The sequence below is a fragment of the Bombina bombina genome, chromosome 1 (genome assembly GCF_027579735.1).
Source record: "Bombina bombina isolate aBomBom1 chromosome 1, aBomBom1.pri, whole genome shotgun sequence".
Lineage (NCBI taxonomy): Eukaryota > Metazoa > Chordata > Amphibia > Anura > Bombinatoridae > Bombina > Bombina bombina.
The window spans coordinates 92,461,835-92,533,923 of record NC_069499.1 but is presented as its reverse complement, the minus strand read 5'-3'; the positions used below and the strand labels follow the sequence as shown (position 1 = coordinate 92,533,923).

At 38.9% G+C, this 72,089-nt stretch overlaps 1 long non-coding RNA gene across 1 annotated transcript; it reads right to left on the bottom strand.

Annotated features, from left to right (window-relative positions):
* Positions 1–28,761: 28,761 nt before the first annotated feature.
* On the bottom strand, positions 28,762–54,849 carry LOC128636343 (uncharacterized). The gene is made up of 2 exons (XR_008398693.1): positions 54,808–54,849; positions 28,762–29,003 (listed from the first exon to the last, which is right to left on the bottom strand). It is a non-coding gene; the product is annotated as an uncharacterized LOC128636343 (long non-coding RNA).
* Positions 54,850–72,089: the final 17,240 nt, after the last annotated feature.

The window sequence follows — 72,089 nt, the reverse complement described above, 5'->3', positions numbered from 1 at the left end:
AAAAGTCTAGTGACTTTTAGCTAAGTTAGCTATGTAGATTGTTATACTGGAGAAAGTGGTATTTGTCACAAACATTAAATGGTAGAGACAAAATGTTTAGTAATTAACATAGTCGATAAGCTACTGTACAAATAGGCGCAACCAAGATATGAAAACATAAAGGGTCACTCATTTTACCAGCTTATGGCATTAATGTTAAGACCACTATGGGTAAGAAATGTAATCAGTATCTGCCCTCGGGGACGATTGTCTCCACTGGACACAGACGGAAAAGGGGTAGTGGGTATGACCCACCCTGAAACACAGAGTGGGAAAGGGTGAGGGGAGATACCTTCTCTGTCTTCAAAATTTTTGTGAGGTGTTTAGTCATATAGAGCATGAAAATAGGGTCAGATCAAATAGAATAAAGGCATATTCAAAAAACTCTGAGAGAATATAGTGAAGATTTACCAGAAGTGCTAGCCTAACACATGCTTAAGTGTTGGGGATCAATCATATACCTGCTGTGCAAAATTGGATCTAGTGAGTGTGGATCTATAAAAGAAACACTATGGGCAGATTTTGTGACAAGAACGTAACAGATGTTGTAGTCAACATATCTTATAAGACTACTGTTTACACAATGCTAGATAGCCCTCAATTATATATGGGGGTGATTTGAAATGGGGTCCATAAGGTAGGGCCTATGGCCTCTAATAATATTCTATTATAACTATGAATCAGATATATGCATTAGTTATAAGATATAAGCAAGTGTATGCAACAACTCCAGCATTAATAATGGTTATGCTAATATAGGAATAATACTGGCATAACTAGATAATTAAGATCCCTATTAAAAGTTCACATAAGATAGGCTGTACAATAAAATAAGAATGGTGTATAAGTGACTCCCAGTATTTTACACGTACCCATACCCACATAAGAACAAGTACAACAAAATAAATCAAGAAAGAGCTAGTAGCATTAACAGAGCTGTGAACACAATTTTACACATATACTGAAACATGTTTAGGTAAAGAATTTGCTAACGCTGCATTAGGAGCTGCAGTTTACCCTGCTCCAGATTTTAAAGAAACAAGCAAGTTCCTTGGATAGGAGAAGGGAAAAGTCACTAGTCCCATGTCTCTTATATCCGGGATTACAAGGACCCCATATAGGGAATAGTGTAGAAACCTTAGTGCACTAATACGGAGATCACTCCTTTGATAGAAACCCAGAATCTTACTTTAACGGCCTATGTTTCATGCAAGTAATTTTAGTTTTAGCAATTAAAACCTCTGCCTATAAGTATATACCAGTTTAGATAATATAGTGGGGCTACAGCCTATGATAAACTAAATAAATATTAACTATATCGTATAGTTCTTCAGTGGGGTATAAACCCTAGCCATTAACTTTCATAACCTTTATATATAGCAGGGGCCAGCATTAATAGATAAATAACCCAGGTATAAGTAGAAGGTGAGAGTCTTTACGTTCAGAGGCCCTGACGAGAGATAGTGTCTTATGTGGCAAGTAAACAGTGAAGCATAACGTGTAGGAGTTGTCTGGGGGAGCATGTTTGATAGATCAACATAATACAAAAATAATGCAGCTATACAGGTATTAATCTGTATCCAGCTCCATATATATAATCAGCAAACCTGAAAATTACCTACATAGGCTCACAGGAAATCTACACTACTCTGTACCTTTACTTAAAAAAAAAAAAAAAAAAAAAAAAAAAAAAAAAGGAGCAAACAGCAATATCAGAAAAATACTTTGGTTATGTCTAAAATGACTATTAACCTTTTCTTTTCTGAGATAGCTAAACACAGGAAGCATAGCACAATGAGGAGTAGGTATACGTGTGATCATGCTATTTAAATAGTTAAAGGTAATATCCGACAGTGGTGCTATCAGTATATATTCTATATTACAATACTTTAATATTCAGTAATACCCTGATGCAGGTTGTGCTCTAATACCAGCTAACTAGCCTGCAGTCCACTATAACCAGTATAAGAGCACGTACAAAATGTTCTGAAATCACAGTAAATATAAGGAGCTAAATAAGTGTCTTGTAACATTATAAAACACAACTGATATTATAATTAAACAGAGAGGTAGGATATAATACTATTGGAGGAAAAAGGAGGTAAACTGTCTCCTGCATATAAGTAGACACTAAACATTTATAAGTAGAATGTGGCAGCATATCAGAGACCGCAGTGTACAAGATAACCTGAGCAGGAATGTGACAACATTATAAGGTGTAGATTGCATTGATACTGAACAACTAGAGAGTATATAAACCTGTTTAGAAGAGAAAATAACAAACTGCCTCTTATATATAGGCACCTTAGATATGGTTCAGAAAACTAGCACAATACAAATGAGCATATATGTTATAGCATATCTGTAGAGTAATTAGCCACCATTGTGTGTGTACATTGTGACTTCAAGCCTAAAAGCTATCATAAATATGTGTCCTTTAGGAGAGTGGGAGGCCTAGGACAACTGCTTATTAAGTGAAAAGAGGAAAATGCCAATTCTGGATTTACTACGTAATGAGAGAGTGTTCTCCGCTTATGGATTTAAAGCGTCAGTGAGCTAACATACTTAGCATGTTGAAAACTAGGTTAATAACGCCACTAAAGTCTCAAAGATGGTGGAGTCAAGCACAGGGGGGAAATAAAACTTTAGTATGCGTCCTGTTAATATAATGTTTCCATTCTATCCCACTCCAGACCGGTGGTATACTGATGAAGGAATGTGTTTCAAACATTGTCCGATGTCAATTTTAAACATCATCAGGGAACTGGTACTACCCCAGGTTAATAAGAACCGGTAGTTGAGTGTCATGAGATTACAAGATGCATGACCGCTCTCTTTCAGAACTGCCCTGGTATAAGTGTCAGTCTCCAGCTCCATAGAGATATCGGCGTCGCTTACTAATAGGGTAGCCGCCTCAATTTGAGACACTGGTAAGGGATCGCACCGCTGCACAACAAGATCAGGGCTATTTATAGCATTAGGTTCTCTGGGCTCCCATTTCACATAATCAGGGTATATCTCCAGGTCCGCTGTAGAAGCCCATGTTAAACGAGTCTGGGTTTGCCTGACAGGTTTCTGCTCCGATTCAACCGGCTGTAGAAATTTACATTGTCCAGAGTGATCTATTAGAGCGGTCACATCAGACTCAGGACTCTGCTCGTCGACTCTGCTTACCTCCTCTAAGTCAGACAGCACAGCTCCTCCACTTTGCGGTAAACTGGATCTGTAAGTTCCAAATGCTTCTCCGTTCCCACATGCTGCCGGTATATCTCTCTTCAGTAGTCTAGTTGCTCTCAACTCCCGGAGGAGTGAGCAATAGTGTATGTCTAGAGAGAGGGAGAGATTACGTATCGCAGCAGCAACTTGGTTCTCCATAGAGTAAGGTAAGACTGAGTTAGTATACAGCAAGAGATGTTTCTGGAAGTAGCTGTAAAGCGTGAATGTCTTCCAAGATGGCGGTCTATCCTCTGCACTCGTCTCCTCAGGCCAAAAAGATTTTTCTGCTGCGTCAGCGTCCAGTATTCTAAATTCGTAGCTGGTATCGATTGTCCTTTACATTAGGGCTCAAATAGAAAAAGACTTCATAAAATAAGGTTCCGTGACTAGGTTAATATAATGATTTATTTAGTCCATCAGCAGGAGCTCTGTTGAAACACGGCTTGCTGCCTCGGCTGCTGGCTCCGCCCCCCAAAAAATAAGAAGTTTTAAATATTGCACAGTACACTAATACATATCAGACATCCCAACTCTCCCGGAAGGTCCGGGAGTCTCCCGCATTTAAGTAGCGGCTCCCTGAAACCCGCAAATGACATATAATATCCCAGAAACCAGACACCAGATAAAAGTACCCCGCCATATTTATTATGAGCAAACAATCCTTATGAGCTGTGTAAAGCGTCCCAGTTCAAATATGGCCGCTATGTGTTCCAGTTTCAAACACATGTGTGTTCCAGTACATTGTTTTACCCATAGTGCTCTAGCGTGATCGGAACCCTCAGACAAAATGGTGAAGCCAGGTTTTAAGGGACGGAGTACTATCAACCCGTCCACGTCCAGCCCAAGTCTGTCAAAAAATCAGCACACACTGCATAATAGGGAGACACACTGATGTGGCCATGTGTTAAATAACCAATGAACAGGGGAGAAAATATAGCAGGCGGCCGGTGTTCTGTAAGTGTTTGTGTGTAGTTAGAGAGGGATGAAAACAAATACTGCCAATATACAAATTGAGAGGACAGCTATATTGGCAGTATTTTTTTTTCATCCCTCTTTTTTTTTGGGGGGGGGGGGGTAACCGATGGGGGGGGGGGGGTCCGAGGGGGTGGTACCTCCCGGAAATGAGTTTTTGCAGGTTGGGATATCTGACATATAGTAGCAGTACTACAGAGTTAAATTAACTTTTTAACTGTATTTCATCTTGGCAAGCTGCAAAACTAAAAAAAGTGTATAAGTGCAAAAAATAACTTTCAAAATGAAAATAAGGTTTAAAAGATTTTAGCTTTTAAAAAAAAAAAAAAGTAACATGCAAAGAGTTGTACTGTATAATGTTTTCATAAACCCCCCACAAATGTTATGAAATCAATGGGTGGCTTAATTCCCAAGATTTGTAAGCACCATTGGCATTATCTCTCTGAGTGCAAAGTTGTAAAGGTTAAACCATTGTTTACTAATGTTTGCCCTCATATCACTTGTCTTGCTAGTATTGCAGAACGCAATTAGCCTACAAAGGGTCAGTTCAGGATATATGTTTAAAAATATAAAATAACTTCATATCAACATTCTGAAACATTTCAGAAAATGTGTTTTGTAAACATATACCAGGAACAGTTAAGATAGCATATACAAAAACATAATACATGTCTGCTGAAAATACAAAATAATGGAAATAAATTAATTATAATTATAAAGGCATAATAGAAAGACAATGCAATAGCATCTACTCTGTAAATGAGCTGTAGATTTTTTTTCTGACAAATTTTAAAATTCCATTAAATTTCACTGCCCATGTATCATGTAACAGCCATCAGCAAATCACAGAGCCATAGACGTATAAATATGAACTATATATCCATGATATAGTTATTATATATGAAGACATCTAGTGGTTGTTTACTATAATTACAATCTATTCCTCGTAGGAGTGAAACAGGAAGTGAAATCCTGCATTTTGTTTATGAAGTAAAAAAGTGCTTGTGTAACATCAGCTCCAGCTGGTGAGTTCAACTTGACAAATGCATACCCCCCAACTGTCCAGATTTTCGCGGGACAGTCCCGATTTTAGGGGTCTGTCCCCCTGTCCCGGGTTGCTAGCCATCTGTCCCGATTTGCCCCATTTTTTTTTTTTTTTATTCTATTGGGCCCATACTCAGGAGCAGCTGGCTTTGCTCTCACAGGTTTAGATATCTGTTAGATTCCCTGGGGAAAAGGAATGGTGTGTGGTTTAAGCAGGAGTAAGAAGGCTGTATACACTCTGACCACGGGTAATGGTGACCTCTCTAACCTACCTCTGGTAGTGATGATGCCTAACTCCTGGTGATAATACTAGCATGCCTTCAGTTTTATACAATGAGCAGTGCTAATACCAGGGTAACGAACAACGGCAGCCGCAGACTGCCAGCTAATGTGCTTGCCAACCCCAGGACCCCATACAATGATTAACAGATACCCATATATGATGTAGTGTGTGTGTCTATCTGTATCCATAACTGTGTGTGTGTATCTGTATGTATAAGTTTATGCTATGTAGTGTGTGTGTGTCTGCATGTATAAATGTAAGCTATGTAGTGTGTGTATGTGTATCTGCATGTATAAGTGTATGCTATGTAGTGTGCGTGTCTCCATGTATAAGTGTATACTATGTAGTGTCTGTGTATCTGCATGTATAAGTGTATGCAGCATGTATAAGTGTATGCTATGTAATGTGTGTGTATCTGCATGTATAAGTGTATACTATGTAGTGTCTGTGTATCTGCCTGTATAAGTGTATGCTATGTAGTTTGTGTTAGGTTTATTTAAGGCAGATTAGGGGTTAATAAGTGTAGGTAGGTAGCGGAGACGTTGGGGGCGGCATATTAGGGGTTAATAAATATAATATCGGGGTCGGCGGTGTTAGGGGCAGCAGATTAGGGGTTCATAGGGATAACGTAGGTGGCAGCGGCGTGCGGTCGGCAGATTAGGGGTTAAAAAAATTTAATAGAGTGGTGGCGATGTGGGGGGACCTTGGTTTAGGGGTACATAGGTAGTTTATGGGTGTTAGTGTATTTTAGAGCACAGTAGTTAAGAGCTTTATGAACCGGCGTTAGCCCAGAAAGCTCTTAACTACTGACTTTTTTTCTGCGGCTGGAGTTTTGTCGTTAGATTTCTAACGCTCACTTCAGCCACGACTCTAAATACCGGCGTTAGAAAGATCCCATTGAAAAGATAGGATACGCAATTGACGTAAGGGGATCTGCGGTATGGAAAAGTCGCGGCTGGAAAGTGAGCGTTAGACCCTTTAATGACTGACTCTAAATACCGGCGGTAGCCCAAAACCAGCGTTAGGAGCCTCTAACGCTGGTTTTGACGGCTACCGCCCAACTCTAAATCTAGCCGTGTAAATCTAGGCGAATGTGAATATCACAGATGGTGAAAACAAATTTTAGAATACAAAATACCAAATAATGTGAGTGTCCAATTGTGCTGGTGTGACCAACGTAGTAGTCAAATAACAGAATCCTGTGATCCAAACCAAAAATGAGGTGAAGCAAAAGCACAAAACAATTAAAGCAGGTGAGTGAGTACAATGTACAAAAATAAGATTATTGGTACCGTGAAAAAATTATTATTGGCAACGTGAAAAAATAAAAATGTAAAAATGTGAAAATGTGAACGCACACTCCGGTGTAAGAAATGTGACCAATAGTACTGTTAGTGAGTATGTTAAAAAAAGAACAAATATGCTGGCAAGGGAGGAATGAAAATAATTCACAAAAAAATTTCCACAAAAAATCTGACAGTGTTAGGAATTTTTAAGGGTGTATTGGGTTAGGGCTTTGGGCCGCAATAGAGCTAAATGCCCTTTAAAGGGCAATGCCCATCCAAATGCCCTTTTCAGGGCAATGGGGAGCTTAGGTTTTTTTTAGTTAGGGTTTTATTTGGGGGGTTGGTTGTGTGGGTGGTGGGTTTTACTGTTGGGGGGGGTTGTTTGTATTTTTTTTTACAGGTAAAAGAGCTGATTTCTTGGGGGCAATGCCCGTAACAGGTCCTTTTAAGGGCTATTGGTAGTTTAGATTGCGCTAGTTTTTTTTTCTTTTGGGTGGGCTTTTTTTATTTTGATAGTGCTTTTCGATTAGGTTTAATTAGTTTCAAGATCTTGTAATTTGTTTTTTTATTTTCTGTAATTTAGTGGTTTATTTTTTTGTAATTTAGCTAATTGTATTTGATTTATTTAATTGTATTTCATTTAGGTAATTTATTTAATTGTAGAGTAGTGTTAGGTGTTAATGTAACTTAGGTTAGGTTTTATTTTACAGGTCAATTTGTATTTATTTTAGCTAGGTAGTAATTAAATAGTTAATAACTATTTAGTAACTATTCTACCTAGTTAAAATAAATACAAACTTGCCTGTAAAATAAAAATAAACCCTAAAATAGCTACAATGTAACTATTAGTTATATTGTAGCTATCTTAGGGTTTATTTTGCAGGTAAGTATTTAGTTTTAAATAGGAATAATTTAGTTAATGATAGTAATTTTATTTAGATTTATTTAAATTATATTTAACTTAGGGGGGTTAGGGTTAGGGTTAGACTTAGGTTTAGGGGTTAATAAATTTAGAATAGTGGCGGCGACGTTGGGGGCAGCAGATAAGCGGTGAATAAATGTAGGTAGGTTGTGGCGACATTGGGGGAGGGAGATTAGGGGTAAATAAATATAATGTAGGTGTTGGCAATGTTGGGGGCAGCAGATTAGGGGTTAATAAATATAATGCACGTGGCGGCGATGTCCGGAGCGGCAGATTAGGGGTTAAAAAGTATAATGTAGGTGTCGGTGATGTCGGGCGCGGGCAGATTAGGGGTAATAAGTGTAAGATTAGGGGTCTTTAGACTCAGGGTTCATGTTAGGATGTTAGGTGTAAACATAAAATGTGTTTCCCCATAGGAATCAATGGGGCTGCGTTACTGAGTTTTACGCTGCTTTTTTGCAGGTGTTAGACTTTTTGTCAGCCGGCTCTCCCCATTGATGTCTATGGGGAAATCGTGCACAAGCACGTATAACCAGCTCACCGCTCACTTAAGCAGCGCTGGTATTGGAGTGCAGTGTAGAGCTTAATTTTGCTCTACGCTTACTTTTTGCCTGTTAACACCGGGTTGATAAAAACCCGTAATACCAGCGCTGCAGGTAAGTGAGCGGTGAGAATAAACTGCAAGTTAGCACCGCACCCCTGTTACCGCAAAACTCGTAATCTAGCCGATGATTAGTTCGATTTACATACAAATGTAGAGAATAAAGTGCATATTTCATGCTTATAGCCCTTACTGTGCAGTAGCATCTTGTAGACTTTGTCTCCAAAGTTATTGTTAATTTCTTTTCCTAGTGTATCTCTAAATTTTGTCAATTATTGCACTATTAGCAAAATTGCCTCTCAGAGAAATATGCTTGCCTTGTGCCTGTTGTAAAATCACATTTTATGCCTTAAAAATTAAAAATGCAACTAGATATGAAAATAAAGAATAGCACTCTTCAAGGTGTCAATAATGCATAGGGATTTCTTTTATTTGAATGAAAACTTTAAAGTTAAAATTTAAATTAAAAAAATGTAACCAGAACTATAAAGGTCTTCAAAATATTATTTGCAAACCTGTATCAGCGCTTAGCAAGGTTCTTTACTTAAATTAGTTTCTTTGTTCAACAGATTAACAAATAAAATAAATATGTTATGACAACAGTGTAAAGCATTAAACTTGGCAACTGTTTATCATTATATAAACTTGCATATGTCACATAGAAATTATGTGCATGCTGCCACTTCAGTGTAACTGAAAGATAAGTCAGGGTTTTAATCATTTGTATTGGAAAGATACAGTCATGCAGGGCCATATATATCTGGTAATCATATGTTAGAACTGGATGGTAAAAGCAGACAATATTCAGGGCCAATTTGTCCCTATTTAATATGGACATTCATTTGAGTAAATTGGTTCATCCATTTTAAATAATGTTACTTGTGTTCAAGAGTCTGGACTGTGTATACTGTGGTGTTTGGTAGTGACTCCTTCTCCAACATGCACTTTATATACTTGGCGCTGGAATTTTTGCTTAAACACAGATAAATGAATCTAGCTTTCTCAACTCATATATTACATTTATGATTTGTATGAAGTCCCTTACTTGTTCTAAGTCTGTCTCCTACCTCACGAATAACTTCTGAGCCTGTCAGGGATAGTGTTGGACTCGTAATGTTAAATGTGGGACCCACCCAGGTAACAATTGACCCTTGAATTACCTACCTTGTTCCTAAGCAGTGTATTGCAGCCCTTTTTGGTAGCCATGGGTTTAAATAGTGAATCAGTGTTGTCTTATGCATGCTGCAGGGCAGGAGGTCATGAGGGAGAGGACATCTCCTGTTTAAATTTACAACTCTCCTGCAGGCACTTGAAGCAGCAACTATGTGAAAGAGGTCAGTCTGACTGTGAGTTAGTCGTTAGAAGTTCTTATGCTCTGACAAAATACTAAATGTACTGTGTCACAAAGAAGGTTTAACTCAGATTATTAATACACTTCCACTGTTAGACATTTTTATGAGCTGGACTGGCCCTCAAGTTTAGAATAAGAAAAAATTCCGATTATCCTAGTATTTGAAGGTATAATCTAGATTTTATTAAAGACACAGAGACAAGTATTTTATGCATTACTCTTTCTTTACTACTCAATGCAGCCTTTTTAAAGAACAAACATATATAAGATAAATAACATGCACATAATAAGAAGTTAACATAAGCTTATTATAGTGAGAAAAAACAGCCAATCAGCACAGAGAATAGCCTATAAACAGAGCACCCAGTTAACATTCTTCCTCTTTCTAATTGATGCTCAAAAGGAATAAAATATTGAACATCATGAAAAGTCCAAAAAGTCTGAAAAAACAAAGGGTGGTAAATGCCAACTTCCTGTAGAACTGATGGATGGAACTCCATGGAATGCTGAATTTGATAGAAGACACAGTAGATGTCCAGGGATCAGTGGATGAGAGATGAGACTTCTGAATTGAAGGGAAGAATCCAGAAGATGAAAAAGGATTGGAATCATATGGATACTGTTAAAAAACAAAAATGTTAGTAACATATAATGATAAATAACAGGGTGGGAAGAAACACAATTATCTATGTGAGGAGGGAAAATACTCGTCTCTGTGTCTTTAATAAAATCTAGATTATACCTTCAAATACTAGGATAATCGGAATTTTATTACAAGACCAGAGACTCCTATTTTATGCAAGTTTAAAGTAATTAGGAGAATAAATTAAGCGAGGCATGTTGAATGGGTCTGAAATAAAATTGTTTAAAAATGGAATCAGAAGACCAATCTGCAGCATTTAAAATTTGTTGGAGAGGAGCTGCTTTTAAAAAGGCTTTTGAAGCTGCAGAACCTCTGACAGAATGAGCTGTGAAAGAAATGTTGATACCAGCCTCTTTCATGACCCATTTAACCCACCTAGCGATAGAGGTAGAAGTGACAGGAGCATGGGGAGGGACAAAAGAAATAAGCAGTTGATTATGGTTAATTTTCCTAAAAGTTAAAGTTCTAGATTCATATGACTTTAAGCATTCAACTACACACAAAGAAGGTTCAGAAGGAAGATAAGGGTAGAAGATGGAAGTAGATAAAGTTTTTGTTCTGCGAGAAAGAAAAAAGGTGACTCCTTCAGGGGAGAAACGTTTAGAGTTCCAATCCAAGGCTTTTACATCAGATACTCTTCTGAAAGAAATAAGGCAGAGAAGGGTAGCAAGTTTAGCGGAAAGTTGTTTTAGAGACAACAAGTTATTATCTGGCCAAGATTTAAAAAGGGAGAAAATTAAATCTACATCCCAGAAGATTCATGTTTGGGAACAGGAGGACGCTTTAATCTAATGGCTTTTAGAACTCTACAAACTAAAGGATGTTTACCAACAGGCGAGTTATTGATTAAAATATGTCTGGCTGAAATAGCTGATCTATGGACATTAATTGTTCTGTAAGCTAGGCCAGAGTCAAAAAGGTGAGACAGATAATTAATGATCTCAGTTAAATCCGAAGAAACGGGATCCAAATCCCTTCGCAAGCACCAGCTAGACCATTTTGACCATGCGGCAAAATAACATCTGTGGGTACCTGGAGCCCAAGAATCTTGAATGAGGGATCTAGCTCCCTCCGAAAGGCCTTGGAGAGACCAGGGTCCCCTGATATTGTCCAAGCTATCAGCAGAAGAGAGCCTTGGAGAATTAAACTGTGATATTCGCCCTCCGGGTTGGCTAATAGGTGAGGAAGTGGAGGAAAAAGAATTGGAAGATTGATGGACATCTCCAGGAGGGAGGGGTACCAAGATTGGGTTGGCCAAAGGGGAGTCACTATGGTTAGGCAAAGGAGATCCCTGCGGACTGTTGAAATTGTCCTCGGGATCATTGAGAATGGAGGGAAAGCATAAGCTTTCCTGGAAGGCCATGGTTGAAGAAAAGCATCTATGGCTGCAGCTTCTGGATCTGGACGCAAACTGAAGTATGGGCAAATTTGAAAATTGATCCTGGACGCAAAAAGGTCCAAACAAAAGGGACATTTGAGATATTGAAGGAATAAAAACATTTTCCTGTCTAATCTCCAATCGCTGGAATCTGTCAGATGCAGAGATCCCCAATCTGCAGCTGCGTTTGATTGTCCTGGAATATATTCCGCTTTGATAAAATATTCCTGTCTAAACAAAGGTGAATAAATTCCTTGGTTATGTTGGACAAATTCCTTGATTTGGTGCCTCCCAAATGATTGAGATATCGTACTGCTGAAATATTGTCCATACGAAGGAGAATAGAAACTGGAGAAGAAAATTTGGCAAAACTTTTGACTGCAAACGAGCCAGCCAATAATTCCAAACAATTGATATGGAAACGTTTCTCCTCCAATGTCCATTTGCCACCAGTAATGGAAGGACCGCAGAGTGCACCCCAGCCTGAAAGACTGGCGTCCGATTCTATAACGAAATCTGGAGTTCTGCCGAAAATGGCTCTCCCATTCCAGGCTTCTAGATGAGAAAGCCACCAAGATAGTTCTTCTTTGGCTTCTAGAGACAAAGGAATCAAATGAGAATAGGAAAAACCTTTCCTCAAATGAAGAATCTTTAATCTCTGAAGTTCTCGGTAGTGTAATGGGGCAGGAAAGATAGCCTGAATAGAGGATGATAGTAACCCTACTATTCTGGCTATAGTTCTGATAGTGACTGAATCTTTGGATAAAGTTTTGGCAATTTCCTTCTTGATATTCTTTACTTTGTCTGAAGGAAGACTCAGAGTAGAGAGTGTCGAATTGATTTTGAAACCTAAGAAAATCAAAGACTTTGTAGGGAAAAGAACTGACTTCTGTTTGTTCACAATAAAACCTAAGGATTCTAGTAAGGAAATTGTGGTAGTTAGATGATTCTGAAGGGAATAAAAATCTTGGTCCATGATCAAAATATCGTCTAAATAAATTATCAGACGAATCCCTCGGAGTCTCAACCAGGCCACTACTGGTTTCAGTAACTTGGTGAAAATCCAAGGGGCAGAGGACAGGCCAAAGGGAAGACAAGTGAAATTCCAAAACTGGTCTTCCCAACAGAAAGTCAAGAATTTCCAATGTTCTTGAGCGATTGGGACGGTTAGATAGGCGTCTGTGAGATCTAGCCGAACCAACCAATCGTTTCCTCTTAAGCATTCTCTTAGTAAATGGATTCCCTCCATTTTGAAATGATGGTACACAACAAAGGTATTTAACGCCTTTAGATTTATGACTGGCCTGTACTGATTGTTTTTCTTTTTTACTAAAAATAGGTTTTGTGAAGCAATTATAGTGTAATGTATAACTATACCAGAAGATGGCAACATTAGCTTGTAGAAAAAACTTTTGTATTGAAAATGTGAGAACCGAGTGTAACAGAAACAAAGTTACCACCCGGTTTGTAAGCAAGCTACAGCTGACTGAGGGGAGAAGAGGACGGCCCATAAAATGGCGGCCGCCCGGCTGAGAACAAACCAAGCAGGAGGGGGAGAGAAAACCAACAGATAATGAAAAACGGAGAGAAAAATAAGACAAAACGAAAAAACAGTTACAAGAGGGAAAGGTAATAACATAGCAATACGAAGTCACATAAGTTAGAAACAAAATGTTGAAGACAGTAAAAGCAGAAAAACGGAATTAGAAAAAAGGGGGGGGTTAGAGACAAAAGGTTGAAAATAACAACTAGGAAAGCTATTTATTAACTGAAAAACAAAGCTAAAATAAGAACAAAATATATAAGCAAATACAATAACAATAAAACGTTTTTTATTTTAAGACTGCGCTACTTATCTGAGTGTGAGCAGCAAAAAGAAAGAGGAAGAATGTTAACTGGGTGCTCTGTTTATAGGCTATTCTCTGTGCTGATTGGCTGTTTTTTCTCACTATAATAAGCTTATGTTAACTTCTTATTATGTGCATGTTATTTATCTTATATATGTTTGTTCTTTAAAAAGGCTGCATTGAGTAGTAAAGAAAGAGTAATGCATAAAATAGGAGTCTCTGGTCTTGTAATAAAATCCCATGTCCTGCATATATATGTGTGTGTCTGCCTATATATGTTTGTGCCTATATCTCTTTACATGTATGTATGACTTGTGTGTGTGTGTGTGTATATCTCTGTGCATGTATGTGTGTGTATTTCTGTGCATGTATGTATGTGCGTGTGTATCTCTGTGCATGTATTTGCGTGTATATCTCTGTGCATGTATGTATGCATTTGTGTGTGTGTATCTGTGTATGTATGTATGTGTGTGTATCTTTGTGTATTTCTGTGTATCTGTGTATGTATGTATGTATGTGTGTGTATCTCTGTGTCTTTATGTGTATCTCTGTGTATGTATGTATGTGTGTGTATCTCTGTCTATTTATGTGTATCTCTGTGTATGTATGAGTGTGTGTGTATCTCTACATATGTATGTCTTTGTGTGTATCTCTGTGTATATGTGTATCTGCATGTATGTATGTGTGGGTGTATCTCTAAGTGTGTATGTATATATGTATGTGTGTATATCTTTGTGTATGTATGTGTGGGTGTATCTCTAAGTGTGTTTGTGTGTCTGTGTCCCATTCATCTGCTATCTTCCTTGTCTTTCACTTCCTTCCTCTGTCTCTCCCTTCCTTCCTTCCTTCTTCTGTCTCTCCCTTCCTTCCTTCCTCTGTCTCTCCCTTCCTCCCTCCCTTCCTTCCTCCCTCCCTCCATCCCTTCCTCCCTCCCTTCCTTCCTTCCTTCCTCCCTCCCTCCCTCCCTCCCTCCCTCCCTCCCTCCCTCCCTCCCTTCCTTCCTTCCTTCCTTCCTCCCTCCCTTCCTTCCTTCCTTCCTCCCTCCCTCCTTCCCTCCCTACCTACCTTCCTTAATTCCTCCCTTCTTCCCTCCCTCCCTCCCTCCCTCCCTCCCTCCCTTCCTTCCATCCTCCCTTCCTTTCTTCCTTCTTTCCTCCCTTCCTTTCTTCCTTCTTTCCTCCCCTCCTTCCTTCCTTCCTTCTTTCCTCCCTTCCTTCCTCCCTTCCTTCCTCCCTACCGTCCTTCTTCCCTCTCTCCCTCCCTTCCTCTGTCTTCCTCCCTCACTTCCTTCCTCACTTCCACTGTCTCTCCCTCCCTTCCTCTGTCTCTCTCACCCTCCCTTCCTCTGTCTCTTCCTCCCTACCTCCCTCCCTCTGTCTCTCTCTATCTCCCTTCCTCCCTCTGTTTCTCCCTCCCTTTTTCTGTCTGTCTCTCCCTCCATCCCTTCCTCCCTCCCTCTATCTCTCACCCCCTTCCTTTGTTTCTCCCACCCTTCCTCTGTCTCTCCCTCCCTTCATCTGTCTCTCTCCCTCCCTTCCTCTGTCTCTCTCACTTCCTTCCTCTGTCTCTCGCACTTCCTTCCTCTGTCTGTCTCACTTCCTTCCTCTATCTGCCTCCCTTCCTCTGTCTCTCTCACTTCCTTCCTCTGTCTGTCTCTCTCACTTCCTAAATCTGTCTGTCTGTCTCTCTTTCCCTCTCTCTCTCTCTCTCTCTCTCTCTCCCTCCCTTCCTCTGTCTCTCTCACTTCCTTCCTCTGTCTGTCTCACTTCCTTCCTCTGTCTGTCTCACTTCCTTCCTCTATCTGCCTCCCTTCCTCTGTCTGTCTCTCTCACTTCCTTCCTCTGTCTGTCTCTCTCACTTCCTTCATCTGTCTGTCTCTCTCACTTCCTTCATCTGTCTGTCTCTCTCACTTCCTTCCTCTGTCTGTCTGTCTGTCTGTCTCTCTCTCTCCCTTCCTCTGTGTCTCTCTCTCTCCATTCCTTCCTCTGTGTCACTCTCTCTTTCCCATCCTCTGTCTCTCTCTCTCCTGATTTTAACCCCTTGTCTGCCCCTCGCTACTTTCTGCTCCATACTGTAGTGCATATAGGCAGGTGGGATTATTTTTTTGAACAAACACTTCTTAATTTACAATATTTAGTTCTTATTAATATTTATATGGCAATTAAAAACATGGTGGGGGAGGGACATATGAGGTTGGAGGGGCAAGGGAGATGGGAGGGGCAATAGGTTAAAGAAGGGGCGGAGGAGGGAGGTAGGTAGGTGGGGGGCCCTTCCACACTTTTGCCAATAAAAAAAAATGTCCCCGGATTTCATTTTAAAAATCTGGTAACCTTACTTTATAAAGCAACACATAACCTTAAACAATGTTTTTTTAAGCATAATTCATTGTGCTTATTCGAATTATGAATATACATGTATTATTCTAAAATTCAAATGTATTATTGAAATCTCTCTCTATCTATCATCTATTTTCAGACAGTTTCACCAGCTGTTCAGTAGCAACAGTTTTCAGTGTGTGAAATGTACTTAATGTACAGTGAAATTTAGCTTACACAGGCGTTATTTGTGTTCCTAAACAGAAACCAAACACTGCAACAAAGAAAAAAGAAGTTTTAAATTATGCACAATACACTAATACATATCAGACATCCCAACTCTCCCGGAAGGTCCGGGAGTCTCCCACATTTAAATAGCGGCTCCCTGACACCCGCAAATGACATATAATATCCCGGAAACCAGACACCAGATAAAAGTACCCCGCCATATTTATTATGGGCAAACAATCCTTATGAGCTGTGTAAAGCGTCCCAGTTCAAATATGGCCGCTATGCGTTCCAGTTTCAAACACATGTGTGTTCCAGTACATTGTTTTACCCATAGTGCTCTAGCCTGATTAGAACCCTCAGACAAAATGGTGAAGCCAGGTTTTAAGGGACGGAGTACTATCAACCCGTCCACGTCCAGCCCAAGTCTGTCAAAAAATCAGCACACACTGCATAATAGAGAGACACACTGATGTGGCCATGTGTTAAATAACCAATGAACAGGGGAGAAAATATAGCAGGCGGCCGGTAATCTGTAAGTGTTTGTGTGTAGTTAGAGAGGGATGTAAAAAAATACTGCCAATATAAAAATTGAGTAGAGCTGTCCTCTCAATTTGTATATTGGCAGTGGTTTTTTTTTTTTTTTGGGGGGGGGGAGTCCCGAGGGGGTGGTACCTCCCGGAAATGAGTTTTTGCAGGTTGGGATATCTGACATATAGTAGCAGTACTACAGAGTTAAATTAACTTTTTAACTGTATTTCATCTTGGCAAGCTGCAAAACTAAAAAATGTGTAAAAGTGCAAAAAATTACTTTCAAAATGAAAATAAGGTTTAAAAGATTTTAGCTTTTAAAAAAAAATTAAAGGGACACTGTAACCAAAAATTTTCTTTTGTGATTCAGATTGAGCATGACATTTTAAGCAACTTTCTAATTTACTCCTATTATCAAATTGTCTTCATTCTCTTGGTATCTTTATTTGAAATGCAAGAATGTAAGTTTAGATGCCGGCCCATTTTTGGTGAACAACCTGGGTTGTCCTTGCTGATTGGTGGATAAATTAATCCACCAATAAAAACTTGCTGTCCAGAGTACTGAAACCAAAAAAAAGCTTAGATGCCTTCTTTTTCAAATAATGATAGCAAGAGAACGAATAAAAATTTATAATAGGAGTAAATTAGAAAGTTGCTTAAAATTGCATGCTCAATCTGAATCACGAAAGATTTTTTTTGGGTACAGTGTCCCTTTAAGTAACATGCAGAGAGTTGTACTGTATAATGTTTTAATAAACCTCCCACAAATGTTATGAAATCAATGGGTGGCTTAATTCCCAAGATTTGTAAGCACCATTGGCATTATCTCTCTGAGTGCAAAGTTGTAAAGGTTAAACCATTGTTTACTAATGTTTGCCCGCGTATCACTTGTCTTGCTAGTATTGCAGAACACAATTAGCCTACAAAGGGTCAGTTCAGGATATATCTTTGAAAATATAAAAAAACATCATATCAATATTCAGGAAACATTTTAGAAAATGTGTTTTGTAAACATATACCAGGAACAGTTAAGATAGCATATACAAAAACATAAATACATGTCTGCTGAAAATACAAAATAATGGAAATAAAAATAAAAATGAAAAGCAATAACAATTCCCAGATCATCATATATATCTAAAAAGGAAGAGATTGTTAACATTAAATACAGTAGAAAAGTTTAATTATAAAGGCATAATAAAAAGACAATGCAATAGCATCTACTCTGTAAATGAGATGTAGATTTATTTTTCTGACATCTAGTGGTTGTTTACTATAATTACAATTTATTCCTCATAGGAGTGAAACAGGAAGTGAAATCCTGCATTTTGTTTATGAAGTAAAAAAGTGCTTGTGTAACATCAGCTCCAGCTGGTGAGTTCAACTTGACAAATGTCAGTGGAAGCAAGTTCAGAATCTTGCAGAAAAGTCAATATAGTGTCCCTGAAATGGAGGCAAAATAAAAGGGGACACATAAGCTCACTTACATGCAATAAGGGGTATTTCACGTTATTTAAATATTACATATACAATTTTAAAAAGGATTTTAAAAAAAATGACTAAAAATTATTATACATACTGTAAAATATTGTAAATAATCTATAAACTATATCTATATATTTTAAACTATGCTTAATAATTTTAAATAATTGTTATCATTTTTAAAAATATTTTATATGTAAAATTTTAATACCGTGCTTTAAGATGACAAAGCTTTCTTGTACACTAACCCGATCACATTATAATCTAAATCGAGAAACATGATGCGCAAACATATATTTTGCATTCCTATGTTCGACACATAGGCCTAGATTTAGAGTTCGGCGGTAGCCGTCAAAACCAGCGTTAGAGGCTCCTAACGCTGGTTTTGGCCGCCCGCTGGTATTTGGAGTCAGTGATTAAAGGGTCTAACGCTCACTTTACAGCCGCGACTTTTCTATACCGCAGATCCCCCTACGCCATTTGCGTAGCCTATCTTTTCAATGGGATCTTTCTAACGCTGGTATTTAGAGTCGTTTCTGCAGTGAGCGTTAGAGCTCTAACGACAAGATTCCAGCCGCCTGAAAATAGCAGGAGTTAAGAGCTTTCTGGCTAACGCCGGTTTATAAAGCTCTTAACTACTGTACCCTAAAGTACACTAACACCCATAAACTACCTATGTACCCCTAAACCGAGGTCCCCCCACATCGCCGCAACTCGATTAAAATTTTTAACCCCTAATCTTCCGACCGCCACCTACGTTATACTTATGTACCCCTAATCTGCTGCCCCTAACCCCGCCGACCCCTATATTACATTTATTAACCCCTAATCTGCCCCCCACAACATCGCCGCCAGCTACTTAAAATAATTAACCCCTAATCTTCCGACCGCAAAGCGCCGCCACCTACGTTATCCCTATGTACCCCTAATCTGCTACCCCTAACACCGCCGACCCCTATATTATATTTATTATCCCCTAATCTGCCCCCCTCAACGTCGCCGACACCTGCCTACACTTATTAACCCCTAATCTGCCGAGCGGACCGCACCGCTACTATAATAAAGTTATTAACCCCTAACCCGCCTCACTAACCCTATCATAAATAGTATTAACCCCTAATCTGCCCTCCCTAACATCGCCGACACCTAACTTCAATTATTAACCCCTAATCTTCCGATCGGAGCTCACCGCTATTCTAATAAATGTATTAACCCCTAAAGCTAAGTCTAACCCTAACACTAACACCCCCCTAACTTAAATATAATTTTAATCTAACGAAATAAATTAACTCTTATTAAATAAATTAATCCTATTTAAAGCTAAATACTTACCTGTAAAATAAATCCTAATATAGCTACAATATAAATTATAATTATATTATAGCTATTTTAGGATTAATATTTATTTTACAGGCAACTTGGTATTTATTTTAACTAGGTACAATAGCTATTAAATAGTTAAGAACTATTTAATAGTTACCTAGTTAAAATAATAAGAAAATTACCTGTAAAATAAATCCTAACCTAAGATATAATTAAACCTAACACTACCCTATCAATAAAATAATTAAATAAACTACCTACAATTACCTACAATTAACCTAACACTACACTATCAATAAATTAAATAAACACAATTTCTACAAATAAATACAATTAAATAAACTAGCTAAAGTACAAAAAATAAAAAAGAACTAAGTTACAGAAAATAAAAAAATATTTACAAACATAAGAAAAATATTACAACAATTTTAAACTAATTACACCTACTCTAAGCCCCCTAATAAAATAACAAAGCCCCCCAAAATAATAAATTCCCTACCCTATTCTAAATTTAAAAAGTTACAAGCTCTTTTACCTTACCAGCCCTGAACAGGGCCCTTTGCGGGGCATGCCCCAAGAAGTTCAGCTCTTTTGCCTGTAAAAGAAAACATACAATACCCCCCCCCCCCCAAACATTACAACCCACCACCCACATACCCCTAATCTAACCCAAACCCCCCTTAAATAAACCTAACACTAAGCCCCTGATGATCTTCCTACCTTGTCTTCACCATCCCAGGTTCACCGATCCGTCCTGGCTCCAAGATCTTCATCCAACCCAAGCGGGGGCTAGACATCCACTGAAGAAGTCCAGAAGAGGGTCCAAAGTCTTCCTCCTATCCGGCAAGAAGAGGACATCCGGACCGGCAAACATCTTCTCCAAGCGGCATCTTCGATCTTCTTCCATCCGGTGCGGAGCGGGTCCATCTTGAAGCAGGCGACGCGGATCCATCCTCTTCTTCCGATGTCTCCCGACGAATGACGGTTCCTTTAAGGGACGTCATCCAAGATGGCGTCCCTCGAATTCCGATTGGCTGATAGGATTCTATCAGCCAATCGGAATTAAGGTAGGAATTTTCTGATTGGCTGATGGAATCGCATTCTATTGGCTGATCGGAACAGCCAATAGAATGCGAGCTCAATCTGATTGGCTGATTGGATCAGCCAATCGGATTGAACTTGATTCTGATTGGCTGATTCCATCAGCCAATCAGAAAATTCCTACCTTAATTCCGATTGGCTGATAGAATCCTATCAGCCAATCGGAATTCGAGGGACGCCATCTTGGATGACGTCCCTTAAAGGAACCGTCATTCGTCGGGAGACATCGGAAGAAGAGGATGGATCCGCGTCGCCTGCTTCAAGATGGACCCGCTCCGCACCGGATGGAAGAAGATCGAAGATGCCGCTTGGAGAAGATGTTTGCCGGTCCGGATGTCCTCTTCTTGCCGGATAGGAGGAAGACTTTGAACCCTCTTCTGGACTTCTTCAGTGGATGTCTAGCCCCCGCTTGGGTTGGATGAAGATCTTGGAGCCAGGACGGATCGGTGAACCTGGCATGGTGAAGACAAGGTAGGAAGATCATCAGGGGCTTAGTGTTAGGTTTATTTAAGGGGGGTTTGGGTTAGATTAGGGGTATGTGGGTGGTGGGTTGTAATGTTGGGGGGGGGGGTATTGTATGTTTTCTTTTACAGGCAAAAGAGCTGAACTTCTTGGGGCATGCCCCGCAAAGGGCCCTGTTCAGGGCTGGTAAGGTAAAAGAGCTTGTAACTTTTTAAATTTAGAATAGGGTAGGGAATTTATTATTTTGGGGGGCTTTGTTATTTTATTAGGGGGCTTAGAGTAGGTGTAATTAGTTTAAAATTGTTGTAATATTTTTCTTATGTTTGTAAATATTTTTTTATTTTCTGTAACTTAGTTCTTTTTTATTTTTTGTACTTTAGCTAGTTTATTTAATTGTATTTATTTGTAGAAATTGTGTTTATTTAATTTATTGATAGTGTAGTGTTAGGTTAATTGTAGGTAATTGTAGGTAGTTTATTTAATTATTTTATTGATAGGGTAGTGTTAGGTTTAATTATATCTTAGGTTAGGATTTATTTTACAGGTAATTTTCTTATTATTTTAACTAGGTAACTATTAATTAGTTCTTAACTATTTAATAGCTATTGTACCTAGTTAAAATAAATACCAAGTTGCCTGTAAAATAAATATTAATCCTAAAATAGCTATAATATAATTATAATTTATATTGTAGCTATATTAGGATTTATTTTACAGGTAAGTATTTAGCTTTAAATAGGAATCATTTATTTAATAAGAGTTAATTTATTTCGTTATATGTAAATTATATTTAACTTAGGGGGGTGTTAGTGTTAGGGTTAGACTTAGCTTTAGGGGTTAATACATTTATTAGAATAGCGGTGAGCTCCGATCGGAAGATTAGGGGTTAATAATTGAAGGTAGGTGTCGGCGATGTTAGGGAGGGCAGATTAGGGGTTAATACTATTTATGATAGGGTTAGTGAGACGGATTAGGGGTTAATAACTTTATTATAGTAGCGCTCAGGTCCGCTCGGCAGATTAGGGGTTAATAAGTGTAGGCAGGTGTCGGCGACGTTGTGGGGGGCAGATTAGGGGTTAATAAATATAACATAGGGGTCGGCGATGTTAGGGCAGCAGATTAGGGGTACATAGGGATAACGTAGGTTGCGGCGGTTTACGGAGCGGAAGATTAGGGGTTAAAACTGTAATGCAGGGGTCAGCGATAGCGGGGGCGGAAGATTAGGGGTTAATAAGTGTAAGGTTAGGGGTTTTTAGACTCGGGGTACATGTTAGAGTGTTAGGTGCAGACGTAGGAAGTGTTTCCCCATAGGAAACAATGGGGCTGCGTTAGGAGCTGAACGCTGCTTTTTTGCAGGTGTTAGGTTTTTTTTCAGCTCAAACAGCCCCATTGTTTCCTATGGGAGAATCGTGCACGAGCACGTTTTTGAGGCTGGCCGCGTCCGTAAGCAACTCTGGTATCGAGAGTTGCATTTGCGGTAAAAATGCCCTACGCTCCTTTTTTGGAGCCTAACGCAGCATTTGTTTTAACTCTCGATACCAGAGTTAAATTTATGGTGCGGCCAGAAAATAGCCCGCGGAGCGTTAACAGCCCTTCTACCGCCGAACTCTAAATCTAGGCCATAGTAAATAATGTATTTTTTATTGCTAAATATAATATTCTATATATAGCTGATACTATTCATGTAAAATACATATATATATATATATACCTATATATCTAGAGGAATATATATATATGTATTTACAGTAAAACAATACATTTTCCTGTGAGTGAAGTGAAGAACATTGGAATGTTAAATATGTACGGTAAATATACAGTTAAACACATAAATACATATGTACACAAAATAAACACACACACACACACACACACACACATATATATATATATATATATATATATATATATATATTTATATACTGTACATATGTGTGTATAGACTTGTGTATATATATAAAGATCCAAAAAAGACAGCACTCACTGGACTTGAAAGTAAAAATTAACTTTTAATTATCCAGAGTTAAAAATGGGGGATAGGCATGACATTTCGATGCTGTACTAGCATCTTTATCAAATGTCCCAAGGTGAAAAGGGTGGTGCTTCAAGGAAGGGACATCACGCTGACATCACGCTGATGGTGCACCTACCCTGAAGTATCACCCTTTTCACCTTGGGACATTTGATAAAGATGCTAGTACATCATCGGAATGACATGCCTATCCACCATTTTTAACTCTGGATAATAAAAAGTTAATTTTTACTTTCAAGTCCAGTGAGTGCTGTCTTTTTTGGATCTTTGTATTTTTTCTGACATATGCACCCTGGCAGATGCAAAGCTGTTGACAAGGAGTGCAATTCCTAGCTGGACATACATATTAAGCATATTGTAAAATATATAGTTACAGTCTATGGATTATTTAGAATATTTTACAGTATGTATAATTTTTTGTCATTTTTAAAATTATTTTATATGTAATATTACTTAAAGGGACACTCAGGCTTTATTAAATTTTCATGATTCAGATACAGCATGTAATTTTAAACAACTTTCCAATTTACTTCTATTAAAAAAAATGTGCACAGTCTTTTATATTTACATTTTTTTTTGAGTCACCAGCTCCTACTGAGCATGTGCAAGAACTCAGACTATACGTATATGCATTTGTGATTGGCTGATTGCTATCACATGGTACAGGGGGAGTGGAAATATATATAACTTTAAAATGTGTTAGAAAAGAATCTACTACTCATTTGAGATTCATAGTAAATGCTATTGTATTGTCTTGTTATCTTGCATTTGTTGATTATGCAAATCTGCTGTGTTTACTGATTTAAGATTACTAAATTTTCAAGTGCGCTAACCTGACAGTGTTAAAATCTAAATCACAAAACGCATATTTTACATTCCTATGTTCTTCACATAGAAAATAATATACTTTTAATTATTAAATGTATAAATATATATCTGCTAATGTTCATGTAAAATACAACCTCAATTCCCAAAAATTTGGGACAGAATGGAAAATGCAAAAAAACAAACAAAAAGAGTCATTTGAAAATTGAATTCACTCTCACCTAGATTACGAGTTTTGCGCTATACTGGGTGCGTAAATAACGCAATAAAATGAGCGGTACCACACTTTCCATAGCGCTGCCATTGTTACTTCAAATTCAAATCAGCCAATAGTATGAGAGCTACTGAAATCCTATTGGCTGTTCAAATTAGCCAATTGGATTTCAGTAGCTCTCATCCTATTAGCTGATTTGAATTTGAAGAATCAAATCAGCCAATAGAAATGCAAGGTATTCCATTTTTAAACGGGTACCTTGCATTCAACTTCAGTGTACGGCAGTGATCATATGAAGAGGAAGCTCCGCGCAGGATGTTATTGCCCGTCCTGGATAGCTCCGCTCCGAGCCGCCGGGATGAAGATAGAAGATGGATGAAAATGTCGCCGCCTGTATAAAGACTTCTCACTGCCTGGATGAAGACTTCTCCTGGCCTGGATGTAGACTTCTTGCCACCTGGATGGAGATGGATGTCCGCACTTCAGGAACCGTGAGTAGATATTCTGGGTTTAGTGTTAGTTTCTTTTTTTTTGGGCAGTGTTTTTTTTTTTTTTTAAGATTAGGGCTTTTAAAAGAGCAGAAAGCCCTTTTAAGGGCAGTAAAAGAGCTGAATGCCCTTTAAAGGGCAATGCCCATACAAATGCCCCTTTAGAGGCAATGGGTAGCATAGTTGTTTTTTAGACTTAGGTCTTTTATTTTGGGGGGATGGTTGGGTGGGAGGTTTGCATATTAATTCTCTTGAACATGGTTGCTGGGAGGGAGAGCCTAGGTTTAATGCAGATTTACCTGAGCTTATACCAGTAATGTCTTATTGTGCAGGATCCTTTTCGTATGGTCACTGCCATACACTGAATAGTGAATGCAAGTTACGTGTTTAATTATGGCGTCACTTGCATTCCTATTGGCTGATTTGAATCTTCAAATTCAAATCAGCCAATAGGATGAGAGCTACTGAAATCCTATTGGCTGTTCAAATCAGCCTATAGGAATGCAAGTGACGCCATATTGTCACTTGCATTCACTATTCAGTGTACAGCAGTGATCGTACAAAGAGGATCCTCCACGTTTCATGGCTCCGCGGTCGCCGGTCTTCAGTTCTGCTGTCATCTCCGCTCCACGCCGGCTTGGTCCTGGATGGAGATGGAAGATGTCGCCGGTTCTAAGAAGATTTCACCGCCGCCTGGAAGAGGACCTTCTCTGCCGGACTTCAGGAACGGTGAGTACCTATTTGGGGCTTAGAGTTAGGATTTTTTTTATTTTTTAGATTAGTGATTTTGGGCACTTGTTAAGGAGCTGAATGCTCTTTTAATGGCAGTAAAAGAGCTGAATGTATTTTTTTGAATGCAAAAGAGCTGTTTAACTTAGGGCAATGTCCTACAAAAATAAAATATTGGTAGTTTAGTATTAGATTAGGGGGTGTTTTTATTTTGGGGGGCTTTTTTATTTTCATAGGGATTAGGTTTAATTTTTTTATTTTTTATAATTTGGTTTATTATTTTCTGTAATGTTAGACTTTTTTATTTTTGTAATTTTAGATTATTTTAATTTAATCTTAGGTTGTTTTTTTTTTAGTATTGTTAGGATTTTTTATTTTAATTGTAATTTAGTATTTTATTATTTTATGTAATTTGGAGTTAAATTAGGGGGTGTTAACTTAGGGGGTTTAGTAATTTAAATAGGTTAATTACGTTGTGTGGGTTTGGCGGTTTAGCGGATTAGGGGTTAATAGATTAATTAGGTTAATTACAATGTGGGATAATGGTGGTTTAGGGGTTAATAGATTTATTAGGTTTATTGCAATGTGGGTTAATGGCGGAATAGGGGTTAATAGTTTAATTAGGTTAATTGCGATGTGGGTGAATTGCGGATTAGGGGTTAATACATTTATTAGGTTTATTGCGATGTGGGTTAATGGTGGATTAGGGGTTAATATTTTTATTAGTTATTGCGGTGGGGGTTGGATGTTGACAGGTAGATAGATATTGCGCATGCGTTAGGTGTTTGTTAATATTTTCAGGCAGTTACGATGCTCACATTTTCAGCGTAAGGCTTGCTGTGCCTGCCTATGTGTGGCGAGGTGAAAATGGAGTAAAAGTTCTCCATTTTCTCTGCGTAAGTCCTTGCGCTGAATATGTGATACCAATTTTTGACGCGGTTCTATGTCAGCTTAATGGAGTAAGCGATGGGTGAAATATACATTATATGTGGTGCGTATATGTGATACCAAAACCACGCAAAACCTGGCGTCGCTGTTGAGTTTTCCACATATCTACGGGAATTTGGCAATCTGTTTAAAGTTTATATATTGTGACCGATTTATCAAATGGCAGGCGGACATGATTCGCTGTAGCGAATAATGTCTGCCTGATATTACTGAATGCTGACAGCGTATGCTGTCAGCATTTAACATTGCACAAGCAGTTCTGGTGAACTGCTTGTTCAATGCTGCCCTCAGCAGATACGCGGCCACTAGCAGGGGGTGTCAATCAATCTGATCGGGTTGATTGCGGTCCGCCGACTCAGAGGCAGCGGACTAGTTAAGGAGCAGCGTTCTTAATACTGCTGCTTCTTAACTACTGTTTCCGGCGAGCCTGAAGGCTTGCGTGGAAACAGGGGCATCAGGGGCCATTAGGTTAATTGGCCCCATTGTGTTCATTTTATGTCCCATTTCATTTTAAAGGACTATATCTTTGCGTATCTTGATATTTTGTATGTTTTTGTAATTTGACATTGTGTAACCTGTATTTATCTTTTGTTATTAAACATATAGAAAATCTAATTCTGTCTTTGGGCTCTAATATCTGAATTCACACTCTGAAGAGACAAGGTTAAAGGCACGTTACCTAATTGTTAATTGTGTGAGTTATTGGGTTTCCAAGACACCCTTATTCAAAATTCTTGGTGCTGGCTGCAATTATTAAACTGGGGTGGTGTAGGCAGGATTTGGGGGTTAATTTGGTGTCCCTTTAGGTCCTTTGTAGAAATAAAGGTAAGGGAAAACCAGTGGCTGCGTGCTATTAACCCCTTCATGCCCACACCCTCCCCATAGTGACTGTTGGTTGGAAAGGCTTAATTGTCACAATATCCAATGTGTATATTTAAAATTAAAGGACCATTAAGTACGGTAGAATAGCATAATTAGAAATCCATAATGAATACACAATGCAATAGCACCTACTCTGTAAATGAGCAGTAGATTTTTTTTTTTCTGACAAATTTCAAAATTCCTTTAAATTTCACTGCCCTGTATCATGTGACAGCCATCAGCAAATCACATCATGCAGGTGGTTCAGCCAATTTGCAGCATTTTACAGCATACATAGGTTTCCACTGCTTGATTTTAATTTTCATTCAGTAACTTAATGAAATAATTTAGGGTGAAATAAGCTTTCAGTTTAATGTACTTTGAAGTAGTTTTTGTATAAATGCATAATACATTATGGCTAGATTACAAGTGGAGCACTAATTTATCGCTTGCCAGTAAACGTAAACAGGCAAATTTGCCCATTTACGGGTGCATGATAAATAACCAGTCATTACAAGTGGCTGGTTAATGCTACCATGAGCTCACGGTAGCAATTAGTGCTCCTAGACTTAACCAGAGACTAGATCTCTGGTTAAATTTAAAAATGTGCCCCAATTATCCCCAAACTTAAAGGGACAGTATACACCAGAATTTTTATTGTTTTAAAAGATAGATAATCCCTTTATTACCCATTTCCCAGTTTTGCATAACCAACACAGTTATAATAATATACTTTTAACCTCTGTGATTATCTTGTATCTAAGCCTCTGCAAACTGCTCCTTTTTTCAGTTCTTTTGACAGACTTGCAGTCTAGCCAATCAGTGCCTGCTCCCAGATAACTTCTCGTGCATGAGCACAGTGTTATCTATATGAAATACGTGAACTAACACCCTCTAGTGGTGAAAAACTGTTAAAATGCAATCTGAAAGAGGTGGCCTTCAAGGTCTAAGAAATTTGCATATGAACCTCCTAAGTTAAGCTTTCAACTAAGAATACCAAGAGAACAAAGCAAAATTGGTGATAAAAGTAAATTGGAAAATTGTTTAAAATTACATGCTCTATCTGAATCATGAAAGTTTATTTTGGCCTAGACTGTCCCTTTAAGTGTAAGCTTCTATAATAATAATAATAAAAAATAGCATCTTTAATTTAAAAAAAAAAAAAAACTGCACAAAGCAGTTTTAGGGGTTAAAGTGAGGGTGTATGGGGTGTTAGAAAAAAAAATGCATTGAAAAGTACCTTGTGGTCTATGGGGAACTGTGTGTTCTCTATAAATATATATGCATGTGCTTATATAAAAAAGCTTGTATGAATTTATTCCTTTCTTGCCCCTTCCTGTACCTTATTTTTTTAGCAGCAATCAGTACAAATGGAAAAATTAATTGATTTAGTCAAACAATCATTCGTTCTGTGTTTACTTTCTCCTATAATGTATTCAGTTGTTCGTATATATCAAAAGAATAGCAGAATTGGTTTAAATTTAGATGAATGTGTATTTGTCCAAAGCTAAATGCACATCTTTATTGTGCAGAGTCCCTTATCGGCAAGTTCACACACAAAAACTACGTAGTAAAATAAAAATGACATCAAATCATTCTGGTAAATCAGGAATAAATATATATAATTTCCAAAGGCAACGTCAAGATAGCTGTTATTTTATTGTGGTTAAAAACACTCAAAGAATGCATAAATCTAGGCAGTCGGGTTTACAATCTTTCCGATGAAGGGTACGCTTCTAGTTGTACGATGGTAGATAACTAATAAGAATGGCCTGTTGAACACGACAGATGGAGAAAGCGACATGACCCGAATCTCCAGAGCTGTTGCTCCTGCAGCCTTAGATCCATACTCATCAACACTCAGAACAGCTTTATGAAGTGCCTAAAGTGGAGAACAGAGGTACAGAAGGTTATTCTAAACCCTGATATTTCAAGAAAGATATGTTTCACAGGGCTAAGAGAATTCAAAAAGGTTAAAAGAAAATGTTAGCAGAATAAATATTTTCAAAGTTATAGAGAATATGTTCCAGTGGTAGCAGTTATTACAAATGCAAATTACAAAAGGTCCCCTCCATTTTGTATTATTTTTCTCCATCACTTAATCCTCCATTTTGTCTATGATTTTGCGTGTGCTGCACCTAATCTGTGGAACTCTCTATATCAGAGCTTTCCAAACTTTTTATGTTGGTGACACGCTTTTTAGACCTACATCATTTCGCGACACAGTAATTCAGTTGTACCAGCAAAAAGGAGCTTAAACTAACTTGTTTTAAGAGATACGGACACATACATGAATTATATAATAAAGAAATGTATTTACAAGTAACAGTAAGTATGGGCAAGAATAAAAATAAATAAATTAATAACACCAATAGCTACTTGATATATTAATGGGATGTATGAGGTTGATGGGATGAACACAATTTCTGAATATTTGGTGGAATATTAGATAAAGACACTCGCATTTCATCATCAAGCATTTCTTAAGCTTCCACTTCCTATCCATATATCAAGAGCAGGAGCAGCAATGCACTAATGGGAGCTAGCTGCAAAAAAACCCCACTGACTTCAGCTCAGCATTTAAGCTGCTTCCCTCAGAGCTTGGTGAGTCCAATTGACTACTGCCCATGCTGCAAACACACTGCTGTCCCACTCACTGACTATACATGCAGTCATGAGCCAATTAAGGAGACTACATGTGCAGTCAGGAGCCAATGTGCCGCCAATGGGAATAGTTTCAGTTCCCAGTGAGCTGCGCCAATAGGTTAAGATGATCTGTGTCCCCCTAGGTATCAATCACGTGTCAACCATGTGATATGCATAGCAAGTCAGAAACCAAAAAAAAAAATTGTGCTGAAGCAGGGACACACCTACACAATGCTGCCGACACACTAGTGTGTCCCGACACACAGTTTGGAAAGCACTGCTCTATATGATCCTGTTACACTGTACCCCATTTTTTACAGCTTAAAGATCAATGGTGATTCAGCAGAAATGTCTATTACAAAACATCTGTATTCTGTACATTGAACCTTTTCACTTCCAAAAGAAAAGCAAAACTTTTAAATATAATACTCACTAATTTGAGCTAGAGCATTATGGGTATACAGTAAATGCTTTATGAGGTGTAATGTATATGCGCAAATATAGGTGTTATTTATTTATTCTTTTTAGTTTTATTTTAGTTTGCATGTTCCATTGAAGTCTATAGGGAAAATACTTTAACGCTGTAGCTATATCCGAAGTTTGCGAACAAACTTTTTACTTTTAACTTTTAATACGCACGCTAGCGAACACTCAAGCGGGAGCATTAAATAGCGCCCAACTTGTAATCTAGCCCTCAATATTATATTTTTAAATAAAAAAGTGTAAAACTTTATTTTAATATATTTTCCATGTGTTGTGTAAAACTTTTTTTAACCCTTTACTTCGGGTCCAAAGTCACGCTATTTCTTCTAGTGTTATCTGGGCTTTTGCTTGAGTGCAACACATAACTTCAAACTTGTAATATGAGTGATATTTAGAGCGTTCAAAACATCTATTGAAAGTAATAGGTACCCTAGAGCAATGTTGGCTGCGCTGAACATTACCTGGTAATTCTGATTTACTATTGACTTGTAATATCAAGTTGTGAACTAATGTTATAGCGCGGTCCAGTGATGATGCTTATCGCGTCCTGCGCTATCATTAGCACGCCACTTGTTAAAGTAAATTTTCTAAGAATTTGTTTAACTTATTAAGTGTTAAAAGATGGTCGTTGAAAATGATTACCCAAAGCTACCACAAAAACTGCTGCCCTAATCTTTTGAAATTAGACATACAGATAGATTTTATTTACTAATACTGCGAATCATGTCCACAGACATCGCTGCAACCAGACAGCATACACTGTCTACATTTAACATTGCACAAATATTGCACCAGCAATGATTGTGCAATGCCGCCTCCTGCTTGCTGGCGGCCAATCAGCCGCTAGCAGGGGTTTTCAATCATCCCAATTGGATCATGATGATTTTAATCCACTACCTTTTAGGTGGCAGACAGGTTAAGGAGCAGTGATCTTAAGAAACGACAGACCTCCAAAGCAGCAATCGCTGTTTGGTAAAGGGAGCCCACTGCACTCTCCACACAATGTTCCCTCTAAGTTTTGTGAGCATTGTGCACAAAAAATGTGTTTTTTGCAATTTGGCCAAGTGACTAAAATGTGCACACATTTGAAGAGGTGCAAAATAAGTTATGTGCCTACCTCACACTAAGTAAAATACAGAAAACAGTAGGCTCCATTTAAGAAGCTACTTCTTAACCTATGCACCCACTATAAAGTATCATTTTTCAATTCCAACAGACCTCCCCAACTGGGGAGATTGACAGCTCGTACTCATGCGCGATTGGCCATTCGAGAACAGAGGGGGCGGTTACGCTCAAAGCGAAATGCACAATGATAAATTCATGCAGCGTATTGCTGCTGCTAGCCTTAATGCCAAGTCCATCTGGGGTTGAGTAAATCTAGAGGAGGAGAAGGAAGAATAGAGGAAGAAGGGTGACCTTCAAAAATGATCATGAAAGCACAGATGATGATTCCCTCTCTAACTTCTCTACCTCCTACGATGAGGGTTCTAACTCTGAAAATGAAAGTGTATCAATTACTAGGAATAAAGATAGTATTCAAACTAATGCAGGCCAGAATGTAACAGCTAATAATGCATCCGCACATGTACCACTAACTCAGTATAACCAAGCTAAATCTGCGTGTAGCAATGACCACAGTAATGGCTCACATATTGGCAATGATCAAACTATATACCCAGGAGCGATTCCTAAGAATACTAGTATAGCGAATAATGTAGCAAGTGGCTCATCAGTATCTGTAGGAAATGACACAATTAATGTAACGAAATCTAATAACCAGGTTTTTCGGTCAGCTCTAAAACAAAGGGAGGAGGGGGGACAGGAGTAGCCAACAAGATAAGAGGGGCAAACAGATACACCCTCAGAGGAGCAACCAAGAAATAAAAAATGACTTGGTTATTAATATCTCTCATTACAATCTAAGTGCAACTGAAATTAGAGTGTTAAATTTTTGTCTAGGGTTTTGTCCAACTAAAAAATTTGATATTTTCCAAACTATCCTAGACTTAAATAAATTTGTGCGCAATCTAACTTTGCGTAGACACTTTACAAATGAGGGAGCACCTAGAGAGAATACCCAAAACTTTGAACAGGTTGACACTAAACTTTCACTTTTGAATTTTAAAGAGATGTGTGATTTGACAACTTTACAATCTCTGGAAAAAGAACAATTCACTGATCCAGATTTGGCATACACACAAACCCCCAGGTTTAAAAATAAGTCTAAATTCTATCCTGTGCAATCTAGGGGGAGAGCTTTGGAGAGCTTTCACAAACGAGTAATTGAAGAATTACATGCCCTAGACAAAACCACAACTGTGGATCACTCAAATCTAAGTAGACAAGAAAGAGAGGCGATTGTATCTCTACAAAATAACTTGTCAATAGTGGTCAAACAGGCCGATAAGGGCGGCAATATTGTGGTAATGGACAGGGACATGTATGTGAATGAAGCCATACGTCAGTTGAGTGATGTCGCCTCATATAAAGCACTCAGAAGTAATCCTACTAGATTGTATCAGAATAGATTGAAATCCATTCTTGATGATGCTCTGTATCTGGGCATTATTGATCAAAGTACCTTTGAGTTTTTGTTTGTCCCTGATCCTGTGGTACCTATATTCCACCACCTGCCCAAGATCCACAAGAGTTTGGAGCAAGTTAAGGGACGACCAATTGTTGCTGGAATTGGGTCATTGTTTGAACATCTATCAGAGTGGATAGACTGTATCCTGCAGCCGCTGGTTATGTCACTTCCCAGTTTTTTAAGAGATACTACCCACATACTCAACCTTGTGGATACTGTGCAGGTGGTGGAAGGTATGACATGGCTGACAGTTGATGTCATAGCGCTGTATACGTCAATACCACATTCATTGGGTTTAGAGGCTTTAAAGTTTTTTCTAGATTTGTTAACCGAATATTCTAACGAAACCAAAGAGTTTATTGTCCTGGCTACTAAATTTCTTCTTGAGCACAATTATTTTCGCTTTGAGGGGGTCCACTATGTCCAGCTAAAAGGCACAGCCATGGGGGCGAAATTCGCCCCCTCATATGCGAACTTATTTATGGGCTGGATGGAATATAAGTATTTGCTAGGACATGTGAACCCCCACTCAGCGAGGATATTGTACTACAAGAGATTTATTGATGATCTGATCTTCATTGGCACCTTTTCTGAACTGGAAGCCAGAGATTTTGTAGGATATCTTAATTCTTGTATTCCCGATATCCAATTTACCTATGAGTGGCGGCCTGACACCATACACTTCTTGGATGTGGAACTGAGTTTCAACATGTGCACTAAGAGGATAGAAACAAATATCTATCGCAAACCCATTGCAGGCAACTCTATATTGCATTCCTCAAGCTCACATCCAAGACATGTGTTTAGGGGGATCGCTAAGGGCCAGTTCCTAAGAACTAGGAGAATTAGTTCAAATGATGCTACTTTTTATTCCGAGTCCCAGGCATTAAGTAAAAGACTTGAGAATAGAGGATATTCGGCCCAAGACATCAATGATGCCATGGAGGATACTATCAAAATCGATAGAGCTAGTCTCTTAAAATACAGAGGTTCTAACAGACAGTCTGAGAATCAGAATGATAATAAACCTTTGTTTATTACTAAATATTCCATGCAATACTATCAGATCTGCAACATCATTAAAAAGTATCTTCCCATCTTATATGGAGATGATCTTCTGAAAGATGTTGTTAGTGATGGTTGCAGGTTTGTGTATAGGAGGAATTTATCCTTGGGAAACATGGTTTCCCCCAGTGAACTTCGGGCCCCCCAAAATCAGAGTTCTTGGCTAAGGCATAATGGAACCTACAGATGTGGGAAGAATTGTAAAGCCTGTGATGTCATTAAAGTAGGACCTAGCTTTACCTCCTATGTTACCAATGATAACTTTAATACCAAGGGATGTGTCAATTGTTCAACCACCTTTGTGGTTTATTTGATAGGATGTACATGCCATAAATTACAGTATATTGGCATGACTAGCCGTGACGTCCGTACTAGGATACGAGAACATTTGGGATACATTAAAAATAAAATTGAATGCTCAGAATTGGCCAGACACTTCATTTTTGTACATGGGGGTGATGTGCGCACCTTTGAATGGAATGCAATAGAATCCATAAGTAGACCCCCGAGGGGGGGAGATAAATGGTCAATTCTTGCCAGACAAGAAGTCTATTGGATTAATAAGATGTGCACTTTAACTCCTTATGGGTTTAATTCGGAAAATGACATTATCAACTTTTGGGAATAGGTGTTTTTGCGCTAGCTCCCAACTGTTGATAGTGTGATTGCTGATCGTTTGTAAATCAATTCTCTTACAAGTGACCAAGTCCAAGTCATGGATGGAAGACAAAAATAAAATAAATTTAATAAAATAAATAAATAAATTTATTGATTCAAGAACTATAAGAATATAGTTACTCAATGAGTGTGATATATTTTGCTAGTAGTCAAAATCATTAGTAAGAGGAAATATGTAAAGCAGCAAAGCTGAGCTGCACTTTTGTTTGACATTATCTATGTAATTTATTGCTATATATATTTGAGTAATCAGCAATTATGTGCTCTGATGTTTGTCTATTTTAAGAACTATAATCCATTGACTTGTTTGTTTAATGTATATATATAAATTTGGTTTAAGCTAAATCCTAATTCACTTTGTATTTATATGATGGAAATATGTTTGCATTACTTAAATGGTTAATTTGTTTTCTTGCAAGGGAGGGAAGGGGAAGGGTGTGTTATGTTTTAACCAATAAGGAACATTTTACCTCTGTAAATAAGGGTGACACCTGTACGAATTTATGTCTATGATTACGGCTGCTTTTGGCCGAAACATGTAAGACGTATTTGTCTATCCACCTATCCTTGATGTTACCTCTATTTGCTTTTACCTTTTGGATTTAAATAAAGTTTGGACTTTTATATACTTTCTAATGGGAGCTTTCTGGACTTATTTTTTCTATAAATCTAGCCCAGACTCATACATACACACTCACTCATACATACACACTCATACACACTCCTTTACACACTTACACACATACACACACTCACACACACTCACTCACATATACACACACATACACACTCCTTTACACACTAACTTACACACATACACACACACACACATATACACACACACACACACACACATATACAAACACATATACATACACACACATACACCCACATTTATACATACACACACACACATACACACACCCCCATCCACATATATATACATACACATATATACACAAACACACATACACACACACACATAACAAACACACACATATATATACATACACATATATACACACACACACATACACACACACATAACAAACACACACATATATATACATACACATATATACACACACACACACACACACACACACATAACAAACACAGACATATATATACATACACATATATACACACACACACATACACACACACACATAACAAACACACACATATATATACATACACATATATACACACACACACATACACACACACACATAACAAACACACACATATATATACATACACATATATACACACACACACATACACACAAACACATAACAAACACACACACATATATATATATATATATATATATATATATACATACACACACGATAAACAGAGACAACAGAGAAGTTTCCAATAGAAAAACTGCTTAACTGTAAATCAGACCATGTAGTTTATATGCTGGAGTGTACATGCAAGAATCCTTTGAGGTACATAGGACCAGGGCCGGATTTCCCATTAGGCACAGTAGGCATGTGCCTACAGGCGCCTTGCAGTGAGGGGCGCCTGCCTGTCAATAATAAAAAAAAAAAAAAAAAAAAAATTTTTTTTTTTTTTTTTTTTTTTTTTTATGAGGGCATTTATTTTAGTAAGAATTGTGCTGCCAGGTGCCTACAAAGTCGAGTGTTTCATTGGGAATATGTTACAGCAGTTGAGGGAGCCATGAAGGAGAGAGGGGCAAAGATTAAAACTAAACCCCTCCCATTGAATTTCTAAATTCTAATTTTAAACACATTTGTTGACCCCTGGATTACATATAATCTACAACATTCCATGTTTTCCTTTGAGAGCAACATCATATGATATTTATATTTCAGAACAAAATAAATGTAACATCTGTGTGTGTTTGTACCAAAAATATCAGAGTTTACAAGATTTTTTTCCCTACATTTTATATTTTCTTCCACTGGCTGCACAGGTTGTTGATGGTGATGAGCTTGCATGCTGCTAGTTTTAATATTGCTATTGTTTACACAAAACTGTGTTTGACTCCAACAAAATGTTAAGCACATAGTCAAAGTCATCTCCAGAAAAGCAATACACTAATGGCTTGTCAATAAACATGTCCTATGAGCCCATCTGGGTCTGCACAGATGTGTATTGCTGTCTCAGAACTGACATTGACTATGTGTTTAACTCTTTTGCAAGAGGCTAACACACTTCTCTGCAAGCACTAGTGCAATAATAAAATGCCCAGCAAACTGTCACATTTGATGTCCCTTTAAATAGGGTTTTCTTTAGAATATTTTGCATTAAAAGTTTAACATGATTTGTTTTTGTTATACATAATAGAAATTGTATGGCCATTTGAGTCAAGTGAATATTGATTTTTGGTGTAGCTTCCATTACAACAAATATTGCAATTGGTGTGTGTATTTGTGTATCTCCATAAAAGGGAAAATGTAATTTTACATCTAATATTTATTTTTAGTTGTCCTAAATAATAATAAAAAAAAGTCCTCATTTTTTCCACTTTTTTCTAGGGGGGGTGGGGGGGTGGGGGGGGCGCTTCAGGTTTTTGTGCCTACAGGCACCTGAGATGTAAATCCGGCCCTGCATAGGACGCACAAAAAGAAATCTTAAAACTAGATGCTTGGAGCATATAAAAAAAACATCGAAACTGTCACTCTAAATACTCCATGGAATCCCAAAAGGTATCAGTCAGCACCTGAACTACTTGCACGCCATGTAGGGGTACCACCAAACCCTACTAAATGTAGTGAAAGTTCAAAAAATATGGCAGCAATAAGTAGTTAGTAAATTATCTTTATTGGAGCACAACAAACAAAATAGCGATGTTTCGGGAGTTTCCTCCCTTTGTCAAGCATAAAAATCTGTGGTAACAAACTTCTTAATATACCCACACCCACCAGGGGGCAGCAGAGAGCAATTTCCTCCTATACAAGGTCTAATTTAACCCATTCATTTCTTTTCTTTAGGATATTACAAGAGTTTTTACCACATAAATATATTACAGAGATACAGGTAAAAAAAATAATATATTAAATTGTTTCTATATACATTCAGTATATGCAATCAAAGTTGGTACAGTATCCAACTATATATACACAGCAAGAATCAATCCTTATAGGAACCAAGACTAATCATTGTTAGAGATAAAAACATTAATTCACAAGGAAAGAACATCAGCACAGAAAATCTTAACCCAAATTATATTCTAAAGGAACACTGACAAGTCCCAATCTTTATTAACCCCTTAAGGACACGGCCATTTTTCAATTTCTTTCCCTTAAGGACCAGGGCTATTTTTAAATTTCTGCGGTGTTTGTGTTTAGCTGTAATTTTCCTCTTACTCATTTACTGTACCCATACATATTATATACCGTTTTTCTCGCCATTAAATGGACTTTCTAAAGATACCATTATTTTCATCATATCTTGTCATTTACTTTAAAAAAATGATAAAATATTAGGAAAAAATGGAAAAAAAAACACTTTTTCTAACTTTGACCCCCACAATCTGTTACACATCTACAACCACCAAAAAACACCCATGCTAAATAGTTTCTAAATTTTGTCCTGAGTTTAGAAATACCCAATGTTTACATGTTCTTTGTTTTTTTTTGCAAGTTATAGGGCAATAAATACAAGTAGCACTTTGCTATTTCCAAACCATTTTTTTTTCAAAATTAGCGCTAGTTACATTGGAACCCTGATATCTGTCAGGAATCCTTGATTAACCCTTGACATGTATATATTTTTTTTTAGAAGACATCCCAAAGTATTGATCTAGGTCCATTTTGGTATATTTCATGCCACCATTTCACCACTAAATGCAATCAAATAAAAAAAATTGTTCACTTTTTCCCAAATATTTTCACAAACTTTAGGTTTCTCACTGAAATTATTTACAAACAACTTGTGCAATTATGGCATAAATGGTTGTAAATGCTTCTCTGGGATCCCCTTTGTTCAAAAATAGCAGAAATATATGACTTTGGCGTTGCTTTTTGGTAATTAGAAGGCCGCTAAATGCCACTGCGCATCACACGTGTATTATGCCCAGCAGTGAAGGGGTTAATTAGGGAGCATGAAGGGAGCATCTAGGGTTAATTTTAGCTTTAGTGTAGTGTAGTAGACAACCCCAAGTATTGATCTAGGCCCATCTTGGTATATTTTATGCTACCATTTCACCGCTAAATGCGATCAAATTAAAAAAAACGTAAAATTTTTCACAATTTTAGGTTTCTCACTGAAATTATTTACAAACAACTTTTGCAAGTATGGCATAAATTATTGTAAATGCTTCTCTGGGATCCCCTATGTTCAGAAATAGCAGACATATATGGCTTTGGCGTTGCTTTTTGGTAATTATAAGGCCGCTAAATGCCGCTGCGCACCACACGTGTATTATGCCCAGCAGTGCAGGGGTTAATTAGGTCATTTGTAGGGAGCTTGCAGGGTTAATTTTAGCTTTAGCGTAGAGATCAGCCTCCCACCTGACACATCACACCCCAGGATCCCTCCCAAATAGCTCTCTTCCCTCCCCAATCCCACAATTGTCCCCGCCATCTTAAGTACTGGCAGAAAGTCTGCCAGTACTAAAATAAAAGGTATATTTAAAATTTAAAAAAAAATTGTAAAGCATATTTACATATGCAGCTGTGTAGGATCCCCCCTTAGCCCCCAACCTCCCCGATCCCCCCCCAAACAGCTCTCTAACCCTCCACCTCTACCTTACTGGGAGCCATCTTGGGTACTGGCAGCTGTCTGCCAGTACCCTGTTTGCAAATACAAATGTTTTTTTTTTAGGTTTTTGTAATTTTTTTTCCATTTTTTCTGTAGTGTAGCTTCCCCCCCTCCACAGACAAATCCCCCACCCGCTCCCAGATCCCTTAGATTTATTTTTGTTGGGGATTGTATCCCCCCTTACTGCCAGTCTTATATAATTATTTTGCTGTAGTGTAGCGGTTCCCACCCGCTCCCTCCCCGTGCACGCGCCCACCCACCGGCCCCCGTGCACGCGCGCGCTCCCGTGCGCGCGCCCAACAACCCCGCCCCCGATCCCGCTCCCCTCTCTCTTCAATTTGTCACCGATGGCCACCCACCCGCCTCCCACGGTCAGCTCCCACCCACCAACGATTGCGGCCATCGATGCCGGTGCAGAGAGGGCCACAGAGTGGCTCTCTCTGCATCGGATGGGTGAAAAATGTTATTGCAGGATGCCTCGATATCGAGGCATCACTGCAATAACTGTAAAGTGGCTGGAAGCGATCAGGATCGCTTCCAGCCGCTTTAATCCCCAAAGTCGTACAGGGTACGTCGCTGGTCTTTAAAGACCAGGTTGTGTGCGACGTACCCTGTACGACTCGTGTCGTTAAGGGGGTAAGACCCACAGGTTGGAGGGTATTTAATTCAAATATCCAGAATCTCTCCCTTTGATGGAGCATTAGCTCCCTATTACCTCCTCTCCTAGGAATAAGAACAAAATCAATTACTTGAAAGCGGAGTTGATTGATGGCATGTCCTACTGAATTAAAATGACAGGCCACAGGGGACTTTTCATTCTTTGTTCTAATAGAGCCCTGTTTTTCTAATACAAAATGAGTTGAGGAACACTTTGACAATTGCTCAAAAAATGGTATTATTGGTAAGGATTTGCTTAAATTTTTTGATGTACCATATCCACGTACACCTGTACTTTATACGTTACCTAAGGTACATAAAAATCTTAAAGCACCTCCTGGACGTCCAATTGTGTCTTCGATTGGAGCCATTACATCTAATATTTCTATATATTTAGATAAAATTTTGAGACCTTATGTAGAGAAGACCAGCTCCTTTTTAAGAGACACAAGTGATTTCTTACTTAAATTAGAAGCTTTGAATTTGGAGACCAGTAAGTTTATCATATATAGTTTGGATGTAGAAAGCCTTTACACCTCTATCACACATGTGAGTGGTATGGGGGCCGTTAAGTCGATTTTGTGTGCCTATGGTGATTTTTCTGACAATCAGATTGAATTTTTTCTTAAATTGTTGGAATTTGTTTTGTATAATAATTATTTTCTTTTTGAGGATGATTATTATTTACAGATTCAGGGGACAGCCATGGGTTCCAGCGTCGCCCCCAATTATGCTAATTTGCTGATGGATGCTTTTGAAGAAAGATTTGTATATCCTAATAAGGACTTCATTCGGTATGGCGCCTGTTGGTGGCGCTATATCGATGACGTCTTTGGTGTTTGCTTGGGCGACGCTGGAACCCTTAAGGCTTTTAATAACGATTTGAACAGTTCAACAGTACATTTAAAGTTTAAGTTATCTTTTAGTGAAGAGGAAATTGTATTCTTGGACACCAGGGTCATTAACACAGGAGGTTCATTGACTATTGATTTATTTCGTAAACCTACTGACCGTAATAGTATCTTGCACTTTGATAGTGCTCATCCTCTATCTTTATTAAAGGCTCTACCTAGGAGACAATAATTAAGGGTTCGCAGAATTGTTACTGACCAACAGTTATTTGATTTGAGGTTAGGGGAAATGAGGAAGCGCTTTTTAGAACGTGGCTACCCCAAAACAATGTTGGAGAAAGAGGCACAATCAGTCTCTCTTATCCCTAGGGCTACACTGTTGTCTACTGAACCAAAAAACCATCATCCCCCCAAAAAAGCAAGGTGGAAAGAAGGGGTGAATCAAAAAGAATGGTTTTTGTGACAGAATACAATTGTGAGAGCTATAGGATTAATAACATTATTAGGAAGCACTGGCCTTTATTGTCCAAATGCTATCCTAATATTTCAGAGTTTGTTGAGAATCCAATGCCTGCCTTTAAAAGGGGCTGTAATTTGCAACAAACCTGATTAGGGCTGACATTGGTAGTTCTAAAAATAGGGATGGCCAAAGATTTTTGACTGACAGGAATAGGGGTTGCTTTCCATGTCTGGGATGTTCATGTTGTGGTAACATGATTAAAGGATCTGTTTTTTACCATCCCAGTTCAGGCAAAAAATACCAGATTAAGAACTTCTGTCACACAAAATTTGTAATCTATCTAATTAAGTGTCCTTGTTGGCGGAGTTATGTGGGTGAAACCACTAGGTCCATTAGGGATAGAATAGTAGAGCACAAGAGTTCTATTAGAACAAAGAATGAAAAGTCCCCTGTGGCCTGTCATTTTAATTCAGTAGGACATGCCATCAATCAACTCTGCTTTCAAGTAATTGATTTTGTTCCCATTCCTAGGAGAGGAGGTAATAGGGAGCTAATGCTCCATCAAAGGGAGAGATTCAGGATATTTGAATTGAATACCCTCCAACCTGTGGGTCTTAATAAAGATTGGGACTTGTCAGTGTTCCTTTAGAATATAATTTGGGTTAAGATTTTCTGTGCTGATGTTCTTTCCTTGTGAATTAATGTTTTTATCTCTAACAATGATTCGTCTTGGTTCCTATAAGGATTGATTCTTGCTGTGTATATATAGTTGGATACTGTACCAACTTTGATTGCATATACTGAATGTATATAGAAACAATTTAATATATATATTTTTTACCTGTATCTCTGTAATATATTTATGTGGTAAAATCTCTTGTAATATCCTAAAGAAAAGAAATGAATGGGTTAAATTAGACCTTGTATAGAAGGAAATTGCTCTCTGCTGCCCCCTGGTGGGTGTGGGTATATTAAGAAGTTTGTTACCACAGATTTTTATGCTTGACAAAGGGAGGAAGCTCCCGAAACGTCGCTATTTTGTTTGTTGTGCTCCAATAAAGATCATTTACTAACTACTTATTGCTGCCATATTTTTTGAACTTTCACTCTAAATACTCCACTTATTAGACATTTTTGTCAGGTGCACAATAAAAACAAAAATGATTTTTACATAAAAGCAATAGAACAAGTGGATACAGGCAATAGAGGTGGCAGTAGGTTGTTGGAATTGAGGAAAAGGGAAACTTTTTGGATTTTCACATTGAATACACTGGAACCCAATGGACTCAACAAAGACATAGACCTAGCAGCCTTTCTCTAAACTCACATAATCCATTATATTTTTTTAAATTATACACAAATTAAACACATAGAGTGAAACAATTAAACACATAGGTAAAGGAACATGTTTTAACCCCTTAATGACAACTGACGTACCAGGTACGTCCTGCAAAAACTAGCAGTTAGTGACAATGGACGTACCTGGTACGTCAGTTGTTTAAGAGAGTGCTGGAAGCGATCGCAATTGCTTTCAGCAGCTCTCAGGGTATTGCAGTGATGCCTCGATATGGAGGCATCCTGCAATACCTTTTAACAAGCCTCCGATGCAGAGAGAGCCACTCTGTGGCCCTCTCTGCACCGGTATCAATGGTGCAGTGTTCCGGGGGGAAGGGAAGCAAAGAGGCGGCAGCGTGCGGGCGCGCGTGCACGTGGGGGCGCGCGCACGCGCATATTAGCCACTGACACCAATGAAAAAAAAAAAGTTCAAAACATAAAAAAAAAAAAATATATATATATAAAAGGATCTGGGGGGGGGGGGGTTGGGGGTATTGAGGGGGGGGCTGCTACACTACAGAAAAGTTTATAAATATTTTTGGGGGCAAAATTTATAAATATTTTTGGGGGCAAATTGGGTACTGGCAGACAGCTGCCAGTACCCAAGATGGCGGCAATTAAGTAGCAGGGAGGGTTATAGAGCTGTTTGGTGGGGGATCAGGGAGGTTGGGGGCTAAGGCAGGGCTCCATTACAGCAGAATACATTTTTTTTAAAAATAAAATAAAAAAAACTCCTTTTATTTAGTACTGGCAGACTTTCTGCCAGTACTTAAGATGGCGGGGACAATTGTGGGGTGGGGGAGGGAAGAGAGCTGTTTGGGAGGGATCAGGGGGTGGGATGTGTCAGGTGGGAGGCTGATCTCTACACTAAAGCTAAAATTAACCCTGCCAGCGCCCTACAAGCTACCTAATTAACTCCTTCACTGCTGGGCATAATTCACGTGTTGTGCGCAGCAGCATTTAGCGGCCTTCTAATTAACAAAAAGCAACGCCAAAGCCATATATTTCTGCTATTTCTGAACAAAGGGGATCCCAGAGAAGCTTTTACAACCATTTGTGCCATAATTGCACAAACTGTTTGTAAATAATTTCAGTGAGAAACCTAAAATTGTGAAAAATTTAAAGGTTTTTTTTATTTGCTCGCATTTAGCGGTGAAATGGTGGCATGAAATATACCAAAATTGGCCTAGATCAATACTTGGAGTTGTCTACTACACTAAACTAAAGCTAAAATTAACCCTACAAGCTCCCTACATGCTCCCTAATTAACCCCTTCACTGCTGGGCATAAAACACGTGTGGTGCGCAGCGGCATTTAGCAGCCTTCTAAATACCAAAAAGCAACCCCAAAGCCATATAAGTCTGCTATTTCTGAACAAAGGCGATCCCAGAGAAGCATTTACAACCATTTGTGCCATAATTGCAGAAGCTGTTTGTAAATAATTTCAGTGGGAAACCTAAAGTTTGTGACAAAATGTGTGAAAAAGTGAACATTTTTTTTAATTTGATCGCATTTGGCGGTGAAACGGTGGCATGAAATATACCAAAATGGGCCTAGATCAATACTTTGGGATGTCTTCTAAAAAAAATATATACATGTCAATGGATATTCAGGTATTCCTTACAGATATCAGTGTTCCAATGTAGCTAGCGCTAATTTTGAAAAAAAAGTGGTTTGGAAATAGCGAAGTGCTACTTGTATTTATGGCCCTATAACTTACAAAAAAAGCAAAGAACATGTAAACATTGGGTATTTCTAAACTCAGGACAAAATTTAGAAACTATTTAGCATGGGTGTTTTTTAGTGGTTGTAGATGTGTAACAGATTTTGGGGGTCAAAGTTAGAAAAAGTGTGTTTTTTCCATTTTTTCCTCATATTTTATAAATTTTTTTATAGTAAATTATAAGATATAATGAAAATAATGGTATATTTAGAAAGTCCATTTAATGGCGAGAAAAACGGTATATAATATGTGTGGGTACAGTAAATGAGTAAGAGGAAAATTACAGCTGAACACAAACACCACAGAAATGTAAAAATAGCCATTGTCATTAAGGGTAAGAAAATTGAAAAATGGTCCGGTCATTAAGGGGTTAAAAACAAAAATTTTTTTTTTTTTTTCCTTTTTTTTTAATGAACTGGTTTCAGGTTCATAATGTCTATCAGCATCAAATAGGTGTCAAAACTGTTCATTATTTAATTGACTTTTAATTTCTCCAATATAAAACTCTTTGTCAATGATTACAGTGGCCCCACCTTTATCTGCTTTTTTCAAAATGACATTATCCTTAGATGATAAAGATTTTAAGGCTAATCGGTCTTGTTTGGAAAAATTATTCAAAAGGTGCTTATATTTCAATTTAGTCTCATTGTTACAAACAATCTCAGCAGTAGGTATATATTTACCTTTATTCTTAACACCTTTTGAATTTTTTTCTTTCATGACCTTGTCTTTTAAACAATCTATATCCTGCATAACCAGTTTTACAAAGGTTTCAACCCCATGATGGTTTTGGGCATACCTAAAAATGTGAATGTGGATAATAGATTAAATCTTAAAAAGGTGGGTTTGAGAAACAAAAGCACTTTTTTACCAGCCCAAAACCATCATGGGGTTGAAACCTTTGTAAAACTGGTTATGCAGGATATAGATTGTTTAAAAGACAATGTCATGAAAGAAAAAAATTCAAAAGGTGTTAAGAATAAAGGTAAATATATACCTACTGCTGAGATTGTTTGTAACAATGAGGCTAAATTGAAATATAAGCACCTTTTCAATAATTTTTCCAAACAAGACCGATTAGCCTTAAAATCTTTATCATCTAAGGATAATGTCATTTTGAAAAAAGCAGATAAAGGTGGGGCCACTGTAATCATTGACAAAGAGTTTTATATTGGAGAAATTAAAAGTCAATTAAATAATGAACATGTGTACAGAAAACTTTTAAATAACCCTGTTTTTCTAATACAAAATGAGTTGAGGAACACTTTGACAATTGCTCAAAAAAATGGTATTATTGGTAAGGATTTGCTTAAATTTTTTGATGTACCATATCCACGTACACCTGTACTTTATACGTTACCTAAGGTACATAAAAATCTTAAAGCACCTCCTGGACGTCCAATTGTGTCTTCGATTGGAGCCATTACATCTAATATTTCTATATATTTAGATAAAATTTTGAGACCTTATGTAGAGAAGACCAGCTCCTTTTTAAGAGACACAAGTGATTTCTTACTTAAATTAGAAGCTTTGAATTTGGAGACCAGTAAGTTTATCATATATAGTTTGGATGTAGAAAGCCTTTACACATCTATCACACATGTGAGTGGTATGGGGGCCGTTAAGTCGATTTTGTGTGCCTATGGTGATTTTTCTGACAATCAGATTGAATTTTTTCTTAAATTGTTGGAATTTGTTTTGTATAATAATTATTTTCTTTTTGAGGATGATTATTATTTACAGATTCAGGGGACAGCCATGGGTTCCAGCGTCGCCCCCAATTATGCTAATTTGCTGATGGATGCTTTTGAAGAAAGATTTGTATATCCTAATAAGGACTTCATTCGGTATGGCGCCTGTTGGTGGCGCTATATCGATGACGTCTTTGGTGTTTGCTTGGGCGACGCTGGAACCCTTAAGGCTTTTGATAACGATTTGAACAGTTCAACAGTACATTTAAAGTTTAAGTTATCTTTTAGTGAAGAGGAAATTGTATTCTTGGACACCGGGGTCATTAACACAGGAGGTTCATTGACTATTGATTTATTTCGTAAACCTACTGACCGTAATAGTATCTTGCACTTTGATAGTGCTCATCCTCTATCTTTATTAAAGGCTCTACCTAGGAGCCAATGATTAAGGGTTCGCAGAATTGTTACTGACCAACAGTTATTTGATTTGAGGTTAGGGGAAATGAGGAAGCGCTTTTTAGAACGTGGCTACCCCAAAACAATGTTGGAGAAAGAGGCACAATCAGTCTCTCTTATCCCTAGGGCTACACTGTTGTCTACTGAACCAAAAAACCATCATCCCCCCAAAAAAGCAAGGTGGAAAGAAGGGGTGAATCAAAAAGAATGGTTTTTGTGACAGAATACAATTGTGAGAGCTATAGGATTAATAACATTATTAGGAAGCACTGGCCTTTATTGTCCAAATGCTATCCTAATATTTCAGAGTTTGTTGAGAATCCAATGCCTGCCTTTAAAAGGGGCTGTAATTTGCAACAAAAACTGATTAGGGCTGACATTGGTAGTTCTAAAAATAGGGATGGCCAAAGATTTTTGACTGACAGGAATAGGGGTTGCTTTCCATGTCTGGGATGTTCATGTTGTGGTAACATGATTAAAGGATCTGTTTTTTACCATCCCAGTTCAGGCAAAAATACCAGATTAAGAACTTCTATACCTGTCACACAAAATTTGTAATCTATCTAATTAAGTGTCCTTGTTGGCGGAGTTATGTGGGTGAAACCACTAGGTCCATTAGGGATAGAATAGTAGAGCACAAGAGTTCTATTAGAACAAAGAATGAAAAGTCCCCTGTGGCCTGTCATTTTAATTCAGTAGGACATGCCATCAATCAACTCCGCTTTCAAGTAATTGATTTTGTTCCCATTCCTAGGAGAGGAGGTAATAGGGAGCTAATGCTCCATCAAAGGGAGAGATTCAGGATATTTGAATTGAATACCCTCCAACCTATGGGTCTTAATAAAGATTGGGACTTGTCAGTGTTCCTTTAGAATATAATTTGGGTTAAGATTTTCTGTGCTGATGTTCTTTCCTTGTGAATTAATGTTTTTATCTCTAACAATGATTAGTCTTGGTTCCTATAAGGATTGATTCTTGCTGTGTATATATAGTTGGATACTGTACCAACTTTGATTGCATATACTGAATGTATATAGAAACAATTTAATATATATTTTTTTTACCTGTATCTCTGTAATATATTTATGTGGTAAAATCTCTTGTAATATCCTAAAGAAAAGAAATTAATGGGTTAAATTAGACCTTGTATAGAAGGAAATTGCTCTCTGCTGCCCCCTGGTGGGTGTGGGTATATTAAGAAGTTTGTTACCACAGATTTTTATGCTTGACAAAGGGAGGAAGCTCCCGAAACGTCACTATTTTGTTTGTTGTACTCCAATAAAGATAATTTACTAACTACTTATTGCTGCCATATTTTTTGAACTTTCACTCTAAATACTCCACTTATTAGACATTTTTGTCAGGTACACAATAAAAACAAAAATGATTTTTACATAAAAGCAATAGAACAAGTGGATACAGGCAATAGAGGTGGCAGTAGGTTGTTGGAATTGAGGAAAAGGGAAACTTTTTGGATTTTCACATTGAATACACTGGAACCCAATGGACTCAACAAAGACATAGACCTAGCAGCCTTTCTCTAAACTCACATAATCCATTATATTTTTTTAAATTATACACAAATTAAACACATAGAGTGAAACAATTAAACACATAGGTAAAGGAACATGTTTTAAAAACAATTTTTTTTTTTTTTTTTAATGAACTGGTTTCAGGTTCATAATGTCTATCAGCATCAAATAGGTGTCAAAACTGTTCATTATTTAATTGACTTTTAATTTCTCCAATATAAAACTCTTTGTCAATGATTACAGTGGCCCCACCTTTATCTGCTTTTTTCAAAATGACATTATCCTTAGATGATAAAGATTTTAAGGCTAATCGGTCTTGTTTGGAAAAATTATTCAAAAGGTGCTTATATTTCAATTTAGTCTCATTGTTACAAACAATCTCAGCAGTAGGTATATATTTACCTTTATTCTTAACACCTTTTGAATTTTTTTCTTTCATGACCTTGTCTTTTAAACAATCTATATCCTGCATAACCAGTTTTACAAAGGTTTCAACCCCATGATGGTTTTGGGCATACCTAAAAATGTGAATGTGGATAATAGATTAAATCTTAAAAAGGTGGGTTTGAGAAACAAAAGCACTTTTTTACCAGCCCAAAACCATCATGGGGTTGAAACCTTTGTAAAACTGGTTATGCAGGATATAGATTGTTTAAAAGACAAGGTCATGAAAGAAAAAAATTCAAAAGGTGTTAAGAATAAAGGTAAATATATACCTACTGCTGAGATTGTTTGTAACAATGAGGCTAAATTGAAATATAAGCACCTTTTCAATAATTTTTCCAAACAAGACCGATTAGCCTTAAAATCTTTATCATCTAAGGATAATGTCATTTTGAAAAAAGCAGATAAAGGTGGGGCCACTGTAATCATTGACAAAGAGTTTTATTTTGGAGAAATTAAAAGTCAATTAAATAATGAACATGTGTACAGAAAACTTTTAAATAACCCTGTTTTTCTAATACAAAATGAGTTGAGGAACACTTTGACAATTGCTCAAAAAAATGGTATTATTGGTAAGGATTTGCTTAAATTTTTTGATGTACCATATCCACGTACACCTGTACTTTATACGTTACCTAAGGTACATAAAAATCTTAAAGCACCTCCTGGACGTCCAATTGTGTCTTCGATTGGAGCCATTACATCTAATATTTCTATATATTTAGATAAAATTTTGAGACCTTATGTAGAGAAGACCAGCTCCTTTTTAAGAGACACAAGTGATTTCTTACTTAAATTAGAAGCTTTGAATTTGGAGACCAGTAAGTTTATCATATATAGTTTGGATGTAGAAAGCCTTTACACATCTATCACACATGTGAGTGGTATGGGGGCCGTTAAGTCGATTTTGTGTGCCTATGGTGATTTTTCTGACAATCAGATTGAATTTTTTCTTAAATTGTTGGAATTTGTTTTGTATAATAATTATTTTCTTTTTGAGGATGATTATTATTTACAGATTCAGGGGACAGCCATGGGTTCCAGCGTCGCCCCCAATTATGCTAATTTGCTGATGGATGCTTTTGAAGAAAGATTTGTATATCCTAATAAGGACTTCATTCGGTATGGCGCCTGTTGGTGGCGCTATATCGATGACGTCTTTGGTGTTTGCTTGGGCGACGCTGGAACCCTTAAGGCTTTTGATAACGATTTGAACAGTTCAACAGTACATTTAAAGTTTAAGTTATCTTTTAGTGAAGAGGAAATTGTATTCTTGGACACCAGGGTCATTAACACAGGAGGTTCATTGACTATTGATTTATTTCGTAAACCTACTGACCGTAATAGTATCTTGCACTTTGATAGTGCTCATCCTCTATCTTTATTAAAGGCTCTACCTAGGAGCCAATGATTAAGGGTTCGCAGAATTGTTACTGACCAACAGTTATTTGATTTGAGGTTAGGGGAAATGAGGAAGCGCTTTTTAGAACGTGGCTACCCCAAAACAATGTTGGAGAAAGAGGCACAATCAGTCTCTCTTATCCCTAGGGCTACACTGTTGTCTACTGAACCAAAAAACCATCATCCCCCCAAAAAAGCAAGGTGGAAAGAAGGGGTGAATCAAAAAGAATGGTTTTTGTGACAGAATACAATTGTGAGAGCTATAGGATTAATAACATTATTAGGAAGCACTGGCCTTTATTGTCCAAATGCTATCCTAATATTTCAGAGTTTGTTGAGAATCCAATGCCTGCCTTTAAAAGGGGCTGTAATTTGCAACAAAAACTGATTAGGGCTGACATTGGTAGTTCTAAAAATAGGGATGGCCAAAGATTTTTGACTGACAGGAATAGGGGTTGCTTTCCATGTCTGGGATGTTCATGTTGTGGTAACATGATTAAAGGATCTGTTTTTTACCATCCCAGTTCAGGCAAAAAATACCAGATTAAGAACTTCTATACCTGTCACACAAAATTTGTAATCTATCTAATTAAGTGTCCTTGTTGGTGGAGTTATGTGGGTGAAACCACTAGGTCCATTAGGGATAGAATAGTAGAGCACAAGAGTTCTATTAGAACAAAGAATGAAAAGTCCCCTGTGGCCTGTCATTTTAATTCAGTAGGACATGCCATCAATCAACTCCGCTTTCAAGTAATTGATTTTGTTCCCATTCCTAGGAGAGGAGGTAATAGGGAGCTAATGCTCCATCAAAGGGAGAGATTCAGGATATTTGAATTGAATACCCTCCAACCTGTGGGTCTTAATAAAGATTGGGACTTGTCAGTGTTCCTTTAGAATATAATTTGGGTTAAGATTTTCTGTGCTGATGTTCTTTCCTTGTGAATTAATGTTTTTATCTCTAACAATGATTAGTCTTGGTTCCTATAAGGATTGATTCTTGCTGTGTATATATAGTTGGATACTGTACCAACTTTGATTGCATATACTGAATGTATATAGAAACAATTTAATATATATATTTTTTTTACCTGTATCTCTGTAATATATTTATGTGGTAAAATCTCTTGTAATATCCTAAAGAAAAGAAATGAATGGGTTAAATTAGACCTTGTATAGAAGGAAATTGCTCTCTGCTGCCCCCTGGTGGGTGTGGGTATATTAAGAAGTTTGTTACCACAGATTTTTATGCTTGACAAAGGGAGGAAGCTCCCGAAACGTCGCTATTTTGTTTGTTGTACTCCAATAAAGATAATTTACTAACTACTTATTGCTGCCATATTTTTTGAACTTTCACTCTAAATACTCCACTTATTAGACATTTTTGTCAGGTACACAATAAAAACAAAAATGATTTTTACATAAAAGCAATAGAACAAGTGGATACAGGCAATAGAGGTGGCAGTAGGTTGTTGGAATTGAGGAAAAGGGAAACTTTTTGGATTTTCACATTGAATACACTGGAACCCAATGGACTCAACAAAGACATAGACCTAGCAGCCTTTCTCTAAACTCACATAATCCATTATATTTTTTTAAATTATACACAAATTAAACACATAGAGTGAAACAATTAAACACATAGGTAAAGGAACATGTTTTAAAAACAAAATTATTATTTTTTTTTTAATGAACTGGTTTCAGGTTCATAATGTCTATCAGCATCAAATAGGTGTCAAAACATTTATGCAGGTCAGGACAGCTGGGTTTTAGAAACTAAGAATGCGGGGCTATGATTTTAAAATTTTCCCTACCCCTTTCCCCTCTCTCCCCCCTTTTTTTACCGCAGAATTATCAACAGCATATTTTTTAATATATATAAAAATTCTTTCTTTTGATGTACATAAATCTCTCTCTATATATATAGTTTTATTAATAATAACAATTATATTTAATTTTTTTTATGTATGGTTTTACCAGCAATCCCAATAGAAACAAATAAGGGGAAACAGATCTGCAAAAGATTCTCCTACTTATCCCAAAAAAACCAAGATATAATAAAGAAAAAGTTAGGAGTCTAACTAGGTTCTAATTATATGGGGTGGCTGTACCCACATACAAATGTGAGATTTGTTCATTTATTTATCCTTACTATTTATACATATAAAAAAGAATGTTTAAAAACTGGGCAATATTAGTTGAGAAAAACAACCATATACACACAAATCTGTTGAACATTTACACGTTATATGTATAGTGTATATGGAGGTATCTTAAGTGGAGTTGTGGGACTCATCTCAACCTATTAAATATTAAATTTTAAGTATAACAATATCAAAGCAAGATGAGAGCAAAACTGGGGTTTAAAACTGAATATGAATATAGTAGTGAAAGACAGCACCTTTTCTGTCTGGGGCACAGGAAAGGGTTAGCCAAACCCCAATATAAATTTCAAAAAAGTAATTTTCCAGCCTCCAGTAGAATTTAAAAGACCTTTATTAATCTCTTGCAGGGTCCATCATATCAACAACGTTTCAAACCTATACCATGATTAAGAACCTGGTATAGGTTTGAAACGTTGTTGATATGATGGACCCTGCAAGAGATTAATAAAGGTCTTTTAAATTCTACTGGAGGCTGGAAAATTACTTTTTTGAAGTTTAAAACTGAATGCCATAACTGATACTGTACTAGTGCCAGAAACAAAGATGGCGGCGGCGCTACAATCTAATAGGACACATAGCCATTACACGTTATATAAGACAGATAGGAGGGGGGCGGCCCCTACCTCTGACAAGCAACCAATCGTGTTGCGAAATGCGTAAGGCTCCGCCCCCCGCCACACGTAGTGCCCGATACTTCCTGCTCACCGGCTCCTCACAGCACTTTATATTACACATAAACTGTGTGATTGTGCCTGTTTGGTGTCCGTTGTGGAAGTGGGCTTGGATTCTTTCACTTACTTGTGACACATCGAGCAGCTGAATAACGAAGGGTATTTGTGAGCTACAATTGCAGAATACTGCCCTACTCGTTCGTGCTGCATATTGTGTATACATAGTCAGATGTGCTGACTGGACTTGTTTTCTACATGTATTTTTAATGGTTTATACATATATGTATTAATAAATGTGACACTTTTTAAACACATTCCATGTATTTAGCCCCTTTCTGCCCTTATACACCTCTCACAGTTCCCATTGTGGATAAGGATTAGTAATCTACAACAACAACTGGGAAACACAGCAACGTGAATACCACAGCCAAAAGGACCTAATGGGAAGTGGAAGGTGGTGAGCAGAAAGAGAGAACAACTATAACCTGCGTCTTATCTATACCTCATATCGAGTGAGGTCAAATCACGTGAGTGGTTCCACTGCATTTTTATTTAATTATCTATTGATGTAAACAGGCTTCACTAGGAGTTCCCCTTTTTGTGTGCTTCTCTACCCTTTACCATTTCAGAAAAAACACACACATATATATATATATATGAAAGTAGGAAGAAGCAGGGTGGCACAGAGAACCCAAACTAGAAAACACAGCAAATAAAATACAATAAACAGTGATAATATAACAATTATTGTTAAAATAATACAAATATAAATCAGTGGTAAAATAACAAGCGAACAGAAATAATCCGGAGCACATCAAATATAGAGAACACAGTCTTCAAGCGTTAATCCCCTATTAGATGTACACTTACTTCAGGGAACCTCAATCACATGAGGTAAGAATGTAGCACTTTCATAAATGAGCAAGGCACTTCCTGTAGAAATTAGATTCCCTTCTTCATCAGAGATGATTGGGGTAATAGGTATACATGATGAAGAAGGGAATCTAATTTTCTCTACCCTTCGAAACGCGTAAGACAATTAAGGAAGGTACATGACCTGTTGTATGAACTGTTTGGTGCTTCTGTGACTGTGGAGCCTGTATTTGGTCTTTGAACTATTATCCCCACTACGGATACTGATTGGACTCCTGGGCTACAGTTCTATTACGTCTATGTGCTTTCTACATACCTCATTAGTTGAGGTTTTTTATGTGAGTGTAACTTATTGTGTGTCAGTTATGTCCTATTAAAGCAGTTTCACACTATGTTTGCTTTTCTGGTTCTCCTTATATGACACCTACACTGGAACTGGAAGTTACTACTTACTAAAGAGAGCACTAGGATACTTGGAGGATTCTACTATCTATATTCCAAGACACAGAAGGCTACACTCTGGGAGACCCAGTTGATCGTTCTATATCTATTCTACAGGAAGTGCCTTGCTCATTTATGAAAGTGCTACATTCTTACCTCATGTGATTGAAGTTCCCTGAAGTAAGTGTACATCTAATAGGGGATTAACGCTTGAAGACTGTGTTCTCTATATTTGATGTGCTCCGGATTATTACTGTTCGCTTTTTATTTTACCACTGATTTATATTTGTATTATTTTAACAATAATTGTTATATTATCACTGTTTATTGTATTTTATTTGCTGTGTTTTCTAGTTTGGGTTCTCTGCGCCACCCTGCTTCTTCCTAATTTTATTTCTTTTGAGGGGTGATAGGTCTCCTCTGTTATTTGGGGTTTGGCAGCTGGATTTATCTTGCTGGAATTTTTATATGAGGTGCTGGGTATAGAGTATATACTTTGTGGCATAGCTTTTATCTGATAGTGAGCGCCTAGGAGTGATCCAGTGGATTCTTTCTACTGGTTCATTTATCTTGTGTATTTATTTATATATATATATATATATATATATATATATATATATATATTTATATATACATACACACACACATGCACACACACATATATACATACACACACAATCACCCACATATATGCATATACACACATAAAATGATAAGAAGAACAAAGGGGCGCCTCATGTGTAGATTCACCAAACCAATGTATATTACAGATATTGGTCAAATGGGTACTTACATTGTGCTGTAGCACCCTAATGTGCTGGTAGGTACAGACTGATATATTAGAAGGTGTATCAGCTCATCCACTCAGGATTCTCCCATCAAAGGTGCTCTATAAACAGAAGGAAAGCAATAATTGTGCAGATCAAGCAATATAATATGGTAGATGGTATAAAAAAGGAGCCAAATGGTTACTCACATTTCAATTGAGCACACTTATGTGCTGGTAGGAGCAAGCTGATATATTTTCAAAGGTCTATCAGCTCACCCACTCTGGGCTCTCCGAAGAATTCAAAGAATCAGGATACAATGCAGGACAGGTGATCAGTGTGTCCAACCCAATGGAGGTAGGCAAAGTGAAACAAGGTGATACCACTACACTTGAATTATTTTAAAAACCTATAGTATTTATTAAAAACAAAATCATTAAAACCATGTGGTGGATTAAAGGGTATCAAAGTTTCCCCCTAATATGCAATGCATTTCTCAGCCCCAGATAGGCTGTTTTCTCAGGCATAAAATCACCCTGCAACTGTCCTGCTATTTAAATCCTTATTGCACCTATCAGCAATAGTATGTGAGACTCCGCCTATAAAGGGCATGTATAGCAAATTAATTAAAACAATGTATACCTATTGCCCCAATCAGCAATAGTATATGAAGCCACGCCCATAAAGGGCATGTATAACATATGAATAAAAACAATATATACCTATTTGGATATCATATTGAAAGTACAAGATCACGTACTGTATACATTAAAATCTGATATACATCACATCACAATTAGAACAATATATACTCACTTGGACATCATGTTGAAAGTACAAGATCACGTCTATATACAAATCTGATACACATCACATTAGGTGTCATGTTAAATTCTGCAACTCTGAACAGACTTCAATCTGTAATCAGTAATTCCTCAAGACCCTTCTATCTTCTTTAATCCCTAAATCTATTACGTACATAGGTAGGAAACCTTTTCTATTTATATACGGCGAGATTACGAGTTTGGCGTTAACAGGGGTGCGGAGCTAACAAGGCTTTTATTTCTAACGTTACCTTAAGCCAACGCTGGTATTACAGGTTTTTTTAAACCTGGCGTTAGCCGCAAAAAGGTGAGCGTAGAGCAAAATTTAGCTTCACATTTCAGCTCAATACCAGCGTTGCTTACGGTAGAGGTAAGCTGGCTAAATGTGCTCGTGCACAATTTTCCCATAGGAAACAATGGGGCTGAGCTGGCTGTAAACACCTGCAAAAAAGCAGCGTCCAGCTTCTAATGCAGCCCCATTGTTTCCTATGGGGAAAGAAAAAATATGTCTGCACCTAACACCCTAACATGAATCCCGAGTCTAAATACCCCTAATCTTACACTTATTAACCCCGAATCTGCCGCCCCCGACATCGCCGACACCTACATTATACTATTAACCCCTAATCTGCCGCCGCCAATGTCGCCGCCACTATAATAAAGTTATTAACCCCTAAACCTAAGTCTAACCCTAACCCCCCTAACTTAAATATAATTTAAATACATCTAAATAAAATAACAACAATTAAATAAATTATTCCTATTCTAAACTAAATACCTATAATATAAACCCTAAGATAGCTACAATATTACTAATAGTTACATTGTAGCTAGCTTATGATTTATTTTTATTTTACAAGAAGTTTAAACTAATTACACCTAATCTAAGCCCCCTAATAAAATAAAAAAGCCCCCCAAAATAATAAAATGCCCTACCCTATACTAAATTACAAATCGGATCATCAGTCAATCGGATTTTTCCTACCTTAATTCCGATTGGCTGATAGAATCCTATCAGCCAATCGGAATTCGGGGGACACCATCTTGGATGATGTCATTTAAAGGAACCGTCATTCGTCGTTAGTCGTCGTGCTGGAAGGATGCTCCGCGCCGGATGTCTTCAAGATGGAGTCGCTCCTCGTCGGATGGAAGAAGATAGAAGATGCCGCTTGGATGAAGCCTTCTCCCGGTCCGGATGTCCTCTTCTGCCCGGATAGGATGAAGACTTCTGCCGGTCTAGAGGACCTTTTCTGCCCCATCGGATGAAGACTTCTTGCCGGATCGGATGACCACTTGTACCCGGCTGGGTGAAGACGGCTCAAGGTAGGGTGATCTTCAATGGGGTAGTGTTAGGTTTTTTTAAGGGGGGATTGTGTGGGTTTTAGAGTAGGGGTGTGTGGGTTGTAATGTTGGGGGGGTATTGTATTTTTTTTTTACAGGTAAAAGAGCTGATTACTTTGGGGCAATGCCCCGTAAAAGCCCTTTTAAGGGCTATTTGTAATTTAGTATAGGGTAGGGAATTTTATTATTTTGGGGGGCTTTTTATTTTATTAGGGGGCTTAGATTAGGTGTAATTAGTTTAAACTTCTTGTACTTTTTTTTCCCTGTAATTTAGTGTTTGTTTTTTTTTGTAATTTAGTTTATTGAATTTAATCGCAAATAATTGTAGGTAGTTTAGGTAATTAGTTTAATTATAGTGTAGTGTTAGGTGTTTTTTTTAGCTAGGTAGTTATTAAATAGTTAATAACTATTGTACCTAGTTAAGATAAATACAGTGCAAAGTTGCCTGTGAAATAAATATAAATCCTAAGATAGATACAATGTAACTATTAGTTATATTGTAGCTAGCTTAGGGTTTATTTTATCGGTAAGTATTTAGTTTTAAATAGGAATAATTTATTTAATTTTGTTAAATTTATTTAGTTTAATTTAAATTATATTTAAGTTAGGGGGAGTTAGGGTTAGGTTTAGACTTAGGTTTAAGGGTTAATACCTTTAATATAGTAGCAGCGACGTTGGGGGTGGCAGATTAGGGGTTAATAAATGTAGGTAGGTGTCGGAGATGTTAGGGCAGGCAGATTAGGGGTTAATAAAATTTAACTAGTATAAATAAAAAGAGAGAAGCGCTCAACCTGGGAACGAACAATAGCATAATAGCTTGCTCTATGGCTAGTTACCACCCAAGAAGCAGCCTCTTTTTGCTCAACATGTGCCTTTCACAGAGAAGAACTTTCCTGAAGCATATCAGTCTGATCCTGACTTCACAGTACAGTCCAGCCCCGAAATACCAGGCAATCCCACTCTGAACAAGAGAAATAGCAAAACCCCAGACGTACGTTTCGGCCTATTGTGGGCCTCGTCAGTGAGGTGCAGCCATATCCTTCTAGGCACACTGAGCAACGGGTCCACGTCTGGCTTCCCGCATCACACTTAGGGAGACTTCCCAAAATGTCATAATTTGCATAAATAAAAAGAGAGAAGCGCTCAACCTGGGAACGAACAATAGCATAATAGCTTGCTCTATGGCTAGTTACCACCCAAGAAGCAGCCTCTTTTTGCTCAACATGTGCCTTTCACAGAGAAGAACTTTCCTGAAGCATATCAGTCTGATCCTGACTTCACAGTACAGTCCAGCCCCGAAATACCAGGCAATCCCACTCTGAACAAGAGAAATAGCAAAACCCCAGACGTACGTTTCGGCCTATTGTGGGCCTCGTCAGTGAGGTGCAGCCATATCCTTCTAGGCACACTGAGCAACGGGTCCACGTCTGGCTTCCCGCATCACACTTAGGGAGACTTCCCAAAATGTCATAATTTGCATAAATAAAAAGAGAGAAGCACTCAACCTGGGAACGAACAATAGTATAATAGCTTGCTCTATGGCTAGTTACCACCCAAGAAGCAGCCTCTTTTTGCTCAACATGTGCCTTTCACAGAGAAGAACTTTCCTGAAGCATATCAGTCTGATCCTGACTTCACAGTACAGTCCAGCCCCGAAATACCAGGCAATCCCACTCTGAACAAGAGAAATAGCAAAACCCCAGACGTACGTTTCGGCCTATTGTGGGCCTCGTCAGTGAGGTGCAGCCATATCCTTCTAGGCACACTGAGCAACGGGTCCACGTCTGGCTTCCCGCATCACACTTAGGGAGACTTCCCAAAATGTCATAATTTGCATAAATAAAAAGAGAGAAGCGCTCAACCTGGGAACGAACAATAGCATAATAGCTTGCTCTATGGCTAGTTACCACCCAAGAAGCAGCCTCTTTTTGCTCAACATGTGCCTTTCACAGAGAAGAACTTTCCTGAAGCATATCAGTCTGATCCTGACTTCACAGTACAGTCCAGCCCCGAAATACCAGGCAATCCCACTCTGAACAAGAGAAATAGCAAAACCCCAGACGTACGTTTCGGCCTATTGTGGGCCTCGTCAGTGAGGTGCAGCCATATCCTTCTAGGCACACTGAGCAACGGGTCCACGTCTGGCTTCCCGCATCACACTTAGGGAGACTTCCCAAAATGTCATAATTTGCATAAATAAAAAGAGAGAAGCGCTCAACCTGGGAACGAACAATAGCATAATAGCTTGCTCTATGGCTAGTTACCACCCAAGAAGCAGCCTCTTTTTGCTCAACATGTGCCTTTTACAGAGAAGAACTTTCCTGAAGCATATCAGTCTGATCCTGACTTCACAGTACAGTCCAGCCCCGAAATACCAGGCAATCCCACTCTGAACAAGAGAAATAGCAAAACCCCAGACGTACGTTTCGGCCTATTGTGGGCCTCGTCAGTGAGGTGCAGCCATATCCTTCTAGGCACACTGAGCAACGGGTCCACGTCTGGCTTCCCGCATCACACTTAGGGAGACTTCCCAAAATGTCATAATTTGCATAAATAAAAAGAGAGAAGCGCTCAACCTGGGAACGAACAATAGCATAATAGCTTGCTCTATGGCTAGTTACCACCCAAGAAGCAGCCTCTTTTTGCTCAACATGTGCCTTTCACAGAGAAGAACTTTCCTGAAGCATATCAGTCTGATCCTGACTTCACAGTACAGTCCAGCCCCGAAATACCAGGCAATCCCACTCTGAACAAGAGAAATAGCAAAACCCCAGACGTACGTTTCGGCCTATTGTGGGCCTCGTCAGTGAGGTGCAGCCATATCCTTCTAGGCACACTGAGCAACGGGTCCACGTCTGGCTTCCCGCATCACACTTAGGGAGACTTCCCAAAATGTCATAATTTGCATAAATAAAAAGAGAGAAGCGCTCAACCTGGGAACGAACAATAGCATAATAGCTTGCTCTATGGCTAGTTACCACCCAAGAAGCAGCCTCTTTTTGCTCAACATGTGCCTTTCACAGAGAAGAACTTTCCTGAAGCATATCAGTCTGATCCTGACTTAACAGTACAGTCCAGCCCCGAAATACCAGGCAATCCCACTCTGAACAAGAGAAATAGCAAAACCCCAGACGTACGTTTCGGCCTATTGTGGGCCTCTTCAGTGAGGTGCAGCCATATCCTTCTAGGCACACTGAGCAACGGGTCCACGTCTGGCTTCCCGCATCACACTTAGGGAGACTTCCCAAAATGTCATAATTTGCATAAATAAAAAGAGAGAAGCGCTCAACCTGGGAACGAACAATAGCATAATAGCTTGCTCTATGGCTAGTTACCACCCAAGAAGCAGCCTCTTTTTGCTCAACATGTGCCTTTCACAGAGAAGAACTTTCCTGAAGCATATCAGTCTGATCCTGACTTCACAGTACAGTCCAGCCCCGAAATACCAGGCAATCCCACTCTGAACAAGAGAAATAGCAAAACCCCAGACGTACGTTTCGGCCTATTGTGGGCCTCGTCAGTGAGGTGCAGCCATATCCTTCTAGGCACACTGAGCAACGGGTCCACGTCTGGCTTCCCGCATCACACTTAGGGAGACTTCCCAAAATGTCATAATTTGCATAAATAAAAAGAGAGAAGCGCTCAACCTGGGAACGAACAATAGCATAATAGCTTGCTCTATGGCTAGTTACCACCCAAGAAGCAGCCTCTTTTTGCTCAACATGTGCCTTTCACAGAGAAGAACTTTCCTGAAGCATATCAGTCTGATCCTGACTTCACAGTACAGTCCAGCCCCGAAATACCAGGCAATCCCACTCTGAACAAGAGAAATAGCAAAACCCCAGACGTACGTTTCGGCCTATTGTGGGCCTCGTCAGTGAGGTGCAGCCATATCCTTCTAGGCACACTGAGCAACGGGTCCACGTCTGGCTTCCCGCATCACACTTAGGGAGACTTCCCAAAATGTCATAATTTGCATAAATAAAAAGAGAGAAGCGCTCAACCTGGGAACGAACAATAGCATAATAGCTTGCTCTATGGCTAGTTACCACCCAAGAAGCAGCCTCTTTTTGCTCAACATGTGCCTTTCACAGAGAAGAACTTTCCTGAAGCATATCAGTCTGATCCTGACTTCACAGTACAGTCCAGCCCCGAAATACCAGGCAATCCCACTCTGAACAAGAGAAATAGCAAAACCCCAGACGTACGTTTCGGCCTATTGTGGGCCTCGTCAGTGAGGTGCAGCCATATCCTTCTAGGCACACTGAGCAACGGGTCCACGTCTGGCTTCCCGCATCACACTTAGGGAGACTTCCCAAAATGTCATAATTTGCATAAATAAAAAGAGAGAAGCGCTCAACCTGGGAACGAACAATAGCATAATAGCTTGCTCTATGGCTAGTTACCACCCAAGAAGCAGCCTCTTTTTGCTCAACATGTGCCTTTCACAGAGAAGAACTTTCCTGAAGCATATCAGTCTGATCCTGACTTCACAGTACAGTCCAGCCCCGAAAAACCAGGCAATCCCACTCTGAACAAGAGAAATAGCAAAACCCCAGACGTACGTTTCGGCCTATTGTGGGCCTCGTCAGTGAGGTGCAACCATATCCTTCTAGGCACACTGAGCAACGGGTCCACGTCTGGCTTCCCGCATCACACTTAGGGAGACTTCCCAAAATGTCATAATTTGCATAAATAAAAAGAGAGAAGTGCTCAACCTGGGAACGAACAATAGCATAATAGCTTGCTCTATGGCTAGTTACCACCCAAGAAGCAGCCTCTTTTTGCTCAACATGTGCCTTTCACAGAGAAGAACTTTCCTGAAGCATATCAGTCTGATCCTGACTTCACAGTACAGTCCAGCCCCGAAATACCAGGCAATCCCACTCTGAACAAGAGAAATAGCAAAACCCCAGACGTACGTTTCGGCCTATTGTGGGCCTCGTCAGTGAGGTGCAGCCATATCCTTCTAGGCACACTGAGCAACGGGTCCACGTCTGGCTTCCCGCATCACACTTAGGGAGACTTCCCAAAATGTCATAATTTGCATAAATAAAAAGAGAGAAGCGCTCAACCTGTGAACGAACAATAGCATAATAGCTTGCTCTATGGCTAGTTACCACCCATGTTCCTTGTTCAGAGGAGAATTGCCTGGTATTTCGGGGCTGGACTGACCTTACTTGGCGGGATCAGACTGATATACTTCAGGAAAGTTTTCTTCTGTGAAAAGCACACTGGTCTAAAAGAGGCTGCTTCCGGGTGGTAAATCGCCATAGAACAAGCCACTGAGCTGTTGTTCGTTCCTGCTAGAGCGCTTCTCTCTTTGTATGCAAATTATTATGACCCTGGGGAAGTCTCCCTATGGGTGATGGGGGAAACCAGACGTGGACTCCTTGCCCAGTGTGCTTAGAGGAATGTGGCTGCACCTCACTGACGAGGCCCATAGGAGGCCGAAACGATCGTCTGGGGTTGTCATGTTCCTTGTTCAGAGGAGAATTGCCTGGTATTTCGGGGCTGGACTGACCTTACTTGGCGGGATCAGACTGATATACTTCAGGAAAGTTTTCTTCTGTGAAAAGCACACTGGTCTAAAAGAGGCGGCTTCCGGGTGGTAAATCGCCATAGAACAAGCCACTGAGCTGTTGTTCGTTCCTGCTAGAGCGCTTCTCTCTTTGTATGCAAATTATTATGACCCTGGGGAAGTCTCCCTATGGGTGATGGGGGAAACCAGACGTGGACTCCTTGCCCAGTGTGCTTAGAGGAATGTGGCTGCACCTCACTGACGAGGCCCATAGGAGGCTGAAACGATCGTCTGGGGTTGTCATGTTCCTTGTTCAGAGGAGAATTGCCTGGTATTTCGGGGCAGGACTGACCTTACTTGGCGGGATCAAACTGATATACTTCAGGAAAGTTTTCTTCTGTGAAAAGCACACTGGTCTAAAAGAGGCTGCTTCCAGGTGGTAAATCGCCATAGAACAAGCCACTGAGCTGTTGTTCGTTCCTGCTAGAGCGCTTCACTCTTTGTATGCAAATTATTATGACCCTGGGGAAGTCTCCCTATGGGTGATGGGGGAAACCAGACGTGGACTCCTTGCCCAGTGTGCTTAGAGGAATGTGGCTGCACCTCACTGACGAGGCCCTTAGGAGGCCGAAACGATCATCTGGGGTTGTCATGTTCCTTGTTCAGAGGAGAATTGCCTGGTATTTCGGGGCTGGACTGACCTTACTTGGCGGGATCAGACTGATATACTTCAGGAAAGTTTTCTTCTGTGAAAAGCACACTGGTCTAAAAGAGGCTGCTTCCGGGTGGTAAATCGCCATAGAACAAGCCACTGAGCTGTTGTTCGTTCCTGCTAGAGTGCTTCTCTCTTTGTATGCAAATTATTATGACCCTGGGGAAGTCTCCCTATGGGTGATGGGGGAAACCAGACGTGGACTCCTTGCCCAGTGTGCTTAGAGGAATGTGGCTGCACCTCACTGACGAGGCCCATAGGAGGCCGAAACGATCGTCTGGGGTTGTCATGTTCCTTGTTCAGAGGAGAATTGCCTGGTATTTCGGGGCTGGACTGACCTTACTTGGCGGGATCAGACTGATATACTTCAGGAAAGTTTTCTTCTGTGAAAAGCACACTGGTCTAAAAGAGGCTGCTTCCGGGTGGTAAATCGCCATAGAACAAGCCACTGAGCTGTTGTTCGTTCCTGCTAGAGCGCTTCTCTCTTTGTATGCAAATTATTATGACCCTGGGGAAGTCTCCCTATGGGTGATGGGGGAACCCAGACGTGGACTCCTTGCCCAGTGTGCTTAGAGGAATGTGGCTGCACCTCACTGACAAGGCCCATAGGAGGCCGAAACGATCGTCTGGGGTTGTCATGTTCCTTGTTCAGAGGAGAATTGCCTGGTATTTCGGGGCTGAACTGACCTTACTTGGCGGGATCAGACTGATATACTTCAGGAAAGTTTTCTTCTGTGAAAAGCACACTGGTCTAAAAGAGGCTGCTTCCGGGTGGTAAATCGCCATAGAACAAGCCACTGAGCTGTTGTTCGTTCCTGCTAGAGCGCTTCTCTCTTTGTATGCAAATTATTATGACCCTGGGGAAGTCTCCCTATGGGTGATGGGGGAAACCAGACGTGGACTCCTTGCCCAGTGTGCTTAGAGGAATGTGGCTGCACCTCACTGACGAGGCCCATAGGAGGCCAAAGCGATCGTCTGGGGTTGTCATGTTCCTTGTTCAGAGGAGAATTGCCTGGTATTTCGGGGCTGGACTGACCTTACTTGGCGGGATCAGACTGATATACTTCAGGAAAGTTTTCTTCTGTGAAAAGCACACTGGTCTAAAAGAGGCTGCTTCCGGGTGGTAAATCGTCATAGAACAAGCCACTGAGCTGTTGTTCGTTCCTGCTAGAGCGCTTCTCTCTTTGTATGCAAAATTTAACTAGTGTTTGCGAGGCGGGAGTGCAGCGGTTTAGGGGTTAATACATTTATTAAAGTGGTGGTGATGTCCAATCAGCAGATTAGGGGTTAATAAATATAATGTAGGTGTCAGTGATGTTAGGGGCAGCAGATTAGGGGTTCATAAGTATAATGTAGGTGGCTGCGATGTCCGGGCGGCATATTAGGGGTTAAAAAAGTTTATTATAGTGTTTGAGATGTGGGGGGGCCTCGGTTTAGGGGTTAATAGGTAGTTTATGGGTGTTAGTGTACTTTTTAGCACTTTAGTTAAGAGTTATATGTTCCGGCATTAGCCCATAAAACTCTTAACTACTGACTTTTAAATGCGGTAGAAGTCTTGCCAGGAGAGGGTCTACCGCTCACGCTCACTTCTTCCAAGACTCGTAATACCGGCGTTAGGCAAATCCCATTAAAAAGATAGGATACGCAATTGACGTAAGGGGATTTACGGTAGCCTCGAGTCGCGGAAGAAAAGTGAGCGGTAGACCCTTTCCTGCCTGACTCGTAATACCAGCGTTAGGAAAAAAGCAGCGTTGGGACCTCTCAACGCTGCTTTTTAAGTCTAACGCCAAACTCGTAATCTCGCCGATAGTATTTTATTTTTTGTTGAACGGTTATATGTACGTAATAGATTTAGGGATCAAAGGAGATAGACGTGATCTTGTACTTTCAACATGATGTCCAAATTGGTATATATATTGTTATAATTGTGATGTGATGTATATCAAATTTGAAAGTATACGTGATCTTGTACTTTCAATATGATGTCCAAATAGGTATATATTGTTTTAATTCATATGTTATACATGCCCTTTATGGGCGTGGCTTCACATACTATTGCTGATTGGTGTAATAGGTATAGTAATAGGTATACATTGTTTTTTTTTTATTTGCTATGCACGCCCTTTATAGGCGGAGTCTCACATACTATTGCTGATTGGTGTAACAGGGATTTAAATAGCAGGACAGTTGCAGGGTGATTTTATGCCTGAGAATAATGGTATCATCTTGTTTCACTGTGCCTACCTCCAATGGGTTGGACACAGACTAAATGATCACCTGTCCTGCATTATATCATGATTCTTTGGAGAGCCCAGAGTGGGTGAGCTGATACACCTTTGGAAATGTATCAGCTTGCTCCTATCAGCACATAGGTGTGCTCAATCGAAATGTGAGTACCCATTTGGCTCCTTTTTTATACCATCTACCATATTATATTGCTTGATCTGCACAATTATTGATTTCCTTCTGTTTATAGAGCACCTTTAACGGGAGAATCCTGAGTGGGTGAGCTGATACACCTTCTAATATATCAGTCTGTACCTACCAGCACATTAGGGTGCTACAGCACAATGTAAGTACCCATTTGACCAATATCTGTAATATACATTGGTTTGGTGAATCTACACATGAGGGGCCACTTTGTTCTTCTTATCATTTTATAGTATATCTGGATGTATATGTGAGGAGGAGGAAGCCACCACCCCTTTTGAGGATTACTTGCCCTTGGGAAAACCTGTCTCATCGTTGGCTGGGTACTTTCCATTATATCATACTGATTTGGAACTGTCATTATACCGTATTGAATATTATCATATTGCATTGTATGTGTATATACTAATCACACCCCAATTTTAGATAGTTAACACACATTGTATGTGTATATACTAATCATACCCTAATTTTAGATAGTTAACGCACATTGTATGTGTATATACTAATCACACCCCAATTTTAGATAGTTAACGCACATTGTATGTGTATATACTAATCACACCCTAATTTTAGATAGTTAACGCACATTGTATGTGTATATACTAATCACACCCTAATTTTAGATAATTAACGCACATTGTATGTGTATATACTAATCACACCCTAATTTTAGATAGTTAACGCACATTGTATGTGTATATACTAATCACACCCCAATTTTAGATAGTTAACGCACATTGTATGTGTATATACTAATCACACTCTAATTTTAGATAGTTAACGCACATTGTATGTGTATATACTAATCACACCCTAATTTTAATATAGTTAACTCACATTGTATGTGTATATACTAATCACACCCCAATTTTAGATAGTGAACACACATTGTATGTGTATATACTAATCACACCCTAATTTTAGATAGTTAACGTGCCCCCTTTGATTTTTGCTATCTATATACACACACACACACATATATATATACACACATACACATACTCACAGTTTTTCTGTAAATCAGTAAAAATAATTTTACTTGCATTAATTTTCCTTTATGAATAAGGTTGTGTGAAGAGGATATTTACCCAAACAAAACATACATTTGAAGAACAGAGGTCAACCCCAGCTAAGCCTACTGTTGTACAAGGGACCCCTACTGCTCCTATCTGCCTGTGCAGAGTATATTATCAAATACATTTTTGCAAACAATTAAATACACTCCAGCAGCTACACTGAACCATAGGAAACACAATAAAGAGCCATAATAGTGCGAAACTGATATGCTCTAATTCATAAGCGCCTGTAATTACTATTGACTACTGTGTGTTTAATCCACCGCAAAAATCGTTAAACAAAGAAGCACTAGAATAAGCAGTGCTCTGAGGGTCCCGAGCGGAAATTGCAGCTGATCCAATCAGCAGTACTAGTAACAAATTTGAGTTGTGCAACGCAATGCTGATTGCTTTGCAGGTCCCGAGCGGCACTTCTACTGTGTGGGTAACCCCTTCACAGGGTTAAACACACAGTAATGTAGGGTCGCTAGTGTTAGAATTGAATTAGAGCATGTCTTTTTGGATTATTATAGCCCTGTAAAGGGGAGAACATCCCTTTAATATGTTTCTGCATGGTGCATGTAACTCATTTGGTGTTATTGTGTGATAGTGTTTTAGTTGTCTTAGTGTTACACTTGTATGGAGCATTGAACAGATTTTACATACATACAATAAAAAAAAAAAAAAACAGCAAGCTTAAACATTGTACACTAGATTTTTCTTTGCAAACATGTTTTGTAGACGATCCATTAATATAACTAGTGATGTCGCGAATAGTTCGCCGGCAAATAGTTCCCGGCGAACATAGCATGTTCACATTTGCCGCGGCGGGCGAACATATGCGATGTTCGATCTGCCCCCTATTTGTCATCATTGAGTAATACTTTGACCCTGTACCTCACAGTCAGCAGACACATTCCAGCCAATCAGCAGCAGACCCTCCCTCCCAGACCCTCCTACCTCCTGGACAGCATCCATTTTAGATTCATTCGGAAGCTGCATTGTTAGTGAGAGGAGGGACAGTGTAGCTGCTGCTGAGCTAATGGGGAAATCGATAGCTAGGCTAGTGTATTCAGTGTCCACTACAGTCCTGAAGGACTCATCTGATCTCTGCTGTAGGGCTAGAACATCAGTCTGCTTTCCCCCCCCCCCCCTGTGTAATCTAATTGCAGTTGCCTGCCTGCCAGCGTGTGTGTCAGGCTCACAGCGTATACTGTGCCCGCTTGCCCAGTGCCACCACTCATATCTGGTGTAACAGTAGTGTAGATTTAAAAAAAAAAAGGAACACTTTTTTGACTGTGTTAAATAATAGCAGTCAGTTTCCTTCACAAGTGTGCGTTTCAGTGCCTGCCTGCCAGGGCACAGTGTCACCCCAGTGCAACTCATATCTGGTGTAACAGTAGTGTAGATTTAAAAAAAACAGCACTTTTTTGACTGTGTTAAATAATAGCAGTCAGTTTCCTTCACACGTGTGCGTTTCAGTGCCTGCCTGCCAGGGCACAGTGTCACCCCAGTGCAACTCATATCTGGTGTAACAGTAGTGTAGATTTAAAAAAAACAACACTTTTTTGACTGTGTTAAATAATAGCAGTCAGTTTCCTTCACACGTGTGCGTTTCAGTGCCTGCCTGCCAGGGCACAGTGTCACCCCAGTGCAACTCATATCTGGTGTAACAGTAGTGTAGATTTAAAAAAAAAACAACACTTTTTTGACTGTGTTAAATAATAGCAGTCCGTTTCCTTCACTCGTGTGCGTTTCAGTTCCTGCCTGCCAGGGCACAGTGTCACCCCAGTGCAACTCATATCTGGTGTAACAGTAGTGTAGATTTAAAAAAAACACCACTTTTTTGACTGTGTTAAATAATAGCAGTCAGTTTCCTTCACACGTGTGCGTTTCAGGGCCTGCCTGCCAGGGCACAGTGTCACCCCAGTGCAACTCATATCTGGTGTAACAGTAGTGTAGATTTAAAAAAAAAAAAAACTTTTTTGACTGTGTTAAATAATAGCAGTCAGTTTCCTTCACACGTGTGCGTTTCAGGCCCGGCCTGCCTGCCAGGGCACAGTGTCACCCTAGTGCAACTCATATCTGGTGTGACAGTAGTGTAGATTAAAAAAAAAACACTTTTTTGACTGTGTTAAATAATAGCAGTCAGTTTCCTTCACACGTGTGCGTTTCAGGGCCTGCCAGGGCACAGTGTCACCCCAGTGCAACTCATATCTGGTGTAACAGTAGTGTAGATTTAAAAAAAAAACACACTTTTTTGACTGTGTTAAATAATAGCAGTCAGTTTCCTTCACACGTATGCGTTTCAGGGCCTGCCTGCCAGGGCACAGTGTCACCCCAGTGCAACTCATATCTGGTGTAACAGTAGTGTAGATTTAAAAAAAACAACACTTTTTTGACTGTGTTAAATAATAGCAGTCAGTTTCCTTCACACGTGTGCGTTTCAGTGCCTGCCTGCCTGCCAGGGCACAGTGTCACCCCAGTGCAACTCATATCTGGTGTAACAGTAGTGTAGATTTAAAAAAAAAAAACACTTTTTTGACTGTGTTAAATAATAGCAGTCAGTTTCCTTCACACGTGTGTGTTTCAGTTCCTGCCTGCCAGGGCACAGTGTCACCCCAGTGCAACTCATATCTGGTGTAACAGTAGTGTAGATTTAAAAAAAAACATCACTTTTTTGACTGTGTTAAATAATAGCAGTCAGTTTCCTTCACACGTGTGCGTTTCAGTGCCTGCCAGGGCACAGTGTCACCCCAGTGCAACTCATATCTGGTGTAACAGTAGTGTAGATTTAAAAAAAAACATCACTTTTTTGACTGGGTTAAATAATAGCAGTCAGTTTCCTTCACACGTGTGCGATTCAGTGTCTGCCTGCCAGGGCACAGTGTCACCCCAGTGCAACTCATATCTGGTGTAACAGTAGTGTAGATTTAAAAAAAAAAAAAAAAAAACACTTTTTTGACTGTGTTAAATAATAGCAGTCAGTTTCCTTCACACGTGTGCGTTTCAGGGCCTGCCTGCCAGGGCACAGTGTCACCCCAGTGCAACTCATATCTGGTGTAACAGTAGTGTAGATTTAAAAAAAACAACACTTTTTTGACTGTGTTAAATAAAAGCAGTCAGTTTCCTTCACACGTGTGCGTTTCAGGGCCTGCCTGCCAGGGCACAGTGTCACCCCAGTGCAACTCATATCTGGTGTAACAGTAGTGCAGATTTAAAAACAAAACAAAACACTTTTTTGACTGTGAAATAATAGCAGTCAGTTTCCTTCACACGTGTGCGTTTCAGTGCCTGCCTGTCAGGGCACAGTGTCACACCAGTGCAACTCATATCTGGTGTAACAGTAGTGTACATTTAAAAACAACAACACTGATAGGGGACGTAACAGGGATTAAACTGATAAGAATAGTACTACTTAACACACCACTCCTATATGGTGGCACATTAGATTGCACGCGCAGTGCCCCCAAATTTGAAGTAGGAGCCAGGGCACAGTGTCACTCATATCTGGTGTAACAGTAGTGTAGATTTAAAAAAAAAACAACACTTTTTTGACTGTGAAATAATAGCAGTCAGTTTCCTTCACACGTGTGCATTTCAGTGCCTGCCTGCCAGGGCACAGTGTCACACCAGTGCAACTCATATCTGGTGTAACAGTAGTGTACATTTAAAAACAATAACACTGATAGGGGACGTAACAGGGATTAAACTGATAAGAATAGTACTACTTAACACACCACTCCTATCTGGTGGCAAATTAGATTGTACGCGCAGTGCCCCAAATTTGAAGTAGGAGGACCGACCAAGCATCTTTTTCCATCTCCCGGTTCCTAAAATCGATGCCATATACATGTCCCCTGATAGGGGACGTAACAGGGATTAAACTGATAGGAATAGTACTACTTAACACACCTTATAATAACGCAGAGAGAGGCAACGCAGAGAGAGGAGTCTGAAGAAGAGGAGTCAGAGGAGGAAGGTGGCTTTGAGGAGGTGGAAGACCAAACACAGCAGGCGTCCCAGGGGGCTTGTTGTCACCTTTCGGGGACCCTTGGTGTTGTACGTGGCTGGATGGAGGAAGAAACCTTCAATGACATCAGTGAGGACAAGGAACGGGACATGGCTAGCTTGGTATCCAACCTTGTGCAAATGGGGAGTTTGCGGTTGTGCAAATGGACTGTTTGCGGTTGTTTGCGGTGCGTTAAAGGGACAGTCTAGGCCAAAATAAACTTTCATGATTCAGATAGAGCATGTAATTTTAAACAATTTTCCAATTTACTTTTATCACCAATTTTGCTTTGTTCTCTTGGTATTCTTAGTTGAAAGCTTAACCTAGGAGGTTCATATGCTAATTTCTTAGACCTTGAAGCCCACCTCTTTCAGATTGCATTTTAACAGTTTTTCACCACTAGAGGGTGTTAGTTCACGTATTTCATATAGATAACACTGTGCTCGTGCACGAGAAGTTATCTGGGAGCAGGCACTGATTGACTAGACTGCAAGTCTGTCAAAAGAACTGAAAAAAAGGGCAGTTTGCAGAGGCTTAGATACAAGATAATCACAGAGGTTAAAAGTATATTATTATAAATGTGTTGGTTATGCAAAACTGGGAAATGGGTAATAAAGGGATTATCTATCTTTTAAAACAATAAAAATTCTGGTGTAGACTGTCCCTTTAAACGGGGAGTTTGGTCTGTCACTGTGAAGCGGGCGTAACCCTTACACTACCTGATCGATACAACATCATACCTGATGTTTTAAAGCACGTTATTCCAAACAATTTAGGAATGTTAGGTGATTTATGCCCGTTATGGATTAAAACCAGACTCTGCATCAACTGTGTAATTTTCCATGGGAGTTTTGCCATGGATCCCCCTCTGGCATGCCACAGTCCAGGTGTTAGTCCCCTTGAAACAACTTTTCCATCACTATTGTGGCCAGAAATAGTCCCTGTGGGTTTTAAAGTTCGCCTGCCTATTGAAGTCTATGGCTGTTCGCCCGGTTCGTGAACAGTTCTGGAAGCTCGCGTTCGCCATTCGTGAACCCAAAATTTTAGGTTCTCAACATCACTAAATATAACCCATCTGGGAGTGTTTTTATAAAAATTTATAGTTTTGCTTATTTTTTAAAACATTGTGCTGATTTTCAGACTCCTAACCAAGCCCCACAATGCCAGATGTATTCTGATGTCTACAGACTCCTGCAGGTTCCTGTTTATGTTATCTGTCTTTTCATATGCAGGGACGGGAGGGAGGAGGGGAGTGTCTGCTCTTTTTCTTTACCCAGCCCCTTTCAGTGGATAATATAAGTTGTCTAAATAGTTAATTTAAGAAGTGAGCAGACCAGCTTTATATTATAACACAACAAATGTTGTACAAATGATATTTATATTTTGTCATTGCAATATAATGTGAGAATA